Source organism: Erinaceus europaeus, chromosome 14 (assembly GCF_950295315.1).
Source record: "Erinaceus europaeus chromosome 14, mEriEur2.1, whole genome shotgun sequence".
Classification (NCBI taxonomy): Eukaryota; Metazoa; Chordata; class Mammalia; order Eulipotyphla; family Erinaceidae; genus Erinaceus; species Erinaceus europaeus.
The window spans coordinates 30,550,702-30,622,790 of NC_080175.1; positions in this window are offsets into that span (position 1 = coordinate 30,550,702).

A 72,089-nucleotide genomic window follows, 5' to 3' on the forward strand; every position below is an offset into this window, starting at 1 on the left:
GGCTTCTGTAATTGCTTCTCCACTGGACATGAGTGTTGACAGGTCGATCCATACCCCAGCCTTACTTAATTTTTATTGCCAACAGGATTACTGGGATTGGTGCTTCTGTGATGAATCTACTGGCTCTGGTGCCCCTCCTTTTCCTTCCTTCTTTATTTGATGGGATAGAGAAACTAAGAGGAGAGAGAGAGAGAAAGAGAGAGAGAGAGAGAGAGAGAGAGAGAAGAGGAGAGGAGAGACATTTGCTGCACTGCCTCAGGCTCATGAAACTCCCCTCACACCCCCACCACAGGTCCCTGTGACCCCTGTCCTTGTGACTGGTAATGTGTACACTCTACAAGTGTGCCACTGGCCTCTCTAATAAATTTCTTTGTTAAACAACATACCATGTATATTGGCACAGCTTTTTGCTAGAGGAATTAAATATACTAGAGAAATTAAAGGAGTTACTATAGAAGTTTGTATTTGGTTTCTTCTGAAGTTTTTTTTCATGTACCACATTCCTTCAGTAATTTTACTGTGCATTATTTACTGTAATAAATTATAGTCATAGGCATAACTATAAGCTGAATGCTATGAGTCATTAATGTAAATCTTTAAATGTGGTGTGGTTTTAAAAACTCTGAATATAAATGTTGACATTCATGGTGCCATGTATGCATTAAGAGTGTAGTTTGAAAGGAAATATTACTTATAGTGAGAATTCCTAGGAAGAATAGGGCAGGACCTCAACGGGTACACAATAAGGTTATGCTTTTCTTTGTTTTTATTGTGACTAGAAGATTATACTGGAGTGAGTGTTTTCATGTGTAGGTTGGGGGGCTGCATATTTTTAATTATAGCCTATTCCAGAGGATGGGGATGTTGCTGTCAGGTTTCTTAAATACAGGATTTGAAAGTCATCAGTAGACATCAAAAATGGGAGTAAGGAGGGCCAGGCGATGGCACACCTGCAGGGGGGCCACTTCATGAAGTGAAGCAGGTCTGCAGGCGTCTCTCTTTCTCTTTCCCTCTATATCTCCCCATGCCCTCTCATTTTCTCTCTTTTCTATCAAAGAAAGTAGAAAGAAGAAGAAGGAAGAGGAGGAGGAGGAGGAGGGCAAGGGGGAGGAGGAGAAGAAAAAGAAGAAAGAAGAAGGAGAAGAAGGAGAAGGAGAAGGAGGAGGCCACTGAAAGTGGTGGATTCATAGTGCCGTCACCTAACTCTGGTAATAACCCTGGTGGCAAAAAAAGGAGGGGGTAGAGTAAGGACCAGAAGACAACTCATGTGGTATATTGCACCCATCATCATGCACAAGGAACCTAGAATCACGCTCCCAGCACCACATGGAAGGAAGCATCCTGTGTGACAGGTGCTGCAGTACCTCTTCTTTTTCCTATCTGCCTCTCTCTCTTTTACTTTATCTGAATTTTTAAAAGAAAAAGAGTCATCCAAGAATGGTAGAGTCACACAAGGTATATGCAAGGACACAGGTTCAAGTCTCTGGTTTCCACCTGTAGTGGGGAAGCTTCACAAAAGATGAATCTGTATTGCAGGTCTATCTGCCTGTCTGTCTGTTCTTCCTGTTGTCTATCTCTCCCTTTCCTCTCAATTTCTGTCTAGCCTATCCAATAAAAAAAGAGGGGAAGAAAAAAACAGGCTGCTGAGAGTAGTAGATTGATTGTGTAGGCACTGAGCCCCAGTGATAATCCTGGTGACAATAAAAGAAATAAAAACTAAAAAAAGGAATCACATAGTCAAGGCCCCACCTCACACACATGGGACAATGAGAGAGAGAGGAGAGAATAAGACTATTATAATTCACCTTTGGGGAGGGGAGACAAGATAACGAGTAAGCCAAAGATATGCAGTGCTCGAGTTAATATATATATCAAGCTCCTAGCACCACATGGGAGTGGGGCAGTAGCGCAGCCGATCAAGCGCACATGATGCAAAGCACAAGGACCTGCCTAAGGATCCCAGTTTGAGCCCCAGGCACTCCACCTGCAGGGGAGTCGCTTCACAGGCGGTGAAGCAGGTCTGCAGGTGTCTTATCTTTCTCTCCCCCTGTCTTCCCCTCCTCTCTCCATTTCTCTCTGTCCTATCTAACAATGACGACATCAATAACAACAATAATAACTACAACAAAAACAACAAGGGCAACAAAAGGGAAAATAAATAAATAAATAAGTAAATAAGTATAACATATCTATTAAGCTCCCAGCACCACATGGAAGGAAGCATCATGTGTGAAGGTGCTGTAGTGTGTCTCCTTTTCCTATCTGCCTCTCTTTTACGCTATCTAAATTTTTATAAAGAAAGGAAAAGGAGTCATCAAGGAGGGTAGAATCACACAAGTGATACATTCAAGTAATTCAACTTTGATAATTTATTATTTGAAATACTCTATTCTTTTTTTTTTTTTTGCCTTCAGGGTTGTCGCTGGTGCTCAGTGCCTGCACCATGAATCCACTGCGCCTGGAGGCCATTTCTTCCCATTTTGTTGCCCTTGTTGTTGTCGTTATTGTTATTGTTTCCATTGATGTTGTTATTGTTGGCCAGGACAGAGAGAAATCGAGAGACGAGGGGAAGACAGAGATGGAAAGAAAGAGACACCTGCAGACTTGCTTCACCGCTTGTGAAGGGTGGGGGGGCCTCAAACCAGGATCCCTATGCTGGTCCCTGCGAGGATACTTGTGCTTCACGCTATGTGCACTCAACCCGCTGCACTACTGCCCAACCCCAGTGAAATACTCTATGCATTCTTTACTGAAATTTGCACTTGTTTAAAATACTTGGCATTTTTGAGACCTACACCTGAGGCTGGGAAGGGAATTGTAATCCTATTTAATGTCTTATTCAGGAGCCTAGTATTGCTTATTTGAAGTGGAGTGTCTTGTTCAGATAAGTATTGCTTGGGACACTAAAGGCAATAAACCTTGTCGAAGTATTATATTGTCTTTTGCAGAGATGTGTGTGTGTGTGTGTGTGTGTGTTGCCTCCATAGTTTCAGTAGAATTTGGTGTCTGTGCTATTCTACTGAGTCCAGAGGATATTTATCCTTCCCTTCCCTTCCCTTCCCTTCCCTTCCCTTCCCTTCCCTTCCCTTCCCTTCCCTTCCCTTCCCTTCCCTCCCCTCCCCTCCCCTCCCCTCCCCTCCCCTCCCCTCCCCTCCCCTTCCCTTCCCTTCCCTTCCCTTCCCTTCCCTTCCCTTTCCTTTTTCTTTTATTTCCCTTCCCTTCCCCCTTCCCCTTCCCCTTCCCTTTCCCCTTTCCTTTCCTTTCCTTTCCTTTCCTTTTTCCTTTTTTTCCCTTCCCTTTTCTTTTCTCTTTCTTTTCAGATAGGTGAGAGAATGAAAAGGAGAGAGAGAGAGAGGAAGAAAGAGAGACATCACAGCACCACTCCACCACTTGTGAACATTTTCATTTCATAGTGCTTCTGTGTGGTGGCAGGGGTTAGAACCCAGATTCTTACACATGCTAAAGTGTATGCTGTAGTGAGTGAGCTATTGCCCTCCCTTGCTATCTTAATAATTCTTGGAAAAATTTTAATGTGTTCTTATTTTCTTTTAGGTAATCTTGGTTTGCAAGACTATACATATATTAGAAATATAAAATTTCACCTCTCCAATGTATGATACAACACCATGTCTACCACCAAAGCACCAGATTATTTATTTATTTATTTGCCATGAGGGTAATTATTGGGGATTGGTAACTTCATGAGGAATTCACTGACAGATTTTATTTGCTTTTAAAAATTATGATAGAGACAGAAAGTAAAGGCAAGAGGGCTGGGCAGTAGCACAGAGGGTGAAGTGCACATGGCGAGAGCTGCAAGGAAGTGTGAGGATCCTGGTTCGAGTCCCCAGCTCCCCACCTGTAGGTGGGGGTCGCTTCACAAGTGGTGAAGCAGGTCTGCAGATGTCTCTCTTTCTCTCCCCTTCTCTGTCTTCCCTTCCTCTCTCAATTTATCTCTGTCCTATTCAACAACAACAATAACAAGGGGAGCAAAATGGAAAAAATGGCCTCCAGGAACAGTGAATTTGTGGTAGAGACACAAATCCCCATCAATAACCCTGGAGAAAAAAAAGAAAAGAAAAGAAAGCAACAGTAAGAGAGGGGAGAAAGAGGGAGACAGAAGGAGATATACCTGCCACCTTCCCCACTTCTCATGAAGCTTCCTATCTGCAGGTGGAGACTGGAGGCTCTAACCCGGGTCCTCATGCATGGTAACTTGTATGATTTCCTAATTGTGCCTCTGCTCAGCCCAGCACCGGTATTCTTTCAACAAAGTTCATTTGATTTCCTTTGCCCTTATACCCCAGTCCTCTCACTCCTTGGTAATTCATCAATTTGAATCCATAGTTTTTTTTAATATTATTTATTTATTTCCTTTTTTGTTGCCCTTGTTTTTATTGTTGTTGTAGTTATTATTGTTGTTGTTATTGATGTCATTGTTGTTGGATAGGACAGAGAGAAATGGAGAGAGGAGGGGAAGACAGAGAGGGGGAGAAAAAGATAGACACCTGCAGACCTGCTTTACCGCCTGTGAAGCAACTCCCCTGCAGGTGGGGAGTGGGGCGGGGGGCTCGAACCAGGATCCTTATGCCAGTCCTTGTGCTTTGCTCCACATGTGCTTAACCCGTTGCGCTACCGCCCGACTCCCTGAATCCATAGTTTTATCTTCATTCATATCTTGTTTTTATTACTTTTTTTAACCCCATAGAGGTGAGGTCATTCTATTTTTTCATTTTATCTAAGTCTCTTTAGTATTTTTAAACTACTATTAGGTTTTTACTTATTTATTATTATTTTAAATTTTATTTGTAAAAAGGAAACACTGACAAAAAACGTAGGATAAGAGGGGTACAACTCTACACAATGCCCACCACCAGAACTCTGTATCCCATCCCCTATCCTGATAGCTTTCCTATTCTTTTTTTTCTTTTTTCTTTTATTTTTTATTTATAAAAGGGAAGCATTGACAAAACCATAGGATAAGAGGGGTACAACTCCACACAATTCCCATCATCAGATCTCTGTATCCCATCCCCTCCCCTGATAGCTTTCCTATTCTTTAACCCTCTGGGAGTATGGACCCAAGGTCATTGTGGGATGCAGAAGGTAGAAGGTCTGGTTTCTGTAATTGCTTCCTCGCTGAACATGGGTGTGGACAGGTTTATCCATATGCCCCGCCTGCCTCTCTCTTTCCCTAATAGAGTGGGACTCTGGGGAAGCAGAGCTCCAGGGCACATTGGTGGGGTTGTCTAGCCAGGGAAGTCTGGTCAGCATTTTGCTAGCGTCTGGAACCTGGTGGCTGAAAAGAGAGTTAACATACAAAGCCAAACAAATTGTTGACCAATCATGAACCTAAAGTCTGGAATAGTGCAGATGAAGAGTTGGGAGTGGTCCTCCATTTTGTAGATAGCTAGTAGGCATATTTTAGTTATATTACTGTAAAAAATGGTGACTAATCCCTAGCACTGCAAAAACGGTATCATCTGTTTTCCATCTACACCATGCCTCGGCCTCGCGTGAGCTTAATGTGCAGCTTGGTGATACGAGAATCCAGCATGAAGCCCATCCAGTCTATCTTGGCATTACTCTCGATCGCACTCTGTCATTTCACGAACATCTCATAAAAACTGCAGCAAAGGTGGGAGCGAGGAATAACATCATTGCAAGACTGGCCAGCTCCTCATGGGGCGTGAGCGCTTCCACACTATGATCATCATCTCTGGCATTATGCTATTCCACTACAGAATACTGTGCCCCAGTATGGTTCCATAGCCCCCATGTCCACTTGGTCAATTGCAAATTATATTCCTCCATGAGGATAATTTCTGGAACCATCCATTCCACCCCGGTTCCATGGCTGCCAGTTCTTAGCAACATCGCCCCGCCAGATATTCGTCGGGATGCAGCATCATGTAAGTTCATTTCCCACGTCTATGCTCGACCGGACCTGCCAATATACGCGGATATCTTCGCCCACCCTGTCCAACGCTTGACGTCTCGTCACCCAATCTGGTCCCCTATGCCTACACTGAACTTCTCTGTTCCAGACTCTTGGAAACAGAGTTGGCAGTCAGCTGAGGTAAAGAACAAACACCTCATCACAGACCCCTGCAAGCGTCAACCCGGCTTTGACATAGCATGTTATGATTGGGCCCTCCTCAATCGCTATCGAACAGGCCATGGCCGGTGTGCCGCTATGTTCCATCGCTGGGGAGCCAGAGACGACCCGAACTGCCCTGCGGCTACAGACAGACTATGACCCACATAGTCAACGACTGCCACCTCTCCAGATTCAAAGGAGGTCTCGAAACTTTACATCAGGCTCAACCTGACGCTGTTGACTGGCTACGGAAGAAGGGCAAACGCTAGAAGAAAAGTTATATTCCAAAGGGCCTATGGCTATACTAGTTTTTTTTTTTCCCCTCAGCCTGAAATTTGATATGCAGGTGGATCCAAGTTATTGTCTGGGGAGGTAATGTTATGGCTGGAAAAGGACCAGAAAGCTGGATCAGGGAAGAGAGTAGCTCCCTAATATGGGAAAGGGGTATAAATATTGTTGACTGTAAACCCCATCGATTTGATTTGGTCTGGGGCCCATATTAAGCTTAGGAGCCTATGTGACCTCTGCATCCCTGTAGATGTGAGCTCACATTCTGTGGTCATGAGTAGGAACATTCCAAGCTGCCCCAGTATCAGGACCTATCTTCCTCAGGTGTAGCATAGAGTATGTTGTCCATCATCCCTTCGGAGGATGGGACATTCTCTACCGTTGTTGATCCAAGTGAGGGCAAGGTCCAGCTTCCCTATTCTTTATCCCTATGGGAGTATGAACTCAGGGTCATTATAGGGTGCAGAAGGTAGAAGGTCTGGCTTCTGTAATTGCTTCTCTGCAGAACATGGGTGTTGGCAGGTCAATTCATACTCCCAGCCTATCTCTTTCTTTCCCTGGTGCTGCGGAATTCTGGAGAAGCAGGGCTCCAGGACACATTGAGAGCTTGTTTGGAGGTTCTAACAGGGGAGTGCAGCTACTTGTATACCCTTGACTGAAGACCGGTCTGTCTCTATTTGGGGAAGGCCATCCTCTTTGACGGAGCGCACAGCTTCGGGAGGGACGCACATGGAGCAGTGAGAGAGGAAGGGGACTCCTGCCTAGCCAGCCAGATCAGCCGAATCAACCCTAGCGATCAGTGAGGTGACAGATGTCGCAGCCAGATCGCCCTCACATCCCCCAGGACACATTGATGGGGTCATCTGCCCAGGGAAGTCTGGTTGGCATCATGTTAGCATCTGGAACCTGGTGGTTGAAAAAAGAGTTGACATATAGAGCCAAACAAATTGTTGACTAATCATAAACCTAGAGGCTGGAATAGTTCAGATACAAAGTTGGGGTGTTTCTATTTTGTAGCTAGTTAGTAGTCCTATTTTAGTTATGTTCCAAAGAGCCCATGACTATACTAGTTTTTTTTTTTTCCTGAGCCTGACATCATATATACAGGTGGATCCAAGTTATTGTCTGGGGAGATGATGTCAGGGCTGCAAAAATGACCAAAAGCTGGATCAGGGAAGAGAATAGCTCCCAAATATGGGAAGGGTATATAAATGTTGTTGACTGTAAACCCATTTGATTTGATCTGATCTGAGGCCCTTATTCAGCTTAGGAGCATATGTGACCTCTGCATCCCTGTAGATCTGAGCTCACATTCTGTGATTATGAGTAGGAATGGTCCAAGCTGCCTTAGTTTCAGGACCCATCTTCCTCAGGTGGAGCATAGAGTATGTTGCCCAGCCTCTCTTCAGAGGATGGAACATTCTCTACCGTTGTTGATTCACGTTGAGGGCAAGGTCCTATGGGGGCCCACAAAGGGGTCTATTGTGTTGTTCCTGATAGGAATGACCAATAACAATGGAAAGAGGGATCTATTCGAGGTCTAGGCCCATCATGTCTGTTTGGGAATTTGAGGACTCCCCGAATAGGGCCTGATAGTGACTAAAGAGTCATCATTGAAGTATGCCAGTCTCTTGTACTTATTCAACTTTGGCAGTCCTTACTTTGATAAGGTTAGCTTTGGAGTGAGTGAGGGAATAATAGGAAGTAGGTGAGGAGGGTATCTATTTTATTATTATTTTATTATGAATTCTATGGTGTCTTTTTATGTCTTTCTATTTGCTGCATATACTGACTCACTGCAAGCTATTGTGTACTTTTGCTTTTAGGTATATATTTTGCCCTAATTTATGGATACATGTGAACATATGCTCTATCTCATGGGACCTGGTGTATATCTAGGCTTTGGTACTTTGTTAGGAAGTGAACCACCTGGAATGGAATTAGAGAATCCTATGAACGGAAAGATCTCACCCAAGTAAATGGGCTAAAGTGTTGACATTCCATGCCTGATATCTGTGGACACAGTCTGAAGTGAAGCATGCTGAGGTGGTACTCATTGCATTGATTAGGTTCTTTAGTATTTTGAATTAACTTAGTTATTTCTTGTCTGAAAAATTCTTTTTTGTAAGTCTTCTTAATTTTTAAAAATTTATTGGATAGAGACAAAGTGAGAGTAACAGGGAGAGAGATAGAGATAGAGATACACCTGTGGTCCTGTTTCAGCACTCATGAAGCTTTCCCCCTACAGGTGGGTTCCTTGTGCACTGTAACGTGTGCTTAACCAAGTGTGCCACTGCCTGCCCCCCTGAAAAACTCTCTATCACTTCTTCAAAGCTGATTAATTTGATAACCTAGTTGGATAAAATATTCTTGGGTGGAGATATTTTCCATTCAAAGCTTTGAATTTATCCTGTTCATCCTTTCTAGTCTTCACATAGTTTCTGTAGAGAATTCAGCTGATAATCTTTTTTTTTTTAAGTAATTTAATAATGATTGACAAGATTGTGGGATACAATTGTGTCAGTATGGAACCCTCCTGTTCCATACTCCATTGCTGATAGTATGGCCTATTTACATAATCATTGTTTTGCCTGATCTTTCCTCTTTCTACCTCAAGACCTGCCCTTCCTGCAGGGTACATTAATCCTGCCAGTTAAAACCCTAGCAACTATTACTACGGAAGCTTTCTACCTTCCCGCTCTTTCTTTTCTCCATCCCCTTTTCCAGCCATGTCATAAAACCAGCCACTTCTGGTTTTATCCTATAAAGCCACTTCTGTTTCTTGTTTCTCTCTCTTCCTCTCTTTTCTCTCTGGAGTCCCGATCTGGAGAAAGGGCTGGCGTGCAGAGCAGGAGGCAAGCATTGTGGTTTGGTGCCATGTGGCTTAACACGTTGTGCTCACACCCGACTATGGGGCTCCCACATCAATAAAGAATTGTATTACCACGCAGCCACAAGTTCCTGGTCTCCTGCCCGCAAAGCTAGCCCGGCACAATTGAGGTACAATTCCATACAATTCCCACCACCAGAGTTCCATATCTCATTCCCTCCATTGGAAGGTTCCCTATTCTTTATCCCTTTGGGAGTATGGACCAAAGGGACAACAATGAGATATCACTTCACTCCTGTGAGAATGTCACACATCAGAAAAGGTAACAGCAGCAAATGCTGGAGAGGGTGTGGGGTCAAAGGAACCCTCCTGCACTGCTGGTGGGAATGTCAATTGGTCCAACCTCTGTGGAGAACAGTCTGGAGAACTCTCAGAAGGCTGGAAATGGACCTACCCTATGACCCTGCAATTCCCCTCCTGGGGATATATCCTAAGGAACCCAACACATCCATCCAAAAAGATCTGTGTACACATATGTTCTTGGCAGCACAATTTGTAATAGCCAAAACCTGGAAACAACCCAGGTGTCCAACAACAGATGAGTGGCTGAGCAAGTTGTGGTATATATACACAATGGAATACTACTCAGCTGTAAAAAATGGTGACTTCACCGTTTTCAGCCGATCTTGGATGGACCTTGAAAAAATCATGTTGAGTGAAATAAGTCAGAAACAGAAGGATGAATATGGGATGATCTCACTCTCAGGCCGAAGTTGAAAAACAAGATTAGAAAAGAAAACACAAGTCGAACCTGAAATGGAATTGGAGTATTACACCAAAGTAAAAGACTCTGGGGTGGGTGGGTGGGGAGAATACAGGTCCATGAAAAATGATGAATAGTGGGGGTTGTATTGCTAAATGGGAATCTGGGGAATGTTATGCATGTAAAAAAAAAAAAAAAAGAAGTAGAAACGCAAAGCAGAAATTGACTGAGTTTGGAGTATGGCACCAAAGTAAGAAAGCAGAAGTATACTAGAGTTTGCAATGAGTACCTCCCTAATACTTCCTCTCCACTTTTCCAAGCTTTGGGTCCATGATTGCTCAACAATTTGTTTGGCTTTGTATGTTAACTCTCTTTTCAGTCACCAGGTTCCAGGTGTCATCAGGATGCCGGCCAGACTTCCCTTGATTGAAGACACCACCAATGTGTCCTGGAGCTCAGCTTCCCCAGAGACCCATCCTACTAGGGAAAGAGAGAGGCAGACTGGGAGTATGGACCGACCAGTCAACGCCCATGTTCAGCGAGGAAGCAATTACAGAAGCCAGACCTTCTACCTTCTGCAACCCTCAATGACCCTGGGTCCATGCTCCCAGAGAGATAGAGAATGGGAAAGCTATCAGGGGAGGGGGTGGGTTATGGAGATTGGGTGGCGGGAATTGTGTGGAGTTGTACCCCTCCTACCCTATGGTTTTGTTAATCCTTTCTTTAATAAAAAAAAAAAAAAGAATAGTATATCCTGCTAGACTGTCATTCAGACTAGATGGAGGGATAAAAATCTTCTCAGAGAAAAGACCATAGAAGAAATGTGATATATATAGATATAGATATAGATATATATGTATGTATGTAGAGAGAGAGAGAGAGAGAGAAAGAGAGAGAGATAGTAGTCTACTCATATCTGTGATCTTGGAAGAACCACTGCAGTTTCCAGTGGATTGAATGGGGACACAGAACTCTTGTTGCAAGAACAGTATGAAATTGTATCCCTGTTATTTTGTAATTTTGTTAATCACTAATATAAATTTGAAGTATAAATAAGTATTGATAAAACATATGATAATAAATATGCAAAAATAAAAAAATAACTTCTTGGACAAGCAACAGAGGAATCAACTATCACCAAGCCCCCCCTGAAAGTGGTCCTAAAAGACCTCCTATAAACATTAACAACACCACGAAAAAAATCTGCCATACATAAGAACACACAGAAGAGTACTGAAAAGTGGCATTGAAATACCTTATATTCATAATATCAATAAATGTTTATGGCCTAAATTCACCCACGAAAAGGCAGAGTGGGAAAATGAATCAGAAAACACTGCCTAACCATACACTGCAGGAGTCCTACGTAACTCAACAAGACAAACAGAGACTCAAAGTGTAAGGATGGAAAACTATCATACAATCTAATGGATCACAAAAAAAGGGGAAGGAACAGCTATTCTTATTTCTGACAGAATAAACTTTAAAATAAAGTAATAAAAGATAGGCATTGTTATTACATAGTACTCAAGGGTCATTCAATCAAGAGAAGTTAACAATTATTAACAAATACGCACCCAACCTAAATACATCAAACACTTATTGAAAGAGCTACAAAAATACAGCAATAGTAGCACAGTAATAGTAGGAAACTTCAACACCCCTCTCTCATACTTCGATCATCTAAGCAGAGAAACAATAAAGAAACAAGAGGGTTAGTTGAAGACATAGATAAATTAGATCTTCTGGACTTTATTAGAGTTATGCACCCCCAAGAAACTGGAGTACGTCTTCTTTTCAAATCCACACAAAACATTCTCAAGGATAGATCATATGTTAGGCCACAAAGATAGTATCAACAATTCAAGAATATTGAAATCATCTCAGGCATTTTCTCAGATCACAGAGGAATTAAACTAAGACTTAACAACAAACAAAAAATTAGTAAAAGTCTCCAAAATTTGGAAACTCAACAACACAGTGCTTAACAACTATTAGGTCAAAGAGGAACTCAAGGAAGACATTTAAATGTTCCTAGAATCAAATGAAAATGAAGACACTAAGTATCAAAATATTTGGGACACAGCTAAACCAGAGGGAAATTCATAACCATACAAGCACACATTAGGGAAAAAGAAATAAAATTAGGGTAGAAACAAATTACACTGAAAATAAGAGATCCATACAAAAGATCAATGAAGTTAAATGTTGATTCTTAAAAAAAGTAAAGAAAATTACTTAGCCAGACTCACTAAAAAAGGGGTGGAGGAAGATTCAAATAAATAGAATTGTAAGTGATAGGGAGTTACTTAAACAGACACCACTGAAGTCCAAAATATCATATGAAGCTTATATGCCACTAAGCTAGAGAACCTGGAAGAAATGGAAGAATTTCTAGAAACATAAATTTCCAAAACTGAACCAGGAAGAACTACAAAACACAAACAGACCAATCACAGACAAAGAAATAGAAACAGTTATTAAGAATTTTCCCAATAATAAAAGTCCAGGACTGGATGGTTTTACAAATGAATTCTACAAAACCTTCAGGAAATAGTTAATACCTGATTTCAAAGCTTTCCATAAGATTGAAGACACAGGCATACTCCCTTCCAACTTCTAGAAAGCCAACATTACCCTAATACCAAAAGTAGATAGGGACAAAAAGAAAAGAAAATTACAAACCAATATATCTGATGAAAATAGATGCTAGGGGATTCCGGAAGATGGCGGAATGGGAAGCTGCTAGTGGCTTGAGCTCTGACCACATCTACTGGAAATGGTAGGATTTTCTGCCTTTCGTAGGCCAGTCAATAAGGGGTCCTAGTGGTGACACCAAGAAGGTGACTATAACTCAATTTGGGATATAAAATAGAGTAAAAGGGAAAAAAATTTCTTTTAAATTATTATTCCCGAAGCGCACCCCCCCTCACCCCCCATAACCAGTCCCTGGGGACCAGAGATCTGCTCCTAGCAGGCTCCCCTGCTGAGCTTCTTTCTTTACCAAGATTCTTTGTCCCACCTTGCGGTGTCATTCATTCTAATTCTATTCCCTTCTGGCCTTTATTCTTTCTAAGTAGCCAACCAGCTGCCTCTGCTCAGGGGGTCTGAGGCAATTGGGAGCCATCCAAGCTGAAGACAGGACAGGTTTTTTACTCTGTTCTATTTTATTATCAATACAAGAGTACCCCTTTCCCTCTCTCCTTCAGGTTGACCAGAATTAACTCTTAAGTGTATTTTCCATTACTAGGGGACTGGGTATCTTATTCACTGCTAAAATAACTTGTTTTACTCTTCCTGCCGCCCCTACCAATTCTCTCCCTCCCCCTCCCCAACATAGCTAATTAAATAAAAATAAATAAATAAATAACTCTTTCTTTTCACTTCTCTTTTAGTACTGTTCTTTTTCTTTTCTTTTTTCTTTTTTCTCTCTTTCTTTTTTTCTTCTTTTTATCATTCTTGTCATCCTTTCTTCCTTCCTCCTTCAGCTTTCCGAATTCACTGATATACATTTGGGAATTATTTGGGGGAAGAAATCTGACTCAGAGTGGACTTTCTCTGCGTGTATCTCTGCTCTACTTCCCTTTCTCCTTTAGCTACCCCTAGAATATACCGCGGATAGTAGATTTGCATAACTGTCTGTTCCTGCTACTCTTGTCTAGTCCTGAGGTGTTTTTTTTTCTTTCTTTCTTAACAATCAGCTGCCTCTGCTCAGGAGGCTTGAGGCAAACTTGGACAGGTTTTTTTACCCTGCTCTATTTTATTATTAATATTATATAAAGGTGTATCTCTTCTCCCCCCACCTTTAGGTTGACCAGAATTAACTCTTAGGGTATCTTTCATTGCTAGGGGACTGGGCATCTTATCCATTGCAAGAGGAACTTGTTTAACTACTCCTACCTCCTCTACAGACTCTCCCCTTCTCCCTCCTCCTAGCTAATTAAAAAAATAAAATAAAATAAAATAAAGAATAAATTAATCAATTTAAAAACTTTCCTTTCACTGCTCTTTTATTACAGCTCTTTTTCTTATCTTTTTTCTTTTCTCTCTCTAGTTTCTCTTTATTTATCTTGTCTTCCATTTCTTCCTTTTTCTTTGTCTTTCTGAATTCACTGATATTCATTTGTGAATTATTTTGGGGAAGAAATCTGACTCAGAGTGGAGTCTCTATGTGTGTATCTCTGCTCTACTTCCCTTTCTCCTCTTGCTACCCCTAGAATATACAGTGGATAGTAGATTTGCATAATTGTCTATTCTTGCTATCCCTTCTTTCCTTTCTCTTTCTTCTTCACTTGGACTTGGTGGCTACTTTTTCAAGGACTGGAGACATTGTTTGGCTAACTGGTAGGGATTAAACTGCTTCAATCCTTGCTTTAGTTGCTATTGTAATGTTGGAGGTTGGTGATTGCATTTGTCATAAAGGTATTTAGTACAGTGTTGCTTGTACTCAAAACACAACAACTGAGGAACAACAGAACATAAGAATAGGAACACATAAATCAAAAAGAATGGGTAGATCAAGAACAAAAAAAATCTGCTACTACAAAAAAGAAGATAAGAAGAAACTACAAATCAACCAGAAGTAACCATAGATAAGAAAAATATGCAAGCAATACTAAACTTATTAATCACAGAAATGAAAACAACATTGGAGGAAAACTAACATTTAACAACAAACAGAACATTATTAAAAGACACAGTATTTGGAAACTAAACAACATACTCCTTAAGAACCACTGGGTCAGAGAGTCACTCAAGCAGGAAATTCAAATGTTCCTGGAAACAAATGAAAATGAAGACACAACCTATCAAAATATTTGGGACACAGCTAAAGCAGTACTGAGAGGGAAACTTATAGCCATAAAATCACATATTAAACAACAAGAAAAAGCTCAAATGAATGATCTTACGGCACACCTCAAGGACTTAGAGGAAGAGGAACAAAGGAACCCTAAAGCAACCAGAAGGACAGAAATCACTAAAGTTAGAGCAGAAATAAACAACATCGAAAATAAAAAAACATACAAAAGATCAATGAAGCCAAATGTTGATTCTCTTTAAAAAGTGTAGTCATATAAATCACTAGTTAATTAATATGAGAGAGGAAAATTAATTGTATGTCTCAAAGTTTTTAAAACACAGACTGAGTCTTTTTAATATAGAGGCTGTGTATTTGATATGCAGACTCTCTCAAAAGCCTAGACCAAGTAGATCAGAAGCAACCAATGGCACAGCTATATACAAGATACTGGGTACTATACAGCAAACCCTAACAAAAGGACTTTTCAAAGTTAACCCAATACCAAATTATGTGATGATAGCATTAACTATCCATTGTCTTTTTGAACCCTAAGACAGCAGGAACCTCACATCTCCACTATAGAGCCTATATTTCCCCCAGTCCTGGAACCTTAGGATAGGGCCCACTTTCCCACATGCCTCTCCCAATCCATATCAAATAATATTGCATCTGCCGATCGCAACCTAAGCAACGCAACGATTGCCACCTCAACATGCTTCAGCTCAGACTGTGTCCAGAGAATTCATGTGTGGAATGACTACCCTTCAGCTTCATTACTTGGGTGAGACCTTTCCTTTCATAGTATACTCTAATTCCATCCCAGGTGGTTCACTTCCTAACAAAGTCGCAAAACCTAGATATAGACCAGGTTCTGTGAGAGAGAGCATATGTTCACACGTATCCATAAACTACTGCAAAATATATACCTGAAAGCAGAAGTACACTAGAGTTTGCAGTGAGTATCCCTCTCCACTATTCCAAGCTTTGGGTCCATGATTGCTCAACAATTTGTTTGGCTTTGTATGTTAACTCTCTTTTCAGCCACCAGGTTCCAGGTGCCATCAGGATGCTGGCCAGGCTTCCCTGGACTGAAGACCCCACCAATATGTCCTGGAGCTCCGCTTCCCCAGAGACCCACCCTACTAGGGAAAGAGAGAGGCAGACTGGTGTTGTTGTGCCAGATGTTGTTGTGCATGGACCGCAGAGAAGAGAGAGGGGATCCGGAGCGAAGAGGAAACACAAATCTTTATTTGCACTGGCACCTCAGAGTTGGGTGCTAGAGAAGCAGGTTGGGCCATGTGGAGGTAGCGAAAATGGCTGCCTCACGCAGTAACCTTTCCTGCATCTGAACACTGGAGTGAAGCGCTGGCAAGAGAGAGAGGTGCGGAAGAAGAAAGGCTTTTATAGGAGTAGCTTTAGTCAGAATGGGAAGGGGGAGGAGTAACCATAGCACTCCAGGATAGGATAATAACTCTCGTGAGAATGGGAGGGGGGAGGAGTGACCAAAGCACTCCAAATATCGCGGGGATATAGACAATGCCCTGAGGGCATAACATGGAGGAACAGGCACTCCAAGAATGTCCCAACATTCCCGGGAACTAGCAGTAGCCTGAGGAGACAACATGGCAGATGTGAATGCATCTGCACAATTTCCCAGCAGACTGGGAGTATGGACTGACCAGTCAACGTCCATGTTCAGCGGGGAAGCAATTACTGGAGCCAGACCTTCCACCATCTGCACCCCACAATAACCCTGGGTCCATACTCCCAGAGGGATAGAGAATGGGAAAGCTATCAGGGGAGGGGATGGGATATGGAGATTGGGTGGTGGGAATTGTGTGGAGTTGTACCCCTCCTACCCTATGGTTTTGTTAATTTATCCTTTCTTAAATAAAAAAAAATAGATGCTAAAATACTGAACAAAATCCTAGCCTCACCAGATACAGCATTATACTAAAAAGACTGTTCATCCATGGTGTAAAGTACAAGGACTGGCATAAGGATCCCAGTTCAAGCTACCGGCTCCACACAAGCAGTGAAGCAGTTCTGCAAGTTTCTATCTTTTTCTTCCCCTCTGTCTTTCCCTCCTCTCTCCATTTCTCTCTGTCCTATCCAACGATGACATCAACAACAACAATAATAACTACAACAACAATAAAAAACAACAAGGACAACAAAAGGGAAAAATGATTAAGGAAGTGAAATTGGGAGGAGAGGGGGGTATCTAGGTCTAAGGAGAAACTTTGATTAAGTTCTTTATGGTATCTTATTTAGGTCTTTCTACTTGCTGCATTTATTGAGTCTAAGTATACTCACTGCAGACTGTTGCACACTTTTATTTTAAGATGTATATTTTTCCCAATTTATGGATACATGTGCACATGTACTCTCACCAGAGTATTGGAGCTGGAGGTTTGACATCCTTGGCCTGACACCTCTGGATACAGTCTGAAGTGAAACATGTCAAGATGACACTGGTTGCATTAATTTGGTTGAGGTCAGCAGATGCAGTATCAAGTGGTATAGATCAAGAGAAGCATGAATGAAAATGAGCAAAGTCACAGAGATTCCAGGACTGGAAGAAATACAGGTTTTAAAGACAATGAAGACAGTTTGATGTTAATTCTTCCAACACATGAACATGGAATATCTTTCCACTTCTTTGTGTCTTTTTCTATTTCCTTGAGTAGTGACTCATAATTTTCAGTATACAAGTCTTTCACTTCTTTGGTTAGGTTTATTCCTTGATATTTTATTGATTTTGCTGCTAGAGTAAATAGGAGTGATTTCTGGATTTCTTCTTACTTAGTGTTTGCATAAAAGAATTCCACTGACTTTTGTATGTTAATTTTGTAGCCTGACACCTTACTATATTGCCTGATAATTTCCAGAAGCTTCTTGCTGCATTCTTTAGGTTTTTCTATGTATACTATCATATCATCTGCTAATAGTGAGAGTTTGACTTATCTTCCAATCTGAATTCCTTTGATTCCATTCTCTTGCCTGATTGCTATGATGAGAACTTCCAATAAGATACCTGCAGACCTGCTTTACCACATGTAGAGCTACTCTCCTGCATGTGGGGAACCAGGGGGGCTTGAACTAGGATCCTTACCCCAGTCCTTGCATTTTGCACCACATGCACTTAACCCACTGTGCTACCACCCAACTCCCTTCCTCAATCATTCTAAGGCTCACCTTATTAGATTAAGGACTATAAAAATTGGACAAGGGAAAGAGATAATTATACTTTAATGATCGCCCTTTTGGTAACTATCAAGGCACCCCATCATCTCACAACTCCACCAGGAATAACATCATAAGCCCTCTTGTGGGCCTCTAAAGGACTTTGCCCTTAATGTAGAACAACAATGGTAGAGACTGCCTCACTCTCCAAAGGCAGGCTAGGTCAACATACTCTGCCACCCCAGGAAGACAGGTCATGAAATGAGTACAACCTAGAATGTTCCTAGCTGTGACCATGGACTTTGACCTCAGACTGACATGGATGCAGAGATTACACATGCTCCTGTGCTAAATATGAGTAGGCATGGGCCATATGCCAGATCAATGAGGTTTGCAGTTAATGGTATTTATACATTTTCCCCATATTTGGGAGCTACCTTCTGCCCTGATCTAGATTTCTAGTCCTATTATCCACTCTGACATCATCTTCCCAGACAATACTTTCAACCCACCTGCATGCTAGATGTCAGGCTCAGAAAAAAATTAGTGAAGTCATTGGTGCCTTGGACTATACATAAAATAGACTTCCTAGTGTCTTCCCACACCAAGATCCTTTAGTTCCATCTACTATATTTTAACCTTTAGATTCCTAATTAGTAAAAAATTTGTCCTGCTTTAAAGTCAAGTTACAGATGCTACCATGGTGACTTCCCTGGGCAGATGAACTCACCAATGTGTCCTGGAACTCCACCTCCCCAGAGCCCTACCCCATCAGGGAAACAGGCTGGGGGTATAGATCAAACTGCCTATGTCCAAGTTCTATGGAGAAGCAATTACAGAAGCCAGACCTTCCACCTCCTGCATCCTATCTGATAGTTTCTGGTCTAACATCCAAGTCCTTGATCCACTTGGAATTTACTTTTGTATTTGGTGAAATACAGTGATTCAGCTTCATTCTTCTGCATGTTTCAACCCATTGTTTCCAACACCATTTGTTGAAGAGACTCTGTTTCCCCCATATAATAGTCTGGGCCCCTTTGTCAAAGATTAGATGTCCATAGGTGTGGGGCCTCATTTCTGGGCTCTCAATTCTATTCCACTGGTCAGTGTGTCTGTTCATGTTCCAGTACCAAGCAGTTTTGATGACAGTGGCCCTATAATATAGTTTGAGATCTGGCAGTGTGATGCCTCCGGTTCTGTTCTTTTTTCTCAAGATTGTTTTGGCAATTCTAGGTCTTTTCTGGTTCCAGATAAACATTTGTAGCATTTGTTCTATTCTCCTAAAAAATGTGCTTGGGATCTTGATGGGGATAGCATTAAATTTGTAGATGGCTCTGGGTAATATATTCATTTTGATGATGTTAGTTCTTCCAACCCATGAGCATGGAATATCTTTCCACTTCTTTGTGTCTTTTTCAATTTCTTTGAGTAGTGACTCATAATTTTCAGTATACAAGTCTTTCACTTCTTTGGTTAGGTTTATTCCTAGATATTTTATTGTTTTTGTTGCTATAGAAAAAGGAACTGATTTCTGGATTTCAATTTCTTCTAACTTAGTGTTTGCATAGAGGAATGCCACTGACTTTTGAATTTAATTTTATAGCCTGACACATTACTGTATTGCCTGATGATTTCCAAAGGCTTCTTGCTAGATTCCTTAGGTTTTTCCATGTATACTATCATGTCATCTGCAAATAAGGAGAGTTTGACTTCTTCTCTTCCAATCTGTATCCCTTGAATTCCTTGCTCCTGCCTGATTGCTATGGCAAGAACTTCCAACACTATGTTGAATAGTAATGGTGATAGTGGGCAGCCCTGTCTAGTACCTGATCTGAGGGGAAATGCTTCCAGTTTTTCACCATTGAGTATGATGTTGGCTGTAGGTTTGCTATATATAGACTCCACTATCTTCAGGAATTTTCCATCTATTCCTATTTTTTGTAGTGTTTTGATCATAAAGGGATGTTGTATTTTGTCAAAGGCTTTCTCTGCATCTATTGATATGACCATGTGGTTTTTGGTCTTGCTTTTGTTGATGTGGTGGATCACATTGATTGATTTACGTATATTAAACCAACCTTGCATGCCTGGGATAAACCCCACTTGGTCATGATGAACAATTTTTTTGATATACTGCTGTATCCGGTTGGCTAGAATTTTGTTCAATATTTTCGCATCTATGTTCATCAGAGATATTGGTCTGTAGTTTTCTTTTTTGGTTGTGTCCCTGTCTGCTTTTGGTATCAGGGTGATGTTGGCTTCATAGAAGCTGGCAGGGAGTATTCCAGTGTCTTCAATCTTCTGGAAGACTTTTAAAAGTAGAGGTATTAGTTCTTCTTTGAAAGTTTTGTAGAATTCATTTGTAAAACCATCTGGTCCAGGGCTTTTATTTTTGGGAAGATTTTTGATAACTGTTTCAATTTCATTAGCTGTGATGGGCCTGTTCATGTTATCCACTTCCTTTTTACTTAGTTTTGGAAGTTGGTAGGTATCTAGGAAATCATTCATTTCTTCCAGGTTCTCTAACTTGGTGGCATATAGTTGTTCATAGAAGCCTCGCATGATATGTTGAATTTCTGCAGTGTCTGTTGTGATATCTCCTCTTTCATTTACTATCCGATTTATTTGGGTCTTCTCCCTTTTTTGTTTTGTGAGTCTGGCTAAAGGTTTGTTGATTTTGTTTACTCTTTCGAAGAACCAACATTTACTTTCATTGATCTTTTGTATGGTTTTCCTATTCTCAATGTTATTTATTTCTGCCCTAACTTTAGTAATTTCTGTCCTTCTGGTTGCTTTAGGGTTCCTTTGTTGTTCTTCTTCTAGGTCTTTAAGATGTGCAATCAGGCTGTTTATTTGTGCCTTTTCTTGTTTCCTAATGTGTGCTTGTATAGCTATGAACTTCCCTCTTAGGACTGCTTTAGCTGTGTCCCAAATATTTTGATAGCTTGTGTCTTCATTTTCATTGAACTCTCAAAACATTTTGATTTCTTCCTTGATTTCCTCTTTGACCCAGAAGTTGTTAAGAAGTGTACTGTTGAGCTTCCACATTTTGGTACTGTTACTAATCTTTTGTTGATTGTTAAGTGTTAGTTTAATTCCACTGTGGTCTGAGAAGATGCTTGGGATGATTTCAGTGCTCTTGAATAGGCTGATGCTGTCTTTGTGGCCTAACATATGGTCTATCCTTGAGAATGATCCATGTGGATTTGAGTAAAATGTGTATTCCAGTTTCTTGGGATGAATGACTCTGAAAATGTCCAATAGTTCTAGTTTATCTATCTCTTCATTTAGCTCCCTTATGTCTTTACTGATTTTCTTCCTGGATGATCTGTCAAGTTGAGAGAGTGGGGTGTTGAAGTCCCCTACTATGATTGTGTTACTGTTAATATATTGCTGTAGCTCTTTAAGTAGAAGTTTGATGTATTTAGATGGCTTCTCATTGGGTGCATAGATATTAATAATTGTTAAGTCCTCTTGATTGACTGATCCTCTGAGCATTAAGTAGTGTCCATTCCTATCTTTTTTAATCTTATCTATTTTAAAGTCTATCATGTCAGATATGAGAATAGCTGTTTCTGCCCTTTTTTGTGGGCCATTGGCTTGAATGATAGTTTTCCATCCTTTCACTTTAAGTCTGTGTTTGTCTTGTTGAGTTAGGTGAGTTTCCTGTAGACAACATATTGTTGGGTTGTGTTTTCTGATCCATTTTCCTACTCTGTGTCTTTTAATAGGTGATTTCAGGCCATTCACATTTATTGATATCAAAGATTGAAGATATTTTAACACCATTCTTGTAGAGTTTTAGAGTGTTTTGATATATGTTCTATTTGTGGTGGTCTGGTTGTTTATAGGAAACCTTTCAGAACTTCTTTCAAGGCAGGCTTGGTGATGGTTGCTTCCTTCAACTGTTGCTTGTCTGAGAAGGTTTTGATGCTTCCATCTAGTCTGAATGACAATCTAGCAGGATATAGTATTCTTGGCTGAAAGCCTTTCTCATTGAGCACTCGATAGATATCTTGCCATTCTCTTCTGGCCTGTAGTGTTTGTATGGAGAAGTCTGCTGCTAATCTTATGGGTTTTCCTTTGTAGGTGACTCTTTGTTTTTCTCTTGCAGCCTTGAGGATCCTTTCTTTATCCTTATTCCTTTCCAATCTAAGTATGACATGTCTTGGTATCTTTAGGTCTGGGTTAATTCTGTTTGGGACCCTCTGGGCTTCTTGAATCTTTATGTCTTTGGTGTTGTCTAGACTAGAGAAATTTTCAGCTATTATGGCCTGGAGAACGCTTTCTTCCTCCCCTTCTCTTTCTTCCTCTGGTAAGCCAATAATGCGTATATTGTTTCTTTTGAAGTCATCCCATAGGACTCTGTTGTTTTCAGCATCTCTTAATCTCTTTTTGAGATCTCTTACTTCTTTTTTAGTTGTCTCTAATTCATCCTCAATCTTGCTAATTCTGTCTTCAGCCTCATTTAATTCTATTCTCTCTGCCCTCTACTGCTTTCTGGAGTTCATCTATTTTGTTGCCCTGCTCTGATACTGTTTTAGCTTGTTCAGCTAGTTGCCTTCTTAGCTCAGCAATTTCAGCTTTCAGCTCTCTAATAACCATGAGATTATTAGAATTTTCTTCCATATTCTCATTTGTTGTTCCTGCAGTTCTGATTACAATTTTTTCAAATTCTTTACTCACTCCTGTTATTATTTCCTTAGCTAATGTTTGGATGTTGAACTCGTTGTTTTGTGCTTCGCCCTCTGGAGGACTTTTAGCTGGACTCTTGTCCTGGTTCGAGTCTCCATTATTTTTTCTTGTTGTTTTAACCATTTTATATAAGTTAACAGTTTTTTCAATCCCTGAGTTGGAGTTCAGTGGTGTAAAAGCCTTTTTTTTTTTCCCCCTGTAGGCTATGGTAGCCTGAGGGCTTTTAAACTATCAATAGGCTTCTTGGCTTAATCAATGACTCCTGACCAAGAGATAAAGTAGGGTGTGGCAGAGATAATCCAGTGGTTATGCAAAGAGACTTTCACAGCCCTTCAGCTATGCCACTGAGGTATAGGTCTTCTCCTGAGTTTCCCGGTTAGATCTCTGTGCCCTGGTGTCCCTCCCTGTTGCTGCTCCAGATTCTGAGGGTAGTAGCAATGGAGACTCAGAGTTGTACTTGGTGAGTCTCTGGGGAGTCCTTTCCTCCCTTCAGCTGTCCCCTTGTTGGTGGAGCAGACTGGAGGTGGTGTCTCCACTGACAAACTGTCGAACTGTTAGCAGTCACTTAATCTCTCCTTAGGCCCCTCTCTCCTCTCTGTCACCAGCCACGCGTGTTTGTACTCACGGGCGATTTACTGGGTTTCTGTGGTCATTCTAGTTCTGTCTTGTTTCGGTCCGGGTGGTCTCCTTTGGTATTCCTAGTTGATCCAGGAGAGGAGAGGAGAGGAGAGAAAGCGATCTGCTGCTCGTAGCTCCGCCTCCGGAAGTCGAATCCAGGATATACTATTCTTTGTTGAAAGCCATTTTCATTAAGTGCTCAATAGGTATCTTGCCATTCTCTTTTGGCTTTTAGAGTTTATGTGGATAAGTCTACCGACAGTCTTACGGGTTTTCTTCTGTATGTGACTTTTTGTTTTTCTTGCAGCCTTCAGGATCCTTTCTTTCTCCTTACTTCTTTTCATTGTAACTTGATGTGTCTTGGTGTCTTCATGTCTGGGTGGATTCTGACTGGGACTCTCTGGGCTTCTTGAATCTTAATGTTGTTTGTATATTTTAGATTGTGGAAGCTTTCTTCTGTTATTTCCTCTAAGATGTTTTCTTCCCTATCATTTCTTTCTTCCTTTGGTAGGCCAATAACGCATATGTTACTTCTCCGATATGTCTCTGTTGTTTTTTTCAGTCTCTCTCTCTCCCTCTCTCTCTCTCTCTCTCTCTCTCTCTCTCTCTCTCTATATATATATATATATATATATATATATAAGCTCTTTTATTTCTTTCTTAGTTTTCTCTAATTCACCCTTGCCCTCAGATTCCTTCTTCAGTTCAGCTTTTTTTTTTTTTTTTACCTTGTTCAGTTACAGTATTAGCTTGTAGCTAATTAGCTTTTAGCTCAGCTATTTCAGCTTTCAGTTCTCTAATTACCTCAAGATAGCTCATGTTTTCTTTCATTGTCTCATTGGTTATTTCCCTGTGTCTGATAGTATTTTCATTAAGAGCTTTCCTCATTCTTGTGATCAATGCATCAATTGATTTTTGGATACTTTTCACAGTTTTAGTTGCTTCTGGCTTACTCAAATTTCATTTGGGCTCCTGTACTGATTCATTGTTGTAATTGTTTTGATCATTTTTGGTGTGTATTTTGTAGTTTGTGTCCTGGCTATTGCTGTTCACTTATTATGTTGTGTGACTTCTACTCTGCTAGTTCCCAGACAACTGAAGCAAGTTGCCTTGTGTCTGATTCAGGAGTTTCTGGGCCTATTGTTCTTTTTTTTTTTTTTTTTTTTAATATTTTTTTTTTTTTATTATTATTTTTTTATTTATTTATTCCCCTTTGTTGTCCTTGTTTTTTTTTTTATTGTTGTAGTTATTATTGTTGTCGTCGTTGTTGGATAGGACAGAGAGAAATGGAGAGAGGAGGGGAAGACAGAGGGGGAGAGAAAGACAGACACCTGCAGACCTGCTTCACCGCCTGTGAAGCGACTCCCCTGCAGGTGGGGAGCCGGGGTTCGAACCGGGATCCTTATGCCGGTCCTTGTGCTTTGCGCCACCTGCGCTTAACCCGCTGTGCTACAGCCCGACTCCCCAGGGCCTATTGTTCTAATGTCTGCTACTACCACTGCCTTTGGAATATCAGATGGAATGTCACTTGTGTTCAAATTGAAGTGGAGGATATATGACTGAAGTACACATAAGATGAAACAAAAAAAGGAGAAGAAAAGCCCTATCAAACCAAATTTCTTTCAGAAATGAATTCACAAACCTCAGCAAATACAACAGCAACAAAAGAGAAGAGTGATCAAACTAGAGAGAAGAAAAAAAAGATAAAAAGGAAGAAAATAAATAAGAAAAAAACAAAAACTAAAGCCCCAGCATGACCAAACCAAACTCCTCCCACAGAAGAATACATAGTGCACCACCAGCAAATACAACAACTACCACAAAAGCTTGATTAAGCCAGAGTGAAGGAGGAAAAAAAAATAAATGAAGGAAGGCAACGCCACACCAAACTCTACTCCCTTCACAAATGAATACACAAACAAAACCTCAGCAAATACAACAGTAACAACAAAATCAAGGTGGCTCCAACCAGAGAGGAGAAAAGCAAAACAGCAAAACCAAACCAAATGCCTTCCCAAAAGAGAACTAAATCAACTACCATCTAATACAACAACCACAAGAAAAGCTAAAGGAAAGATTGATCAGGGAGTCAAGCAGTAGCACAGCAGGTTAAACGCATGTGGCATGAAGTGCAAGAACCGGTGTAAGGATCCTGGTTCAAGCCCCTGGCTCCCCATCTGCAGGGGAGTCGCTTCACAGGTGGTGAAGCAGGTCTGCAGATGTCTATCTTTCTCTCCCCCTCTCTCCATTTCTCTCTGTCCTATCCAACAACAAGGACATCAATAGCAACAACAATAATAACTACAACAACAATAAAGACAAGGGCAACAAAAAAGGAAATAAATAAATGAATATTTTTTAAAAATTGATCAAGCCAGAGAGAAAGAAAAAAGAAAAAAAGTATGCAAAACCATACCAGCACAAATGCCTTCCACAGGCAAAATCACAAAGAACCCTCAGCCAACAACCTACTAACAACAAACTAACAGCATGTAAATCAAGTCACACTAAGGGCACAAATACTCCACCCCATCCAAACTGTGGCATACTTTCTTTAGCTGAAATCCAGTGAGGCAGTTTTAGATGGCTTCCCAATAAGTTCTAACAAAAGGTCTAGCTTTGGAATCTTGCTTGATGAGTTTATCTCCATAGGTAGGCATCTTTGTCTCTTCCCTATTTCCCTAAACAGGCCACCTCTGGCCTGGAAGATAGGTGTTGGGAGGCTGGGAGACTCATGGTTTGCTGGTTTGCTTTTCCTTTGTCCTTTTTGCTCCTTTTTGCTGGTTTATAGATGAGTTATTGTCTTTCACTGTGGTTCCTCTTTGTCCCCTCCTCCATAGTTTATCTCCTACAGGCCTGGAAATTCTCCCATTAGAATCCCATTTTTCTTTGATAAATGCAGGGGTGGAAAGAGAAGGAGAAATACATCAGCTTTTCCTATACTACAGATGTTTAATATTCTGGTGTGGTTTATGTTTGTTTGTTTGTTTATTTATTTATTTATTTTAGAGAGAGACAAAGTGAAGGACATGCACTGAAACTTCCTTCAACATGGAGGGGACTTAGCTTGAACCTGGGTTTTGCATATGGGAAAGTTGCACACTATCTAAATGAGATATTTTCCTGGCCCTGGAGGTATGCTTAATAGCAATCAAAACCCTTTGTGATCTGGCCAACTTCCCAGAAAGTTCTCACCGCCCCCCCACAATATTATATCCTTTGTCAGATGATCTGTTTTTTTTCTTTACCCTTTTAAAAGACATTTCATTATCCTTTCACTGGGTCCTTTCCAAATGAGTCCTTTAACCCCTCTCCTAAGAAATCTGGTATTAGTCATTTTGGAGTTGACAGGGACTTGAAGAACTTTTGATCCAGAAAATGTAAAGAGACTTATCCAAGGTGACACAGTAGTTAATTGAAAATGCTAGTCAAGAACCCAGCTGTCTTGGACTAGCAGTCAAAGGCTCTATGCACATACTACTCTGCCTCATTTTGGGGTTGCTAGGAGCATTTTCTAAAGGATATACAGAGAGAGCCTCTGGGTTTTCATCTGACATCAACTTCAAAATATGTGCCAGTGTAAGTTTTCATATACAGAGCATGGGATTTTTCAAGAAAATAACGTCTGTTTTATTTATTCATTGTAGTCCCTGACAGCAATATGCAAATACAGAATTTATTTAGTCTGCCTCCCCTGGTGACTTGCCAGTCTCTGTGGGGGGAGGAACACATTTCATGTTTCCCATGGGTTTTATTTGTCATAGCTTGATTTTCCATAATGAAAAGAGCCTTGGGTAGCCCCATATGGGATAAAGCTGGAGATTATTAAATGCTTCTGGCTTATGTATATTGGGCATTCATATTTACTTAGGAAGTTTTTTCTTCCATGCATTGAATTTAGATCTTGCCAGAATATACCACTCAACAATTGCCTTCTTGTGCATCTTGATCAACTATATATTTAATAAAGGAAAACTGGTTTTTAAGTTCCAGCCTAAGAATTTGGAACCTGAGTTTTATTTACAATTTCAGAATTTTTCCTGTGTTCACTTAGATTTTAAAAAAAGAAGTCTTGATTCTTATTGAGAGAAAACTATGTTATTTGACTTCGGTTTCTCTCTCTTTTTTTTTTTAATTCTTATTATCTTGATTTACTTATTGGATATAGACAGCCAGAAATCATTAGGGAAAGGAGTGATAGAGAAGGAGAGAGATAGAGATACAACTGCAGCCCTCCTTCACCACTTGCAAAAGCTTTCCCCCTGCAGGTGGGGACCAGGGACTTGAACCTGGGTCGTTGTGCACTGTAGCATGTGCACTCAACCAAGTGTGCCACCACCCGGCCCCTGACATCAGTTTTCCATGACATCATGCTCTTTATCATATTGGATGTTCTTGGTCCAAAAATCCAGCATCACCCTGCCTGTCTGCATGTAATTTGCTTGTGGCATTTCTCTGAGGTAGCTCATTTATGTGCTATCACTTTTTTTTATTCCTTTTTTTTTTTTTTTTGCCTCCAGGGTTATTGCCAGGGATTGGTGACTGAACCATGAATCCACTGCTCCTGGAAACCATTCGCCCCCCCCTTTTGTTGACCTTGTTTTATCATTGTTGTGGTTATTATTATTATTGTTGTTGTTACTGTCATTGGATAGGACAGAGAAATGGAGAGAGGAGGAGAAGACAGAGGGGGGAAGAGAAAGATAAGACACCTGCAGATCTGCTTCACCGCCTGTGAAGCGACTCCCCTGCAGGTAGGAAAGCTGGGGCTCGAACTGGGATCTTTATGCTGGTCCTTGTGCTTACTGCCACGTACGCTTAACCTGCTGTGCTAACACCCAACTCCCATACTATTACTTTCTATAGTATCAGGAAAGAGTAAGGTAGTCTTTTCATAAAAAGAAGCTGTTTCTTCCTTTTTCCTAATTGGTTCTGTCATCAAAAAGAATAACAATTACAACTCTGTTGTTTTGGAATGAGTTTTTTTTTTTCTGATGATAAAATGAATGTCCAGATAATTTATATGAACTCAATGAGTAGGAGAGAAATAATAGTTTTATAAATTATAGTTTTGATGACTTCATAAGTTATCTTTGGTATTTTGAAGTCCAAAGTCTAAAGAGACATTTCTTTTTTAAAAGGGAAGAAAATGCTTAGAACGGTTTCTTTTAAACATTCCACTATTGCTCTCTTTCCCAATTGCAGAATACCTACTTGGCAATTTCAGTAAAGGAAGGAATTTCACTATTTATATGTTGCATACCTATCATGTGATAGCTGCTTTTATGTATTGTAACTCACTTAACTTTATAGGGAGTTGTTTCTTTTGTTATTTTATTTTATTTTTTGCCTCCAGGGTTATCGCTGGGGCTTGGTGCCTGCACTATGAATCCACTGCTCCTGGAGGCCATTTTTCCCATTTTTGTTGCCCTTGTTGTTATTATTATTGTTGTTGTTTTTGCTGTTGTTTTTGCTGGATAGGTCAGAGAGAAATTGAGAGAGGAGGGGAGACAGAGAGGCAGAAGAAAGATAGACACCTGCAGACCTGCTTCACTGGCCTGTGAAGCGACCCCCTGCCTTCACAGGTGGGGAGCCAGGGGCTCTAACTGGGACACTGAAGCTAGTTCTTGAACTTTGTGCTATGTGCGCTTAACCTGCTGTGCTACCACCCAACCCCCTTGTTATTTTTTAAAAATATTTCATTTATTCACTTATTTTAGTTTTTCTTTTTTATCTCAATTTTTGTGTTTTTGAAAATTTTTATTAGTGATTTAATAATTATTAACAATATTGTAAGGTAACAGGGATACAATTTCATACAGTTCCCACCATCAGAGTTCTGCTTTTACCTTTTCCTGATGTCTAATATGTAGGTGGACCCAAGTTATTGTCTGGGGAGATGGTATCATAGCTGGAAAAAGGACTCGAAAGCTTTATCAGGGAAGAGAGTAGTTCCCAAATTTGAAAAAAATTATATAAATATTGTTAAATGTAACCCCCATCAATGTGATCTGGGGCCCATAGTCAGCACAAGACTTTGTGTAACCTCTGTATCCCTGTAGGTCTGAGTTCACATTCTGTGGTTATGGCTAGGAACATTCCAGGCTGCACTAATTTGGGGACCCATCATCCTTGGGTAATGGGTATTTTATCCAACCTCCCCTCAGATAATGGAACATTCCCTACCATTATTGATCCACATTGAGGGCAAGGTCCTATGGGGGCCCACAAAGGGATCCATTATGTTGTTCCTGATGGAGATGACCAGTGACAGTGGTGAGAGGTATCTGTTAGACATGGGATCTGCCCATCATGTCTGTGCAGGAATCCCAGGACTCCCTGACTAGTGCCCCAGGTGATGGGGTGGCTTGGTAGTGACTAAAGAGTCATCATTAAAGTATGCCACTCTCTTGCCCTTATTCAGCTTTTGTAGTCCTTACTTTGTCTGATATGCTTAGCTTTGGAGTGATTGGGGGATGTGTAGTAGGAGATAGTTGAGGAGGGTATCTATGTCTAAGTAGAAACTATTTCATTAGATGCTTTATGGTGTCATTTTGAATCTTTCTACTTGCTTGCTACATTTATTGACTCACTGCAAACTGTTGTGCACTTTTGCTTTAAGTTCTATGTTTTCCCCTAACTTATGGATACATGTACATATCTCCTATCTCATGGGCCCACTGGTATATATTCTCAGTTTTGAAGTTTGTTAAGAGGTATGCCACCTGAAATGGAATTAAGGAGTCCTATGAGCTAGGAAAGGTCTCACTGCTGGGCTAGTGTGGGGGTGCCTCTTCTCGGGTGTGTACTCTCTGGGTTGGAGGGAACATGACTGGAGGCAGCTGGGGCTGCTCCTCACTCAGCGATGAGAGAGAGATGATCCAGGAACAGAGTTGGTGGTGGTGAGGTGGTTCAAATCTTTATTCATCCCAGCATCCAAGCTCTTAAAGGCCGGAAAACAGAAGTGGCAAGTCAGAAAGGGAAGTGGCTTGACAGTACCATACATGGTTAGGAAAGGGGCGGAGAAAGGTGAAAGAGCGCTGGGAAAGGTAGAAACTTCCTTAGCAACTGTTGCGAGGGGCTTAACTGGTAGGATTAATAATACCCTGAAGGCAGGGAGGGTCTTGAGGGTAGAAAAAGAATACATAAAATGAGCAGAATGGGTGGAGAAATAGGGAGGAGACCTTAAGTCATTTGTTAGACAAAGCAGAACATTGATATGTAGATAATCAGAGAGCAGGCCATTGTATCAAGGAATGCAAGGTGAAGCAGGGGAACTGGCTTAATGTTTTAAGGAATGCTGAGCCCCTGAAGGCAGAAAAATGCAGGGTCTCTGGAGACAGGGAGTAAGCTAACAGGGAGGCAGAAAACTGAGGTCCGTTCTTCTCCCGAGCTCAAGCTCAACCTCAAAAAGAGAGAGTCTGACAGGGAGATTCGTTTCCTCAGTTCCCCATTTTTCAATGGGAATAACCTCACCACGCTCAACCTGGTTCTCACAGTATTCCCAGCAGTCTCACCAGAGTAATGATGCTAAAGGGTTGACATTCCACGTCTGACTTCTCTGCACACAGTCCAAAGTGAAACATGCTGAGGTGGTACTGGTTGCATTGATTGTGTTGGGGTGAGCAGATGTAGTATCAGTTGGTATGAATTGAGAGAAGCATGCAGGAAAGTGAGCCCCACCTTATAGAGGTTCCAGAACTAGGAGAAATATGGGCTTTATAGAGGAAGGGGAAGGTCCCTGCTGTCATAGGGTTTAAGAAGGCAATAGATAGTTATTGCTATAACCAAATTATTTAGCAATTGGGTTAATTTTAAAAATCTCATTGCTAGGATTTATTGTATCATACAAGACCTCACAATAATTTATGTTCTTTTATGCTATGTACAGATAGCTGTATCTTATAAAGTAACAACACCATTTGCTTCTGTTCTCCCTGGTCTAGTCTTTTAGGAGATTTAATATTTCAAAGTACAAGTCATTATTAGAAATGTATGAACAATTTGAACCCACTGTTAAAATTCAATCTGATTACCATTTTGAAGTCTTAACTGCTTAAAGGAATATATACTCAGATAATATGGTCTATATATCAAAAAACTTGAGACATTTGATCAATTTTCCCCTCTCATATTAATTAAATAATGATTGTGAGACTATAAGTTAATAGGAGTGTGTATTATCACCATTTCCACCACCAAAGGTCTGTGTCCCTCCCCCTCCCACCCCAGTGAAGCTGTACTTCTACCCTCACCCTCCACCCAGAGATTTTTACGTTGGTGCCCTACTGCAAACTCAGATTCTGCTTTTGAGTTTCCCTTTCTGTTCTTTCTCAACTTCTGTTTATGAGTGGGATCATCCCATACTCATCTTTGTTTTCCTGATTTATCTCATTTAACATAATTCCTTCTAGATCCATCCAAGATGGGTCAGAGAATGTGGGTTCATTGTTCTTAATAGCTGCATAGTATTCAGTTATGTAGATATACTACAGCTTTCTCAGCCATTCACCTGTTGTTGGGCACCTGGGTTGCTTCAAGGTTTTAGCTATTACGAATTGTCCTGTTATGAACATAGTTGTACACATATCTTTTTGGTTGGGTGTTATAGAGTCCTTAGGATATATCCCTAGGAGAGAAATTACTGGGTCATATGGGAGGTTTATTTCTAGCACTGTGAAGGTTCTCAAGACTGCTCTCCATAGAGGTTGGGCCAATTTACATTCCCACCATCAGTGTAGAAGGGTTCCTTTATCCCCACAACCTCTCCAGTATTTGTTGCTGCTGTTATTTTTGATGTATGACATTTTCACAGGGATTAGGTAGATTATGTTATCGTCTTTATTTGGATTTCTCTGACAATCAGTGACCTGGAGGAATTTTTCATGTGTTTGTTAAGTCTATTGAATCTGTTCTGTAGTGAATATTCTGTTCATATCCTCTGCCCATTTTTGGATGGGATGAGGTTATTTGCTTTTTTGTTGCTAAATTTGGTGAGCTCTTTATGTATTTTGGTTATTAGCCTCTTAGTATGGCATGTGAAGATCCCATTCTGTGTGGGGTCTCTTTGGGTAATGGTTTATTTTGCTGTGCAGAAGCTTTTCAATTTGTTGTAGTCCCATTGATTTGTTTTTGTTTTAGTCTTCCTTGTAGTTGGGTTTGTATCATCCAAGATGTCCTTGAGGTTTAGGTGGGAAAGTGTTCCGCCAGTGTTTTCCTCTAAGTATTTGATAGTTTCTGGCCCTTTTAATTTTTATTTTTTTTATTGCCATCAGTGTTATTGCTGGAGCCTGGTGCTTGCATCACCAATCCAGTGCTCTTGGTCGCCAAATTTTTCTTTTTTTAACCTAGACAGAAATTGAGAGGGAAGGGGGAGATAAATAAAGGAGAGAGGGAGGGAGAGGGACACTTGTAGCACTGCTTTACTACTCATGAAACTTCCCCCTGTACATGAGGGCCAGGAGCTTAAAATTGGGTCCTTGTTTGGTCAGATGTACTACCACTCAACATCTATCATTCATGCATATATTTACTAATGAGACAGAGAGGAGGAGAGGGAGAAAGAACCAGACATCACTTTGGTACATGTGCTGCAGGAGAGTGAACTTGGGATCTCATGCTGAAGACTTTAGTGCTTTATCCTCTGTACTACCTCCTGGACCACTATCTTGTACTTTTTATCAGGATGGACAAAGTGAAATTCTTTTTTTTTGCCTCCAGGGTTATCAGTGGGGCTCGATCCCCGCACTACGAATCCACTGCTCCTGGAGGCTGTTTTTTTCCTTTTTTTTGCCCTTGTTGTTTATCGTTTTGCTGTTGTTGATATTATTGTTGTCATTGCTGTTGTTGTTGGATAGGACAGAGAGAAATCCAGAGAGGAGGGGGAAGACATAGAGGGGGAGAGAAAGAGAGAAACCTGCAGACCTACTTCACCACTTGTGAAGCGACACACCTGCAGGTGGGGAGCAGGGGGCTCGAACCGGGATCCTTAAGCCGGTCCTTGCGCTTTGTGCCACCTACGCTTAACCCGCTGCTCTACCACCCAACCTCCTCAAATTTGCTTTCTTTTCTTATTCTAGCAAGCAGTCTTTCTCTCTGTTGAAATATGCTATTTTCACGGAGTCAAGGACTCACTCATGCAATTTCATCATTCCTGCCTAAATTTTTTTTAATATTTATTTTATTTATTTATTCCCCTTTTGTTGCCCTTGTTTTATTGTTATAATTATTATTGTTGTTGTCATTGTTGGATAGGACAGAGAGAAATGGAGAGAGGAGGGGAAGCCAGAGAGGAGGAGAGAAAGATAGACACCTGCAGACCTGCTTCACCGCCTGTGAAGCGACTCCCCTGCAGGTGGGGAGCCGGGGTTCGAACCGGGATCCTTATGCCGGTCCTTGTGCTTTGAGCCACCTGCGCTTAACCCGCTGCGCTACAGCCCGACTCCCCCTGCCTAAATTTTTAACAATTCAGATAGAGAGAGATAGAGATAGGAAGAAATATCACAGCACTAGAAGTTCCCCCTGGTACTCCCATGTGGTATTGGAGCTCAAGTCTAGCCTCGTTCATGGTAAGGCATGTGCTCTTCCAGATGAGCCCTGGCCCTCAACATATTCTTTTCTATTACTAAGGGTCCTCCTCCTGCTCCTGCCCCTGCTCTTCCTCCTTCTCCTTTTCCTTCTGTCTCCTCCTCCTGTTTCTACTCCTCCTCCAACTCCTTCTCCTCCAATTTCTCTAAGCTTGGTGTGTATGTGTGTACTTTATAATGCAAAAGGGGGGGGAGTGTGCTTTATGCTATCACTCACTACAGAAAGGAGGCTAAATAAACTCTCAGCAATCTTCCAACATGTCTGCTTTAAATATTTTCCCTGTAATTAAATAAAAACCTACTTGATGACAGTTGATAGCCAAGCCATCTTTTCCACTTTTTCTCATTCTTCTTGAAATCACCTGGAAACTCAAAGACTATGACTCTGGGTAATAAAACATCCTGATTTAATGTTTTTATTTCCAGTGCATAATCTTAAAATAATTAGGATAAATGGTAGTAGTTATCGCTTTTTATTTATTTTAAATTTGCAAATATTTCCTACTATTATAGTAGGGCAATGCTTTTATATTACAATCTTCCTTCTAGTACCTAAGTCACTTTCCAGCATCTAATTTGATGTGCTAGAATACTTCTGTTAAAGTGAATGGAACCCCCGTGGCTTGAAAAGAATGAAGTTGCCACTCTGTGTACATGTGTCACAGTCACTGATTTAATAATCCCTGCAGAGAATAGGATTCAATATTGTTTCTTGTCTGCTGGTACTAACAGCAGTTATCCTATTTGCCAGTTTTTCAAACCTCTCGGTGTTATAAAAAAACCAATAGAGTTAAGAGAATCTCTAGAATGCACAAGTGAGCATTATAAGTACAGTGTGTCTAATAGGACTATGAATGCTCATGTGAAGGTACAGAAGAGGTGACTGTCAGATTATTTGGGGCTTATTTAAACTGAAGGTATTGGTGTGTAGTGAAATTTTAAGTTGGAATCAAAATTACTTTAAAAGATGATGACTAGATAACCGTACTACACAGTACCAAATCATTACTTTTTAACACTTTTCTGCAGGATTTTATATGGTCATGAAATAGACATTTAGTGATACCTAGATGCTTGTAGGTGAGTTTGAATTAGTAAACAAAATTTTTGTGAGGCACTGAACACAGTGTGCGATTCATTGTAGGTGTAAGTGGAGTTAATGTGATTATTGTTCTACCTAGTAATATTTATTTGATAGGACAGAGAGAAATTGAGAGAAAGGGGGAAGATAGAGAGGGAGAGAGGCAGAGAGACACCCGCAGACCTGCTTCACCTCTTGTGAAGCAACCCTTCTGCAAGTGGGGAGTCAGGGGCTTAAACCAGGATTCTTGCATGGGTCCATGCACTGGCTACTATCTTTTTTTTCTTTTTTCTTTTTTGATTCCAGGTTTATTGCTGGGGCTCAGTGCCTGCACCATGAATCCACTGCTCCTGGAGACTATTTTTTCCCTTTTATTGCCCTTGTTGTTCTATTGTTGTTGTGGCTATTATTATTGTTATTGATGTCATTATTATTGAATAAGACAGAAAGAAATGAAGAGAGGAAGACACAGAGGGGGAGAGAAAGATAGACATCTGTAGACCTGCTTCACTGCTTGTGAAGCGACCCATCAGTGCAGGTAGAGAGCCAGGGGATCGAACCGAGATCCTTATGCTGGTCCTTGCGCTTCAAGCCATGTACTCTTAACTTGCTGTGCTACCATCTGACCCCCGGTACTATCTATTTTTAATCATTAACTAACATTTGTCAAAATTTCATTTCGAGCGCATACATTTCCGCACCCTTCTATAATAATTTCTCTCTTCATTTCCCATAGAGGTTTCTCTTACAGAAATGAAGAGAACATAAGGTTTCTCTTACTATAAAGTCTTAGATATTCTGTCCCAAGAACCTGTTATGAGGTAGTACATAAGGTGATGTTGGCTGTCCTAGGGACAAGAGCAAAAAGTCATCTTGGATAAGGGCAGATGGAGAAGCTCTCAGAAGGCTAGTATAGATGGCAAAACAGAGGATTCAAAGTGAATGACCTTACATGTCCCTGGGCTGGACCCAAGGAATGAGAGTGGGAAGGATAAAGGAAGAGTTAAAGATCTACTAAGATGGCCAGGATTAAATAGAAAAATAAGGGGGGCTGGGTGACGGTGCACTAGGTAGAACACACATGTTACAATGCCCAAGGACCTGCTTCATGAGTGTTGAAGCATTGTTGCAGGTATCTCTGTGTCTCTCCCTCTCTGTCTCCCCCTTCCCTCCCAATTTCTCTCTGCCTCTATCCAAAATAAATAAAGAAATATTTTTTTTTGGCCTCTAGGGTTATCTCTGGGGCTTGGTGCCTGCACTGTGAATCCACCGCTCCTGGTGATCACTTTTTCCCATTTTATTGGATAGAACAGCAATTGAGAGGGTATGGGAGTTGAGAGAGGGAGAGAAAGACACCTGTAGACTTGCTTCACCGCTTGTGAAGTGACCCCCCCTACAGATGGGGAGCCAGTGGCTTGAACTGGAATCCTTGTATGGGTCCTTGCACTTCATACTATGTCCACTTAATCTAGTGAGCCACGAACTGACCTCCCTCAGATTCTTCTTTAAATAAATAATTTAAAAAACCCAAGTAAACCTCATTTCAAAAAGATATAACAAGTAACTAAGGGATGAAAAACTCTCTGGGATCCTTTCTGATGCAAAACATTTAATAAATATTTCAGTAGTGTAACCATTATCCATACTACCTTGCCCACAAGAGTCCAGTTTATTATGCCTTAGTCCTCTGTATTTACTAATAGTGTCTCATTAGTTCTCAAAAATAACCAAATTTGGATAATAAATTGTGTGATCATTCTACTCTTCTATTTATAAGGTGCAAATGTCAAGAAAGTTCTCCTAGCTTATGCCATCCATATAACTACTTACAGAAAAAAATGAGGCTAAAGAGAGAGGTGATGCCAATAGAAACAATTAAGTAATGCAGAAATACAGACTTGAAGGCTTTCACCTCAATCTGTCTTCATTTAAGTAAGAAAAGTTCAAAACTGAATGCAACAGAATTCTAAGGCTTATAACAGGAATCAACTTTATTTATTTATTTTATTAGTGATTTAATAATGATTGACAAGACTGTGGGATAAGAGTAGTACAATTCCATACAATTCCCACAACCAGAGTTCTGTATCCTGTCCCCTCCATTGAAAGCTTCCCTGTTCTTTATACCTCTGGAAGTATAGACCAAAGACTTTTCTGGAGTGCAGAAGGTGGGAGGTTTGGCTTCTGTAATTTCTTCTCTGCTGGACTTGGGTGTTGGCAGTTCGATCCATATCCCCAGCCTATTTCTGTCTTTCCCTAGTGGGGTATGGTTCTGGGGCAGTGGAGTTCCAGGACATTTTGGTGAAGTTGTCTGCCCAGGGAAGTCAGGTTGTCCTCATGATAGCATCTACTACTTGGTGGCTGAAAAAGCATTAAGATATAAAGCTGAACAGATTGTTTAATAATCAGGAACCTAAAGGTAAGACTAGAGCTGATGAGATTTGAGGTCTTTACATTGGAAGAAGCTAGGAAGTCTATTTTAGTTATATACCGATAGGTCCATGACTTTGCTAATTTTTGCATGAGCTAGACAGCTGATGTGCAGGATTATATCAGAGTTGGGAATAGGACTAGAAAACTGAATCAGGGAAGAGAGTAGCTCCCAAATATGAGAAAAGTATATAAATATCACTAACTGTAGAACCCATCCATTTGGTCTGGGGCCCATGTCTATTTGTATTCAGCACACGAGCCTGTGTAACCTCTGCATCCCTGTCAGTCTGAACTCACATTCCATGGTTGCAGATAGGAACATTGTAGGCTGCACTCATTCAGGACCAGTCTACCTCGAGTGGCAGAGTATGTTGACCCAGCCTCCCTCTGGAGAGTGGGGCAATACTACAACTGTTATTCTGCATTGAATGTAAGAGGCCTACAAGAAGGAACCAGATTTTAAATCTAACTTATCCACTAACTTGCTGTATAACTTTCCTTTTTGATCTCTATAATCCTATAAGTCTTTTTCTGCATCAGCAAAATAAAGGCATGAGTTATGATCCTTGCAGTTATTAAGTGGTTGCTTTTTCATAAGAATTACTCTGGAAAGGAGCATACTTGCATTTTTTATTTTTTCGTTTTGTTTTAGCTAAAAAGTTATACCTAGGTAGGAGAAGTGCTAAGCCTGCTGATGGTGAAGCATATTTTCCTGCTGAGCATTGTATGGCTTGACTTTGTACCATGTGAAGATTTACTCTAGCTTGCTCTATGGAAATTGAGAAAAGCTTATTTTTCAGAGTGGTAAAGTGCCATTTTTAAAAAATATTTATTTTATTTATTTATTCCCTTTTGTTGCCCTTGTTGTTTTATTGTTGTAGTTATTATTGTTGTTGTCATTGTTGGATAGGACAGAGAGAAATGGAGAGAGGAGGGGAAGACAGAGAGGAGGAGAGAAAGATAGACACCTGCAGACCTGCTTCACCGCCTGTGAAGCGACTCCCCTGCAGGTGGGAAGCTGGGGTTCGAACCAGGATCCTTATGCCGGTCCTTGTGCTTTGCGCCACCTGCGCTTAACCCGCTGTGCTACAGCCCGACTCCCAAAGTGCCATTTTTATTAAAGAATCTCATTACCTGATATCACTTCTTACAAAGTGAATTTAGACATAACAGGATGCTTAAAACGTCTAGCTGCCCTCAGAGGTGTATCTCTCACAAAAGCAGCTCTGATACAGAAACTGAAAGCTCCCCTTTCTATTTCTATGTCTGTTGATTGGAAGTTCCAAATGTAGTCCTTAGTTTCTGTTGCTGTCTCCTTGGACTTTTCTCACTTTGTTAACAGGGAGTTAGCCATTCTTTATTCATACAGATGGTACTGTAGAAGTTATTTGGACCATGTTTTGGTTAATAATTCATTTGTCTTAATGTCCTCATTGATCAGAGCATCATGACTTTTTTTAAGGCTACTTCCTCTGTAGTATTCATATTTTTAAAGGGTATGTCAGTTATAGGCTCATTCATCTCTCCATTCATCTATTCATTTTATGTCTAAAGACCTTTATCTAAAGACCAGGAAAGAACATGTGCATCTTCTGTTTTTCCTGGACACTAGACCCATACTTGTAGAAAGACTTTATCTTAGACCTGATTCTGCCAGATTTTAGTGCCTTGATTTAAAGTCATATTTTTTAGATTCTATTTCCATTGTCTGTACTTTCTTTAGCATTTCTTGAACCTGATTTGGAGCTACTGCATTTAGATTAAAAGCAGAGGGAGAACTTGGATTCTGTGGTCATCAGTAGGAACATTTCGAGTTGCACCAATTTCAGGACCCATCTTCTTCAGGTGGTAGTTAGAGTATGTTATCCAACCCCCCTTCAGAGGATGGAACATTCTCTACCATTGTTGATATTGTTGATCCACATTGAGCACAAGGTCCTATGGGGGCCCCCAAAGGGATCCATTATGTTGCTTCTGATGGAGATGACCAGAGATAATGTAGAGAGGGATCTAGTCGAGGTCTGGGCTCACCATGTTTATGTGGGAATCCCAGGACTCCCTGACTAGGGCCTCAACTGATGGGGTGGCCTGATAGTGACTAAAGAGTCATCATTAAAGTGTGCCAATCTCTTGCCCTTATTCAGCTTTTGCAGTCCTTACTTTGATAAGGTTAGCTTTGGAGTGATTGAGGGAAGTGTAATATGAAGTAGGTGAGGAGGGTATCTAGGTCTAAGTAGAAACTATTTCATTAGGTAATTTAAGGTGTCTTTTTAGGTCTTTCTACTTGCTTCTTTCATTTATTGACTCAGTGCAAACTACTGTGCACTTTTGCTTCCAGGTATATATTTTACCTTAATTTATGGATCCCTGCGGAGGTTACATAGACTCCTATGCTGAATATGGGCCCCAGATCAAATCAATGGGGTTTACAGTCAACAATATTTATACACTTTTCTCATATTTGGGGGCTACTCTCTTCCCTGATCCAACTTTCTAGCCCTTTTTTCAGCCATGACATCATCTCCCCAGACAATAACCCGGGTCCACCTGCATATCAGATGTTAGGCTCAGAAAAAAAAATAATAATAAAGTCATAGGCCCTCTGGAATATACCTAAATACACCTACTAGCTATTTCCAAAATGGAGACCCCAAATCTTCATCTACAATATTCTTGCCCTTAGGTTCATGATTAGTCAACACTTTGTTCGGCATTATATCTTAACTCTTTTTCAGCCACCAGGTTCCAGATGCTACCATGATGCCAACTGGACTTCCCTGGACAGATGACCCCATTAATGTGTCCTGGAGCCCCACCTCCCCAGATCCCTGCCCCATTAGAGAAAGAGAGAGACAGGCTGGGAGTATGGATTGACCTGTCAACGTCCATTTTCAGCAGGGAAGCAATTACAGAAGCCAGACCTTCCACCTTCTGCATCCCATAATGACCCTGGGTCCATATTCCCAGGGGGTTAAATAATAGGAAAACTATCAGGGGAAGGGATGGGATATGGAGTTCTGGTGGTGGGAATTATTCCGCTCTTATCCTATGGTCTTTTCAGTGTTTCCATTTTATAAATAAATACATTTATTTATTTATTTATTTATTTATTTATTTATTTATTTCCCTCCAGAGTTATTGCTGGGCTCAGTGCCTACACCGTGAATCCACTGCTCCTGGAGGCCATTTTTCCCCTTTTGTTGCCCTAGTTGTGTAGCCTCGTTGCGGTTATTATTGCCATTGTTGAAGTTGCTTTGTTGTTGGATAGGACAGAGAGAAATGGAGAGAGGAGGGGAAGACAGAGAGAGAGGGGGAGAGAAAGACACCTGCAGACCTGCTTCACCACCCATGAAGCGACTCCCCTGCTGGTTGGGAGCTGGGGGCTCGAACCGGGATCCTTACGCCGGTCCCTGAGCTTTGCGCCACGTGCGCTTAACCCACTGCGCCACCGCCCGACCCCCAAATAAATACATTTTTAAAAAGCAGAGGAAGAAGGAAAATTCTTGAATTCCACACACACATATACACATACACACAAGCATATGTGTGCTTGCGCATGGATGTTTATGCTTTAAAAGATCCTTTTATTATCAAGGCAGGAGGTAGTTCATCCAGTAGAGCATGTGCCTTACTATGTGTAAGGCCCTTGGTTTGAGTTCTGGTACCACATGGCACTACATGGAAGCATCATAGACAGCGTGGAGGGAGGGGAAACTTCTTGGATAGTGGAGCAGTACTGTGATGTTTCTCTTTCTGTGTGCCTTTCTCTCTCCTTAAGAAATGAAAAATGAAAAAAAAAATCAGCATGATGGGGGAAGGAAACTTCTCACTGGTGATATCTTGAATGTAGAACACCCTGGGTTTATTACTCATAGCCACATAAAAAATAAAGAGGCCCTTACTTTATGGAACATTTAAAAAATAAACCCAAAGTGGCCAAGTGGTGGCAAGCCCAGTAGAAAGCCAAGATAAATCCCAAATTTTGAATCATGTTGTGATTGCTTGCTATATTTTTAAGAATCTCTCAAAGTGCCTTCATTTACCTGCATTGTGTGTGTGTGTGTGTGTGTGTGTGTGTGTAAGAAACTAGATAATTTGACTTATAGAATTTTTGTAACTCTGGATTTTCCTGTTTGCATGTTTTTTATGTTTAATATATTGTTCTTCCAGTTGGTAGCTGAGTTTACAGGACTTAATGCATGGTGCTGTTTTCTTCTACTAAAAGACACATAATATCTGATTATATTATTGTGCTATTTTCCTCAAGAGCTAGGATTACTCTTGGTAAGAAAATCAATATATTAATGAGTCTATCCATTGCTACTGGGTTGGTCATGGTTTCAAGTTTATTTCAGTAAATTAAAGTAGAAAATAAGAATTTTTTATTTTTTATTTATAAAATGGAAATATTGACAAAACTACAGCATAAGAGTGGTACATTTCCACACAATGCCCACACCCAGAGCTCCATATCCAATCCCCTCTCTTGAAAGCTTTACTATTCTTTTATCCCTCTGGGAGTATGAACCCAGTATCATTGTGGGGTGCAGAAGGTGGAAGGTCTGGCTTTTGTAATTGCTTCCCCCAAACATGGGCATTGACAGGTCGATTCACACACCCAGCCTGTCTCTCACTTTATATAGTGGGGCAGGGGTCTGGGGAGGCGGGCCTCCAAGACACATAGTGTGGTCCTCTGCCCAGGGAAGTCTGGTTGGCATCATGGTAGCATCTGGAACCTGGTGGCTGAAAAAGAGTTAAGATATAATGCAGAACAAAGTGTTGACTTATCATGAACCTAAGGGTAAGAATATTGCAGACAAAGATTTGGGGTCTCCCTTTTGGAAATAGCTAGTAGGTGTATTTTAGGTATATTCCAGAAGGTCCTGGACTTTACTAGTGTTTGTCTGAGCCTGACATCTAATATGTAGATGGAAACAGGTTATTGTCTGGGGAGATGATGGCATGGATGGAAAAAGGACTAGAAAGCTGGATCAGGGAAGATAGTAGTTCCCAAATTTGGGGAAAAGTATATAAATATTGTTAAATGTAAACCCCATTGATTTGATCTGAGGCCCATAGTCAGCATAGGAGTCTGTGTAACCTCTGCCTCCCTGTAGGTCTGAGCTCACATTCTGTGCTTATGGCTAGGAACATTCCAAGCTGCACTAATTTGGGGACCCATCATCCTTGGGTGATAGGTAGAGTATTTTATCCAACCTCCCTTCAGATAATGTAACATTCACTACTATTATTGATCCACATTGAGGGCAAGGTCCTATGGGGGCCAACAAAGGGGTCCATTGTGCTGTTCCTGATGGAGACGACCAGTGACAGTGGTGAAAGGAATCTGTTAGAGGTCTAGGCCCATCATGTCTGTGTTGGAACCCAGGGCTCCCTGACTAGGGCCCCAGGTGATGGGGTGGCTTGATAGTGACTAAAGAGGCATTGTTTAAGTGTGCCAGTCTCTTGCCCTTACTCAGCTTTTGTAGTCCTTACTTTGTCTGACATAGTAGCTTTGGAGTGATTGGGGCATGTGTAATAGGAGGTAGGCGAGAAGGTAGCTAGGTCTAAGTAGAAACTGTTTTGTTAGGTATTTTAGGGTGTCTTTTTTGTTCTTTATACTTTCTTGATTCATTTATTGACTTACTGCAAATTATTGTGTACTTTTGCTTTAAGGCATATATTTTCCCCTAACTTATGGATACATGTACATATGCCCTATCTTATGGGCCCTGGTCTATATCTAGGTTTTGACGCTTTGTTAAGAAGTGTGCCACTTGAGTGGTCCGGGAGGTGTCGCGGTGATAAAGCTTTGGACTCTCAAGCATGAAGTCCAGAGTTTGATCTCTGGCAGCACATGTGCCAGAGTGATGTCTGGTTCTTTCTCTTTCCTCCTATCTTTCTCATAAATAAATAAAATCTTTTTTTTTTTAGTGCACCACTTGAAATGGAGCTAAGGAGTTCTATGAGCCAGGAAAGGTCTCACCAGAGTAATAAAGCTGAAGAGTTGACATTCCTTATGTGTCTGGACACAGTCCGAAGTGAAGCATGCCGAGGTGGTACTGGATTCATTGACTAGGTTGGGATCAGCAGAGGCAGTATCAGTTGGTATGACTTGAGAGAAGCATGCAGGAAAGTGAGCCCCACCCTAGAGGTTCCAGGACTGGGAGATGGATGGGCTTTATAGAGAAAGGGGAAGTTTCCTGCTGTCATAGGGTTTAAGAAGGCAATAGATAGTTATTGCTATAACCAGATTATTTGGCAGTTGGGTTAACTTTGAAAATCCCATTGTTAGGATTTGCTATATCATACAAGACCTCACCATAATTTATGGCCTTTTATGCTATTTATATATAGCTGTATCTTACCTGGTTTAAGATTTTGGAGAAAATATTTCAAAGAACAAGCCATTATTAGAAATATAAAATTCACCTGAATTATTAGTAATACTTCCAGTTCAAACTCACTATTGTAGGATTTTCATTTAACCTTATTGTTTACCTCTTCTCTCTTCTCTCTCTCTCTCTCTCTGCCTCCAGGGTTATTTCTGAGGCTTGGTGCCAGTACTACAAAGACACTGTTCCTGGTGGCCATCCCCCCCTTCTTCTTTTTATTGGACAGGAGGGAAAGAACTTGAAAGAGGAGGTGAAGATAGAGAGGGAGAGAGAAAGATAGACACCTGCAGACTTGCTTCATGACTTGTGAAGCTTCCTAATGCAGATGTGGAGCCAGAGGATGGAACCTGGTCTTTGTGCAGGTCCTTGCACTTAGTACTATGTGTGGTTAACCATTCGCGCCACTGCCTGTCCCCTAGTTTTCTTATCTCTTATACTGAGAATTCTGGTTCTTAATAATGTTGAATAAGATGACCTGAAATAGTAGAATATTATATAGATATTACATTGACTTGCCTTTTCATATATATTTTTATTTATTCTTAGTAATAATAAAAAGAATGCCAACACTGCATTAACAATCACTATGAAATACATATAAAATTACTGTGCTTTAGGAGCTATGGAGATAACATAATGGCAATACAAAAGATTTTCATGCCTGAGTCTATGAGGTCTTAGTTTCAATTCCCAGAACCACAACAACCTAGAGCTGAGCAGTGCTCCAGTCGTCTGGATTGTCTGTCTTTTATGAAAAAAAATATATATATACTGTGCTTTAAAGTCCCTTGATTCTGTGAGTTCTTTTTTTCTTAATTTCTTTATTCGGGAATTAATGTTTTACATTCAACCGTAAATACAATAGTTTTTACATGCTTATTATTTCCCATATAACAATACAACCCCCACTAGGTCTTCTGTTTTTTGGACCTGTATTCTACCCCCCCCCCCCCCACCCACCCCAGAGTCCTTTACTTTGGTGCAATACGCCAAATCCAGTTTAGGTTCTACTTGTGTTTTTTTCTTCTGATCTTGTTTTTCAACTTCTGCCTGAGGGTGAGATCATCCCATATTCATCCTTCTGTTTCTGACTTATTTCACTTAATGTGAATTTTTCAAGGTCCATCCAAGATTGGCTAAAAACAGTGAAGTCACCATTGCTAGCTGAGTAATATTCCATTGTGCATATATACCACAACTTGCTCAGCCACTCATCTGTTGTTGGACACCTGGGTTGCTTCCAGGTTTTGGCTATTACAAATTGTGCTGCTAAGAACATATGTGTACGCAGATCTTTTTGGATGGGTGTGTTGAGTTCCTTAGGATATATCCCCAGGAGAGGAACTGCAGGATCATAGGGTAGGTCCATTTCTAGCCTTCTGAGAGTTCTCCAGACTGCTCTCCACAGGGGTTGGACCAGTTTACATTCCCACCAGTACTTCAGGAGGGTTCCTTTTACCCCACAATCTCTCCAGCACTTGTTGCTGTTACCTTTTCTGATGTATGACATTCTCACAGGAGTGAAATGGTATCTCACTGTTGTCTTTATTTGCATTTCTCTGACAATCAATGACTTGGAGCATTTTTTCATAAGTTTGTCAGCCTTTTGGATCTCTTCTATGGTGCATATTCTATTCATGTCCTCTCTCCATTATTTGGATGGGGTCATTTGTTTTCTTGTTGTTGAGTTTGGCAAGCTCTTTATATATTTTGGTTATTAAACTCTTGTCTGATGTATGGCATGTAAAGATCTTTTCCCATTCTGTGAGAGGTCTCTTGGTTTGGGTAGTGGTTTCTTTTGCTGTGCAGAAGCTTTTTAATTTGATGTAGTCCCAGAGGTTTACACTTGCCTTAGTCTTCTTTGTAATTGGATTCATTTCACTGAAGATGTCTTTAAAATTTATGCGGAAAAGAGTTCTGCCAATATTTTCCTCTAAGTATCTGATAGTTTCTGCTCTAACATCCAAGTCCTTGATCCACCTGGAATTTATTTTTGTGTTTGGTGAAATATAGTGGTTCAGTTTCATTCTTCTGCATTTTTCAACCCATTTTTTTCCAACACCATTTGTTGAAGAGACTCTGTTTTTCCCATTTAATATTCTGGCATCTTTGTCAAAGATTAGATGTCCTTAGGTGTGGGGGCTTACTTCTGGGCTCTCAATTCCATTCCACTGGCCACTGTTTCTATTCATGTTCTAGTACCATGGCAATGGCCCTATAATACAATTAGAGATCTGGGAATGTGATGCCTCAAGTTCTGTTCTTTCTTCTCAAGATTGTTTTGGCAATTGTAGTTTTTTTCTGGTTCCAGATAAACATTTGTAGCATTTGTTCTATTCTCCTAAACAATGTGGTTGGGATCTTGATGGGGATAGCATTAAATCTGTATATGGCTCTGAGTAGTATATTCATTTTGATGATGTTAATTCTTCCAACCTATGAACATGGAATATCTTTCCACTTCTTTGTGTCTTTTTCAATTTCCTTGAGTAGTGACTCATAATTTTCAGTATACAAGTCTTTCACTTCTTTGGTTAGGTTTACTCCTAGATATTTTATTGTTTTTGTTGCCATTGTAAAAGGAATTGATTTCTGGATTTCAATTTCTTCTAGCTTAGTGTTTGCATAGAGGAATGCCACTGACTTTTGAATGTTAATTTTGTAGCCTGACACCTTACTGTAATGCTTGATGATTTCAAAAACTTCTTTTCTGTTTGTTGTTGAATGTTAGATTTACTCCACTGTGGTCTGAGAAGATTCTTGGGATGATTTCAATGCTCTTGAATTTGCTGATGCTGTCTTTGTGGCCTAACATATGGTCTGTCCTTGAGAATGCCCATGTGGACTTGAGTAGAATGTGTATTCCAGTTTCTTGGGGTGAATGACTTTGAAAATGTCCAATAGTTCTAGTTTATCTATCTCCTCATTTAGCTCCCTCATGTATTTATTGATTTTTCTGCCTGGGTGATGTGTCAAGTTTAGAGAGTGGGTGTTGAAGTCCCCTACTATTACTGTGTTGCTGTTAATAAATTTCTGTAGCTCTCTCATAGATGTATGATGAATTTAGATTGCTTTTCATTGGGTGTATAGATGTTAATAATTTTAAGTCCTCTTGATTGACTGATCCTCTGAGCATTAATTTCCATTCATATCTTTTAAAATTTTATTGATTTTAAAGTCTGTTGTGTCTGTTCCTGCCCTTTTTTGTGGGCCATTGGCTTGTATGATAGTTTTCCATCCTTTCACTCTGAGTCTGTGTTTGTCTTGTTGAGTTAGGTGGGTTTCCTGTAGACAGACAGCATATTGTTGGGCTGTGTTTTCTGATCCATCTTCCTACTCTTTGTCTTTTATTTATTTATTTATTTTTTCACCACCGCCGCTGCCGCCAGCTCCACCTCCTCTTTGTCTTTTAATAGGTGAATTCAGGCCATTGACATTTACTGATATTAAAGATTGAAGTTTTTTAACACCATTCTTATAGATTTTTAGAGTGTTCTGATATATGTCATATTTATGGTGGTCTGACTATTTATAGGAGACCTTCCAGAACTTCTTTCAGGGCAGGCTGGTTGATTCTTTCAGTTATTGCTTGTCTGGGAAGGTTTTTATGCCTCCCTCTAGTCTGAAAGCTATTATGGCCTGAAGAATGCTTTCTTCCCCTCCCTCTCTTTCTCCCTCTGGTAAGCCAATAATGCATATATTGTTTCTGTTGAAGTCATCCTATAGGTCTCTGTTGTTGTTTTCAGTATCTCTTAATCTCTCTTTGAAATCTCTTCTTTTTTAGTTGTCTCTAATTTGTCCTCAATCTTGCTAATTCTGTCTTCAGCTTCATTTATTCTGCTCTCTCTCCCTCTACTGTTTTCTGGAGTTCATCTATTTTATTACTCTGTTCTGATACTGTTTTAGCTTGTTCAGATAGTTGTGTTCTGAAATAGCTCAGCTATTTCAGCTTTTAGCTCTCTAATAACCTTGAGATAATTAGTGTTTTCTTCCAGGGTCTCATTTATTGTTTCTGCATTTCTAATGACAGTTCTTTCAAACTCTTTACTCACTCCTTTGACTATTTCCTTAACTAGTGTTTGGATGTTGACCTCATTATTTTGTGCTTCAGCCTTTGGGGGGCTTTTAGCTGGACTCTTGTCCTGGTTCGTTTCTCCAATATTTCTTCTTGTTGGTTTAACCATTATCTATGTATGTTAAGAGGTTCCTCTCTCAATACTTTTCAAATTACTGATCACTCTTGCCTGGATTGACACAAGTGTCTAAGTAAGGTACTTAAGGGTTCACAGTTGTGGAAATTAAGAGTTGTTTCAATATTATTTTAATCCCTGAGATGAAGTACAATGGCTTTTAATGCCTCTTTTGTTCTTTTTCTTCCCTGTAGGCTATGGGAGCCTGAGGGCTTTTAAACTATAAGTAGGCTTCTTAGCTTAATCCCTCACTCCTGACTAAGAGATAAAGCAGGGTGTGGGAGAGATAATACAGTGGTTATGCAAAGAGACTCTCATGCCTCAAGGATCCAAAGTTCCAGGCTCAATTCAGCTTCTCTGCCAAGCCGGGCAGCACTGCTAGACCTTGTGAGTTTCTAAACAAGTCCCGTTTAGTTTATAGTCTGTAGGTTCTGAGGCAACTATTCACTATGTTCTCATCAGGAGAACAGCATTAAAAGGTTCCCACCACACAGCGCCACCGCTAGGCCACTAAGGTGTAGCTTTTCTCCTGAGTTTCCTGGTTAGTTCTCTGTCCCCTAATGTCAGCACAGGGCCTCCCCCCTGCTGCTCCAGCCTTTGAGAGCAGTAGAAATGGAGACTCACATTGCATTTGGTGAGTCTTAGGGGAGTCCTCTCCTCCCTTAAGCTGTCTTTTTGTTGGTAAAACAGACTAGAGGTGGTGCCTCAACTGTTAAACTGTCAGACTCTTACCAGCCACTTACTCTCACCCTAGGCTCCTCTCTGTCCACAAGGCACATGTATTTGCACTCACTGGTGATTTGGTGGGTTCCTGGAGTTGTTCTAGTCCTGCCTTGTTGAGGTTCTAGATGATCTTCTTTGTTATTCATTGTTGACTCTGGAGAGGAGAGGAGAGGAGAGGAGAGGAGAGGAGAGAGGAAGGGAGGGGAGGGGAGGGGAAAGGAGGGGAGAGGAGAGGAAAGGAACACAGCTGCTGCTGTTCCGTAGCCCTGACTCCAAAAATCTTCACCTCTTTTTGTGCCTGCACTATGAATCCACTGCTCCTAGAGGCCTTTTTTCCCCCTCATTTTTGTTTCCCTTGTTGTTATTGCTGCTGCTGTTGTTGGATAGGATAAATAGAAATCAAGAGAGGAGGAGAAGACAGAAAGGTCGAGAGAAAGACAAATACCTGCAGACCTGCTTCACTGCCTGTTAAGTGACCCCCCTGCAGGTGAGGAGCCAGGGACTAAGTTTTAAGAAAAAAAGCCATGTCACTGAAGTTTCCTTCAGTGCTAGGGGAGTCAGGATTGAATTTAGGTTCCACACATGGCAAAGCAGCATACTATACATGTGAGATGTTTTTTGCGTCTAAAGGAGCACCTCATCCTCCCCCTCCTCCGCTCCTTCTTCCCCTCTCTCCTCACCCCCTTTCCCTCCTCCCCCTCCTCCTGTCCTCTCCTCTTCCTCCCCTCCTTCCACTCCTCCTTTCCCTCAACCTCTTCCTCTCTCTCTTCCTCTCCCTCCCCTCCCCCTTCCCCTCTTCCCCCTCCTCTTCTTCCTCTTCTCCAGTTCTTCCTCCTCCACCTCCTCCTCTCACTCCTCTCCCCCTCCTCTTTATCCTCATCCTCCTTTATGTTTCTTTCTTTTCTGATAGAGAGCTGTGCTCATAAATGAATAAGTGAATCTTTGATCATAAGGCCTCTCTCTTCAGAGGACTTGAACCTGGGTTCTCATGCATGATAATATGTGTATTTATTAGGTGCACCACTGCCTGTCCTCTGCAATATCTTTTTATGTGTACTTACTAAGTTCTTTTGGTTTTCATTCCTGAAACTACGTATACTTTTATTTTTAATTGTTTCCTAAGTTCGGTCACTGCACATTAGATTGTCAAGGTGTGATTTGTATTTTACCTTCTTACCTTTTATCATTTTCTTTACTGTGTTTTGAAACATTAGGTTATGATTTTCATGTACAAGTATCTTTGGCATAATTTTATTGTATCTAAAGAAATCAACTTAGAGTCTGTAATTTTTTGCTGTGTTTTTAAATGAGGTTGATTATGTTTCTTTCTTGATGCTCATTTTATTCAAAATTAGCCTTTCTGAAAGAGAAGTGGGATAGGAGAACTTTTCTAGTTTCCCAACTCTGGAGTTCTTTGGTGTGTGTACTATGCAGTGTGAATTCTTTCCCCAAATGTTTCTCCTTACTATTGAGTTTTGTTTGCGGAAGGAAGTTTTGGCTGGCTTTTTGGTGTGTGAATTCAAATAATTCAAAGTGTCTCAGGTCCTTCAGACTTTCCTTGAATTCTTAAACTCACTCACCATACAAAAATATCTCTATTTTTGTTGCTGTTTTCAAAATATGCATGTTGCTATGTCCAGCGAATATGTGCTGGAGATTGAGAATAGAGAGAAAATGAAAATCAATGAGAATGTGCAATATGAGCTAAGGGATTTCTGAAAAGTTGTGAGGAATCAATTTCTTTATGTTTTACTACCTAGCTGGAGTATTCTCAGCAAAAGTGAACATATTCACATGGATTTAGAATTAGCATTTTGTAATGTTGTGTATTGAATGTAACATTTGTAGAGGAGATGAAATAATCAATATTGTTGCAAAAAGAAACAATTTTTTGGAGGGGCATAGTATATACTCTGAGGAGAAAAGGCTGGTAGAAATGTTTAAAAGGGGGGGTGGGTGGTAGTGCAGTGGGTTAAGCACACATGGCTCCAAGCGCAAGGACCCGCATAAGGATCCCGGTTCGAGCCCCTGGCTCCCCACCTGCAGGGAGTCACTTCACAAGGGGTGAAGCAGGGCTGCAGGTGTCTATCTTTCTCTCTTCCTCTCTGTCTTCCCCTCCATTCTTGTTTTCTCTCTATTAATGTCACTTGATTCTTGTTCTTAAATGGATATATGCTTAGCTTCCTTTGTTTTGATATTTTATTTTATTTTTTTAATTGCCTCCAGGGTTATTGCTGGGACTCTATCCAACAACAATGACAACAATAACAACAATAAACAACAAGGGCAACAAAAGGGAAAAAATAGCCTCCAGTAGCCGTGGATTCGTAGTGCAGGCACAGAGCCTGAGATATCCCTGGAGGCAAAAAAAAAAAAAAAGAAAGAAATGTTAAAAAATATATAGTATCCTGATTTAAGTGTTTGTTAACTGGATATGTATGTGTAGATAAAACTAAAAATATAACAGGTTATATAGACTGGTTCAGAATATCTCAGTATTTATGAGCTCCACCTCTGGAATGATAGACCTAGATTGGAGTTAGCAAACATCTTGACTAGGTCTGATTAGCTGCTGATTTCCAGAGGCTACTTAATCTCATCAGATGTTGATTTTTTTCCTTCTTTCAGATGAGACTATGTGAATCTATTAGGGTTCTTTTAAAATACAAAGAAGTAGTGCATTTAAATGGCTTTGCACAATGACTGGTATTTTATAAGTGTGAAAGGAAATTGGTTCCAGTGTCACTCATTTCAAATATCGCTAGAAAAATTAATTATAAACATTGTGGGGTGTGGCTGAAGGTGCAGATGGCACACAGGAAGCAGTGTTTACATAACAGATGTTATGGATACATATCACATATTACAAAAAGAAACCAGAACAGAATGTGAAGAAAAGATGACCATAGCCGTCAGCCATGCCGGGGGAAGGTTTCTAGTAATCTTAGCTTCTATCCATAATCATGAAAACCTGTACACTTCCTGCTTCCACTCATACCTTTCAGATGTATTTATAAATGATAATGTATTTATATTTATAAAAATTAAATATAAATTGAATGACTGGCAATGCCTTACCTGAAAGAGTGTCTGTGTTTGAGCCTCACCATCACATGAGATTATCATGGATGGCTGTGCAACTCAGGCATCCAAGTTCGACATCCTCGAGGAAATACTCACGAAAGACATGTCTCTGATATCTGATTACTGTAAAAAAATGGCGACTAATCCCTAGCACTGCAAAAACGGTATCATATGTTTTCCATCTACACCATGCCTTGGCCTCGCGTGAGCTTAATGTGCAGCTTGGCGATACGAGAATCCGGCATGAAGCCCAGCCAGTCTATTTTGGCGTTACTCTGATCGCACTCTGTCATTTCACAAACATCTCATAAAAACTGCAGCAAAGGTGGGAGCGAGGAATAACATCATTGCAAGACTGGCCAGCTCCTCATGGGGCGTGAGCGCTTCCACACTATGATCATCATCTCTGGCATTATGCTATTCTACTGCAGAATACTGTGCCCCAGTATGGTTCCGTAGCCCCCATGTCCACTTGGTCGATTCCAAATTATATTCCTCCATGAGGATAATTTCTGGAACCATCCGTTCCACCCCGGTTCCATGGCTGCCAGTTCTTAGCAACATCGCCCCGCCAGATATTCGTCGGGATGCGGCATCATCTAAGTTCATTTCCCACATCTACGCTCGACCGGACCTGCCAATATACGCGGATATCTTCACCCACCCTGTCCAACGCTTGACGTCTCGTCACCCAATCTGGTCCCCTATGCCTACACTGAACTTCTCTGTTCCAGTCTCTTGGAAACAGAGTTGGCAGTCAGCTGAGGTAAAGAACAAACACCTCATCACAGACCCCTGCAAGTGTCAACCCAGCTTTTACCTAGCATGTTATGATTGGGCCCTCCTCAATCGCTATCGAACAGGCCATGGCCGGTGTGCCGCTATGTTCCATCGCTGGGGAGCCAGAGACGACCCGAACTGCCCCTGCGGCTCCAGACAGACTATGACCCACATAGTCAACGACTGCCACCTCTCCAGATTCAAAGGAGGTCTCGAAACTTTACATCAGGCTCAACCTGATGCTGTTGACTGGCTACGGAAGAAGGGCAAACACTAGAAGAAGAAGAATCATGGATGGCTGTGGGGAAGATCTACAGATGGTGAACCTTGCTGTGATGTCTCCTCTCTCTCTTTCTATCTGTCTCTCTTTTCCATCTCTGTTGACTTCTCTATCAGAAATTTAAAAATAAAGATAAAAAAGCAGTGGAATCAAACATCTACAGTGGCAATTATTAATTGTCAATTATTGATTGTGTTCAGAAAAATTAGCAGTATTTTTAATATTACTCCTTCTACTTTTCCTCTCTTTTATCAACTACACACACGCATCACATACACACATCTCTGAAGCCTAGAAAGCCTGAGATGTGGGTGCCTGCCTGACTAGGTTCTGGTGAGACTTTGCTTATAGAGGTCACCTTTTTTTTTTATTCAAATTTTTTTTTATTTAAGAAAGGATTAATTAACAAAACCATAGGGTAGGAGGGGTACAACTCCACACAATTCCCACCACCCAATCTCCATATCCCACCCCCTCCCCTGATAGCTTTCCCATTCTCTATCCCTCTGGGAGCATGGACCCAGGGTCATTGAGGGTTGCAGAAGGTAGAAGGTCTGGCTTCTGTAATTGCTTCCCCGCTGAACATGGGCGTTGACTGGTCCGTCCATACTCCCAGTCTGCCTCTCTCTTTCCCTAGTAGGGTGTGTCTCTGGGGAAGCTGAGCTCCAGGACACATTGGTGGGATCTTCAATCCAGGGAAGCCTGGCCAGCATCCTGATGGCATCTGGAACCAAAAAGAGAGTTAACATACGAAGCCAAACAAATTGTTGTGCAATCATGGACCCAAAGGTTGGAATAGTGGAGAGGAAGTGTTAGGGAGGTACTCACTGCAAACTCTAGTGTGCTTCTGCTTTCAGGTATATATTTCGCAGTAGTTTATGGATACGTGTGAACATATGCTCTCTCTCACAGAAACTGGTGTATATCTAGGTTTTGGGACTTTGTTAGAAAGTGAACCACCTGAGATGAAATTAGAGTGTACTATGAAAGGAAAGGTCTCACCCGAGTAATGAAGCTGAAGGGTTGTCATTCCACACGTGAAGTCTCTGGACACAGTCTGAGGTGAAGTATGTTGAGGTGGCAATCGTTGAGTTGGTTAGGTTGTGATCGGCGAATGCATTATTATTTGATATGGATTGGGAGAGGCATACGGGAAAGTGAGCCCTATCCAAGGGTTCCAGGACTGGGGGAAGTATTATTTGGTAATTGGGTTAACTTTGTGTTGTAGAGGCGGTCTGGTGTCGGGCTGCACCGCGGAGAAGAGAGCGGACGTCCAGAGCAAAGGGGTACACAGATCTTTATTATAGGATGGGGGGGAGGTTTGGTTCAGACCACGTGGAGCCAGCCAGCAATGGCCGACCACGGGGGGAGAGCAGGGAGCGAGACCTCAGAGAGGGAGAGCCGAGAGCCCAGAGAGAGAGAGGGGAGGGGTGAGGGGGCTTTTTATTGGGCGACAACCAGGGGTGACGTGTAGGGCCTGGATTGGTTGAAAGGGGGCACTCTAGGATTTAGCGAGGCATAGAAAAACCTGGGGGCGGAGCCAGGATTGGTTGAAAGGGGGCACTCTAGGATTTAGCGGGACATAGAAAAACCTGGGGGCGGAGACTGCATCAGTTAAGTCCTCAGCAACATCTCCTCCTATCCCTTTATATCTAAATGGACACAGTAAAGAAAAATGGAGCAGGCTTAAATGTTTTAGAGGAATGCCATGCTCAGGTGGGAAGATGTAGGACTTTCTGTGGAGGAGGGAAGGCTTAAATGGCTGCCAACCTTGTGAGATTTAAACGTCCTCCTGTGCTCAACCCCTCTTTAGAGAGAGAGACTTACCTGGAGAGACTCATCTCATAGGTTTAAGCGCAGCTTGCTCAACCATCTCTTCACAGTATCTCTACATCTTTTCTATCTTTCTATCTAGTAATTGCATAAGATGTACAAAGTCTAAAAAAGACTATCATAGGGCAGAAACCTTTTGGGCATAAGCCTAAATGACATAACAACATAGGAAGGGACAAGTAGGGGAGAAGTAAAAGTCAGTGTGGTGTGAAGGGAAGGATTGGTGTGTAAAGGAACATTCCCTGCTTGGGTGGGGTAAGGGGCAAGGGTACATAATGAGGGGGAGGCAGGAGGCATGACCCACCAAACAGAGGGGCTATTTGGCATTGTATAGTCCTCAAGGCAACAGTCTGTAAAGTCTATGAATTACTCAGGATCAGTCTATGAAAAACCAGCAACGTGAAGGGAAGGAAGCTGCTGTAAAATTGTCTAAAGCGTCCAAAGGGTATACCAACAAGTCCGATAGAAGTCTCAGTCCAAAGTAGGCGACTAGGGGGAGAAATGGCAGGGGATGAAATGCTGCATGAGGAAGGTCAGCCTCTGGAATTCTGCTTTTCTGTAGATTGTGAGCTGGAACCGCCAAAACGTGACAGGTCAAAGCAAAAGCAGGAAAGGCAGACAGGCAGTAAAAAGGTTCTGTCCTTGGAGTCTGCGGGGATGTATCTTTCCTATTCATTTATGATTATATTTTATATTATTTGTCATGGTAGTCAGCTGTTTATCTGGAAGGTCCTGGGTGATTCATGGGGAAAAAGACCTTATCTTTTAACAAAGACTCTAAGGTGTAGGGAAGCGGGAACTATCTTATCCCTTTTTTTTTTTTTTTTTTTGTATCTTGTATCTTGCCTTTTGTTGCCCTAGTTGTTCTTGTTGTAATTATATTGTTGTTATTGCTGATATTGTGGTTGTTGGATAGAACAGAGAGAAATGAAGAGAGGAGGGAAAGACAGAGAGAGATAAAGATACCTGTAGACCTGCTTCACCGCCTGTGAAGTGATTCCCCTGCAGGTGAGGAGCCGGGGGCTCAAACTGGGATCCTCAAGCCAGTTCTTGCTAAACCCGCTGCGCCACCACCCGATTCCCAGGAACTATCTTTTAACATAAACTCTATGGCCATGCCAATAGCAACCTTGAGGGCACATGTGGCTCCCCACATGTCCCCCTGTCTTATATCATGTTTTGATGTTTGGCGGACTTTGTTTTGTGGCAGGGTGGACTGTGCCTGTCTTAGGTTGGGGATCAGCCTTCCGTCTTACCCGTCATTGGAACACCTGGTCATTTTTGCCCAGTAGTACCAGATGCCCTGTCTTAGGTTGACTGGATAGCGCTAGTTTCCTCTTACCCGTCATTGGCTAGCCAGCCCTCTACATGGTGGACGTTCTGATGGAGGGGGGCAAATTCTCCACAGCAACTCAATATTCTGCCATGTCCAGCCTATGATAGTGACTTTGTATAGGTTGCATCTTTATGGCATCAATCTGTTGCTGCAAAAGGCCATGAGCTTGTTAAGAATTATAGGACTGTGGTCCGGGAGGTGATGCAGTGACTAAAGCCTTGGACTCTTAAGCATGAGGTCCTGAGTTCGATCCCTGGCAGCACATGTACCAGAGTGAGGCTGGTTCTTTCTCTCTTTCTCATTAATAAATAAATTTAAAATGTTGAAAAAAAAAAAGAATTATAGGACCTATTGTGAGCAGAAGAAGTAAAACAAGCTAGGGTCCCACAACTAAGGGTATACAGGTAAGGAAGGGGGAATGTATCCATTGATATGAAGAGGTAGGAGCATATCTCAAGTCTAAGGGAAGCAGTCAGTGAATGTGATGTCCAGGGGAACAGCCATTTGTCTTTGGGGGTAGTAAAGGATGTCCGTGGCATGGGTGATGTTATAAAGAGAAACATCTTTAAATTGTTGGCTGACAAAGGCAGGCCTATGGTGGCAAGACAAGATACACCAGTTAAGTTTACAAGAATATGTGAATGTTGCTAATTCACATAGGTTGGATATGGAGGAACTTCTTACAGTTTAATACCTTACCGTATGAACAGATGATTCCTCATATGAAGGCTTGATAGCTGTAATCACTTACTTGTGAAAAACAATAAAACTTGTAACAAGTTAGAGGTTTACTATAATTGACTTTGGACTATAAGCAGACTCAGGTTACTTAGAGAGTTAATGCATGTTAGTAACAATGGTTTTAACATTTAGAGTACTTCTGAGCAGATGGGTCATACAAAAAATTTTTGGTCATTCAGCACACTCACTCACAAAACACAACTGGCCATTCATAACATAAGACATTCAGGGAAGGGGCAGGAGAGAGGGCTCTGTGAGCCAACTTTTGTAGGTTCTGCCATGCCATATTATGGATCCTGGGATGTATCCTGCATCTGGTCCTCTTGTGTTATTTCTTGTTCTTCAGGAATAACAGCGCCATCCTGCGGGTATTGTCGTACATGGCAGGCAGGAACCCAGACAGGTTTTAGAGAAATTTTGAGGGAAAATGCATGCGAAACCCCTTCCCATGGTCAATAATGGGTCAGGCCCTTTCCAAACTTTATCGAGTGGGTCTCTCCATTTGACCTTAATAGATGGGAGGGTAGATGGTGTTTGCCAGTGAAGAATAATAGGGGGTAAGGCTGAGTTATTGTAAATATTAAAGAGATTTAACGTAGTTAAGGCTTTTGATAGCTGGATATTTGGGGGATATGTCCCTCCTTTATCTTTATTTAGTTGAGCCTTCAGAGTTTGATGGGCCCTCTCGACAATGCCTTGTCCCTGTGGATTGTAGGGAATGCCCGTGGTATGAGTAATATTCCAGAGGGAACAAAAATCTTTAAATTGTTTACTTGTAAACATAGGTGCATTGTCTGTTTTCAAAAATAATGTGACCCCCATAATGGCAAAACAAGAGAGCATATGGCTTACAAGCTTTTTAGCACTTTCTCCTGTCTGAGCTGTAGCCCACATAAATTTAGAAAAGGTATCAATTGAGACAAACACATATTTTTGTTTGCCAAAGTTTGGTATGTGGGTGACATCAATTTGCCAAATAGCATTAGCTTTTAAACCTCGGGGATTAACCCCAAGGGTCTGGATAGCAGGTGTCTTTATGAGACTTGCACAAGAAGAGCATGTAGCGAGGATATGTTTTAACTGTGATACAGGAACATCAGGGAATCGAGCTTGAAGGCCTTTAAAACTAACATGGGTTAGAGAGTGAAAATTAGCAGGATCAGAGACAGAGACTGGGAAAGTTCCTGTGGAGGCAAGGCGGTCAACTGCGGCATTCCCTTCGGACAGGGAACCAGGAAGAGGGCTGTGGGAGCGAAGGTGTTGAATATACAGTGGTTGGGTTCGAGAACAGAGCATAGAGGTGATTTGAATCAAGAGAGGGGAAAGTGGGTTGTCATCAATTTTCACATACGAATGAGCAAGCCATGGAAGTAAGTTAACAGTATACACACTGTCAGAAAAAAGGTTGAAGGATTCTGGTACAGCTTTTAGTGCAAGAAAAACAGCATAAAGTTCTTTGTACTGAGGGGAATTATCAGGAAGCTCAGTAAAGAGAGGTTTAGGAGATTGTTTGTCTGGGTAATATATAAGGGCAGCAGCTCCCCTTTTTCCGCCATCAGTAAAGATTGTAGGAGCAGAGGGAATGGGATCCCAAGAGAAAAGTTTAGGTGCTAGTAGAGGCAGAAGAGGTAAAGAAGCTATCAATTTATTAGAAGGAAAATGGTTATCTATTTGTCCTGGAAACCCCATGAAGCTTATGGCAAAGCGGGAATGATGGCGTATAAGCCACTCTGTATCTGTGAGAGAAAAGGGCAGAATGATTAAATCCGGTTCTTTCCTTAAGACCTGCACAGACCTATTTCTCCCTTGGCGAACCATGAATGCTAACACATCTATCTCAGTGAGGAGTCTTGGAGCTCCTCCTACTGGCGTGTGAAGCCATTCGAGAACCCCATGGTCTTGCCACAGTGCCCCTACTACTGTGGGGGTGGAGTTGAAGATTAGAAGGTTTACCGGAGAGGAGGGGGAGAATCGAACAAGGTGCATGTCCTGGAGGGCCTGGTTAACCCTTTCCAGTGCCAAGGAGGCCTCAGGAGTTAACTTACGTTTTGAAGAGGGCTGTTAGTTTCCTTTCAACAGGTCAAACAGTGGTTGGAGGCAGCTTGTGGGCAAATAGAGATACTGCCTAAGCCAATTTAAATTTCCTAGAAAACTTTGTAAAGAAGCAAGAGTAAGGTTAGAAGGGAAGGTAACATTAGGTTTTAAGGGACGAATTTGCGTTAGAGAAATCTCTGAACCTAGGAAGGATATTGGAGGGATTAGCTGTATCTTCTCAGGGGCTACATTAAGGCCGCTTTTCTTTAATGCAGGAATGAGAAAATCACGTAAGGCATAGAGATCTGTATCTGATTTTCCCCATATTAAAATATCATCTGTATAATGAAAAATATTAAGGCCCTTATGAATATATGGGACAAGGGCAGATTTAACAGCCTCCTGACAAATCGTAGGACTATTGGCCATACCCTGGGGCAGCACCACCCATTCAAATCTATCAGCGGGGCTGGCATTATTAATAGACGGAACAGAGAAGGCAAAACGTTTACAATCTCGCGGATGCAAGGGGATAGAGAAAAAACAATCTTGTATATCAATAGCTATGATTGGAATTCCCGTGGGAATTGCAGAAGCAAGAGGCAAACCCCTTTGGGGGGAGCCCCAGACCTGCATGGTTTTATTTACTGCACAGAGATCTTGAAGGAGGCGCCATTTTCCCGAGCGCTTTTTAATCACAAAGACAGGAGTATTCCATGGGCTTCGAGAATGACGAATGTGTCCCAAGGACAACTGCTCTCGGACGAGCTCTTTTAAAATTTTTAGCTTATCCCTAGGTAAAGGCCACTGTTCCACCCAGACAGGCTCATTAGAAAGCCAGCTTAAGCGGGGTGTTTGGCTACGAACAGTGGCATTTAGTATTGGGAGTGCTGAATAGACCTGGTATCGCGGGAATGAGTTTTACGCTCTGCAGAGGCGTCTGTGGATATCCTAACATTAAGACATTCCAGAAGATCCCTGCCCAGTAAGTTGGTGCTAATATTAGCTACCAAAGGGCGGAAGTGTCCAGTAGAACCTTCTGGGTCTTCCCACATAAGCGAGTCTCGTGTGTAAAATGCTCTCGTCATCCCTCCTATTCCATGTAAACTGGGTCCAGGGATGAGTTCCCAATCTTGGGGAACCTCTTCTTGCCTTAAAATCATCTTTGCTGCCCCCATGTCAATCAAAAATTTAAAAGGAATGTTGCCTATCTTTACTGTCATAGAAGGGTGACCTTGTTCTAAAACAGGAGTGGTCCACAAAATCTCAGGCCCTGAATTTGTACTATTCAGGGGCGAACCATCTTTATGAAATTGGGACCAACAATCTCTCTTCCAATGAAACCCCTTACGACATTTTGGACAAACAGTACGTGGTCTCTGGCTCCCTGACTGAAAGCGGGGTTGTTCTGGCTGGAGGCGTGGTTTCCCTGACTGGAGGCGTGGTCGCAACTTATCAGGACATTGGTTACGCCAATGTCCTTGGCGACCGCACTGAAAGCAGGCCCCGTTTTGCTTACGTGGGGCAACTGCATAGACCTGCGTCGTAGCGGGTGTCCCATAATTGCCTGATGTAAGTTCCTGTGTCGCTAGAATCCAATTATCTGGGTGTAGGTGTTTAAGATTAAGGCATACCTGACGGAATTGTGGTGTCATGCCTTCCCAGACAATAGAGCGCAGGAGTAGTGTGCGGACGTCAGGATTATAAACCTTTCTCTCTAAGCTTCTCTTCACCCTTGAGATGAAGGTCGCCAATGACTCATCAGAGCCTTGGTGAAAAGAGTTAATGGGAGCTGATGGATCTACATCAGGTGTGGTCACCCTTTCCCATGCTTGTGTTGCACAGATGCGTACCTGTTCAAAATAACCAGTTGGAAACCTGGCTTCTGCCTGCTGAGCTCCAGATTCATAAGCTCCTGCTCCAAACAAAGCATCAGAATTCCATTCTATCTGTTTGTTACTATTTTCCTGCGATTGCCTAGAGCACTCATCGCGGAAACATGCCTGCCACTGAAGATAGAGTGGGTCTGGGAGTGCAGCACGAGCCAGTTCTTTCCAGTCTTGTGGTGTATTTAAATGCTGGTAAAAGCTTCTCAAAACGGACTTGGTCCATGGAGAGTGCATACCGTCCTCCCTGACTGCTTGCCTGAGCATTCCAAGTTCTTTCGAGGAATATGGCTGCCACGGCTGAGGGTTTTGTTTAGAAGGGGCCAAGTTTACCGGGAATGTGTGGATTTGGTCCGATGGTGCGGGAGAGGGAGCTACAGAAGTGGAAAGTTCTGTAGAAACTGCTGTAGTGGCTGCAGGGGAGACTAAACGCATATCTACGGGGACGGAGCTCCCGGGGTGGACTGCACATGGTTTAAAATCCTTAAGTGCTGAAAAAATATCCTTTAGCTCTCGTATCTCAGTCACTAGGTCCCTTAATGGTGACGTATCAGCAGGGGGCGGGGTCAGGGACGAGGAAGCCTCAGGCGGAGCTGAAACCGCGGAAAACGGAAGCTGCAGGCAGAGCTGAAACCGCGGCGGCAGGGGCCGGGGGTGGAGCTGAAACCGGAACAGCAGGGGGAGGGGCTAGAGAACCGGAAGCCTCAGGGGAAGAAGGGGGCGGGGCCAGAGAAGCAGAAGGAACTGAACACGTGTCTGCCACAGAAGGGACCGAACACTTGTCTGCAGAAGGAGCCGAACACGTGTCTGTGGGGACAGCTGGGGGAGGGGTCAAAGGAGCGGCAAAACACGTGTCTTCAGGGGCAGTGGGGGGAGGGGTCGTGGAAGCGGAAGCTGCCACAGGAGTAACCGAACACGTGTCCCCGGAGGCAGTGGTTTGGGGGCTGACTGCAGATTGCTTAGGGTGTTTAAGTCCTAAGCAAATATCCTTTAACTCCTGTATCTCAGCCTCAAGGTCACTTAACCTTTTGGCAGGAGGCCTTGTACATATCCTGAAAATAGTAAATATAGCCATGAGAACCCATGGTGTAGCAAAAATTAAAGCGTCTCTGAGATCGAAAGCCTGTCCCAGGAGAGAAGGATAGAATGTCTGGGACACCTCCTCATAAAACGGAAAAAATCCCATGGTGGAGGGAAACGCGGGGCCACAGAAGCGGGCGGATTCCACTTACCTGTGTCTGGGCCATTTCGGAGACCTCAGGCCGGGCATGGTGTGGGTATGGAACACGATGGGCACCAGATGTTGTTGAGGCGGTCTGGTGTCGGGCTGCACCGCGGAGAAGAGAGCGGACGTCCAGAGCAAAGGGGTACACAGATCTTTATTATAGGATGGGGGGGGGAGGTTTGGTTCAGACCACGTGGAGCCAGCCAGCAATGGCCGACCACGGGGGGAGAGCAGGGAGCGAGACCTCAGAGAGGGAGAGCCGAGAGCCCAGAGAGAGAGAGGGGAGGGGTGAGGGGGCTTTTTATTGGGCGACAACCAGGGGTGACGTGTAGGGCCAGGATTGGTTGAAAGGGGGCACTCTAGGATTTAGCGGGGCATAGAAAAACCTGGGGGCAGAGACTGCATCAGAATAAGTCCTCAGCAACAACTTTGAAAAGTCCTTTTGTTATAGTTTGCTGTACAGTACCCAGTATCTTGTATATAGCTGTGCTATTGGATGCTTCTGATCTACTTGGTCTAGGCTTTTGAGAGAGTCCGCATATCAAATACAGTCTATATATTAAAAAGACTCAGTTTGTGTTTTGAAAAACTTTGAGACATACAATTGATTTTCCCCCTCTCATATTAATTAACTAGTGATTTATATGTCTACATTTTGCTAGGAGTGTACATAAACACCATTCCCACCACCAAAAGACTGTGACCCATCCCTCCCACCCACTCCCACCCCCCACTGGCCCAGAAAGCTGCATGTCTACCCCTCACCACAGGGTTTTTACTTTGGTGCCCTACTTACAATTTGGTCAGGTCCTGCTTTTAGTTTCCCTTTCAGATCTTCTTAGTCAACTTCTGTTGATGAGTGGGATAATCCCATACTCATCTTTATCTTTCTGATTTAGCTCACTTAACATAATTTCTTCTAGCTCTGTCCAAGATGGGTCAGAGAAGGTGGGTTCATTGTTCTTGATAGCTGCATAGTATTCCATTGTGTATATATACCACAGCTTTCTCAGCCACTCATCTGTTGTTGGGCACCTGGGTTGCTTCCAGGTTTTAGCTATTATGAATTGTGCTGCTAGGAACATAGGAGTACACACCTCTTTTTGGTTGGGTGTTATGGAGTCCTTGGGGTATAACCCCAGGAGAGGAATTACTGGATCATATGGAAGGTCCATGTCTAGCCTTCTGAGAGTTTTCCAGACTGCTCTCCACAGAGGCTGTACCAATTTACATTCCCACCAGCAATGTAAAAGGGTTCCTCTGTCCCCACAGCCTCTCCAGCATTTGTTGCTGCTGTCCTTTTTGATGTATGCCATTCTTACAGGAGTGAGGTGGTATCTTAGTGTTGTCTTAATTTGCATTTCTCTGACAATCAGTGACCTAGAGCAGTTTTTCATATGTTCGTTTGCCTTTTGGATCTCCTCTGTAGTGAATGTTTTGTTCATATCCTCTGCCCATTTTTGGATGGGGTCATTTGCTTTTTTGGTGCTAAGTTTGCTGAGCTCTTTGTATATTTTGGTGATTAGTTTCTTGTCTGATGTATGGCATGTGAAGATCTTCTCCCATTCTGTGAGGGGGTCTCTCTGTTTGTTTAATAGTTTCTTTGGATGTGCAGAAGCTTTTCAATTTGATGTAGTCCCATTGGTTTCTTTCTGCTTTAGTCTTCCTTGCAATTGGGTTTGATTCATCAAAGATGTCCTTGAGGTGTAGGTGGGAAAGTGTTTTACCAATGTTTTCCTCTAAGTATTTGATAGTTTCTGGTCTGACATCCAGGTCTTTGATCCATTTGGAGTTGATTTTTGTTTCTGGTGAGATAAAGTGGTTCAATTTCATTCTTCTGCATGTTACAACCCAGTTTTCCCAGCACCATTTATTGAAGAGAGCCTCCTTTTTCCATTTAATCCTTTGGGCCCCCTTATCAAAGATTAGATGTCCATAGGTGTGGGGAGAGGTCACCTTCTTAGCATCCCTTTAAAAAAGCAAAAATAGCAAAAGCATTAATAAGGAAAAAGAGGAGAAATGATGGAGTACATAGGGGTGGTTTGAAAAAGTGGAGTACATAGAGATGGTTTGGTCTTGTGGCGATATGGCATGGAAAGGGAAGAAAATAGAGGAAAATATTGGCAGAACTCTTTTCCACATAAATTTTAAAGACATCTTCAGTGAAATGAATCCAATTACAAAGAAGACTAAGGCAAGTGTAAACCTCTGGGACTACATCAAATTAAAAAGCTTCTGCACAGCAAAAGAAACCACTACCCAAACCAAGAGACCTCTCACAGAATGGGAAAAGATCTTTACATGCCATACATCAGACAAGAGTTTAATAACCAAAATATATAAAGAGCTTGCCAAACTCAACAACAAGAAAACAAATGACCCCATCCAAATAATGGAGAGAAGACATGAATAGAATATGCACCATAGAAGAGATCCAAAAGACTGACAAACTTATGAAAAAATGCTCCAAGTCATTGATTGTCAGAGAAATGCAAATAAAGACAACAGTGAGATACCATTTCACTCCTGTGAGAATGTCATACATCAGAAAAGGTAACAGCAACAAGTGCTGGAGAGGTTGTGGGGTAAAAGGAACCCTCCTGAAGTACTGGTGGGAATGTAAACTGGTCCAACCCCTGTGGAGAGCAGTCTGGAGAACTCTCAGAAGGCTAGAAATGGACCTACCCTATGATCCTGCAGTTCCTCTCCTGGGGATATATCCTAAGGAACTCAACACACCCATCCAAAAAGATCTGTGTACACATATGTTCTTAGCAGCACAATTTGTAATAGCCAAAACCTGGAAGCAACCCAGGTGTCCAACAACAGATGAGTGGCTGAGCAAGTTGTGGTATATATGCACAATGGATATTCTCAGCTAGTAAAAATGGTGACTTCACCATTTTCAGCCCATCTTGGATGAAGCTTGAAGAAATCATGTTAAGTGAAATAAGTCAGAAATAGAAAGATGAATATGGGATAATCTCACTCATAGGCAGTTGAAAACAAGATCAGAAGAGAAAATACAAAACAGAACTTGGAATGAAGTTAGTGTATTGCAATAAAGTAAAAGACTTTGGGGTAGGTGTGGGGGAGGGTTCAGTTCCTATAACATGATGGCAGAGGACCTAGTGAGGGGTTGTATTGTTAATTTTCTTTTTTGTTGTTGTTGTATCAACGAAATTTTGTTTTCATGAAGTTCCTGTTTTCACTTTTTAGGCCTAACAACTATGGGCACTTTTCTATTTTATGCTGCTATTGCTGGTGTGAGATTGCTGTTTCATTTATCATTACTTTCACAAAAATGCATTCACATTTATGTTTGTAATTTTGATGATCTTTCTGATGTATTCCACATTTTATAATTGTTTATTCACTCTCAGTAACAGGAACTCTATAATTCTACATTATCATTCTCTATATAGTGTTTACCCAGTAAACACTATATAATCACTATATAAACACTAACACTATATAAACACTTTGGAACATCATTTTACTAAGGACATAGTAGGGGGCCAGGTGCTTTCACTACAGGCTAACACATACACTACAGTGCACAAGGACCCAGGTTCAAGCCCTTGGCACACTTGCAGGGGGAAGTTTCATGAGTGATGGAGTAAGCTGCAGGTCTCTCTCTCTCTGTCTCTGTCTCTCTTTCCACCTCCCCTCTCAATTTCTCTCTGTCTCCATCAAATAATAAATTATATATATGTGTGTATATATATATGTATGTAATAAATTATATATATATATGTATGTATAACCTCAACCATGAATGACATAGTAGTATTCCTTTTCCTTTCCCTCCTCCCCCCCCATATATATGTTAAATCGTATGTGTTAGGCATTTTAACATTTTAAAAGAACTGAAGAATTTTCACATTTAAATGCTTTAGTTGAACTTAACTAAGTATAATAGAACTGTAAACCTCTTTTAAAACAATTACTGGAACTCAGGTTTCTGTTTGCTATCTCCTAAAGTATTGCTCTTCAAAATTTAAATCTGAATTTTAATCATTTGGAAAACTTGTTAAAATATAGATTTTTGAGGGGGTGGGGCTGGATGGCACACACCTAGTTGATGTACACATTAACAGTGCAAAAGGACCTGGGTTCAAAACCCCAGCAGGAGGAAAACTTCCTGAGCTCTTCCTATCTTTCCATTCTCTCTCTCTCTTTTTACATTTTTTAAAATCTTTATTTGTTAGATAGAGACAGCCAGAAATGGAGAGGGAAGGGGGGAGAGTGAGAGACACCTGCAGCCCTGCTTCACCACTTGTGAAGCATTCCCCTTGCAGGGGGAGACTTGGGGCTAGAACCTGGGTCCTTGTGTACTGTAGCATGTGCACTTAACCAGGTACACCACCACCCGCCCCCTCTCTCCATTTTCTCTTAATTTGTCTATGTCTCTAAAATATATATAGTTTAAAAATGTGGATTTTAATTTGGTGGAGCTGGGATAGTCTGAGATTCTGCAGATCTAACAAGTCATGTTATTGCTGTTGGATCTGTAGTTACACTGAGTGAGAAGTATGAAGTGACCTGATACACAATGAATTAATAAACATATTTTTCCTTACTTATACATGTAATGGGAACTTGTTAAATGAAATTTCTTAGAACTGGGAAATTACTTATACTATATATCAGTATATAAGACAGATGAGAGGAGGATTGATTTACAATTTATCTATATGAGGATGAATTAGGAAGCATATTCAAATTGATATTGTAAGTTTGATTTGGTAATTTATCTTTTTTTCTTGGAGAGAGAGAGAGAGAGAGAGAAAGAAACAGACTACAACACTGAAGCTTCCTTCAGTGTGCTAGTGGCTACACTCAAACCTAGTTTGAGCACAGGCAAAGCAACACTCTATCCAAGATACTTCACTGACCCAGTAACTAATTTTTTTCTAACTGAGTATTTTTTATATGTATCCATATAAACTGCTATAATAATCCTATAATCTTTGTTTCTGTTGTTATTATACTACTAATGAACATGAGATTCAGGGAACTTCTTTACGGCTTTTTAGTGAAGAGTATGAGTGGATTGAACTTGAGTCTGAGCTCAAAGCTCATTTACTTGCCTCTGTAGTAAGCTGCCTTCCTACAATTATTTTTCTGGGAAACGGGCTTTATATAAATGTTTAGACAAGTCTTAAGGCATTTTCTGAAGGATTTTATGTTGTTCTATATCTGGAAAAATGTAGATAATCTAGCTTTATTTTTAGTATACAGAGTTCTCTAACAATAGTGGTGATGGAAAGGATGCTGTGTTGCAAATGTGTATGCACATCATTTACTTTAAATGAAATGAAATTTTATAGGAAAATAATTTCCTTCTCTTTAAAACCAGAGGATGAAAACATTTATTATCTCTAAGATTCCTTCAAACCCAGATTTCCTGTATGACTTTTTGTTTTTGAAAATGGATTGTGAGGTGTGGATTTAAACCACCAGCAGATGGCACTCCAACATTTCTACAACAGGCAACCCTTCTGTGCCGTATTCTAAAGTAAAAGCTGCAAAACTACGGAAAAGAAATAGAAAATCAACCCTCAAACACATTAGTCTCAAGTTTTAAAGTATAAGATTTAAAGTCATTGTTATGATGGAAAATTACATAAGTATCAATCAATGACCCACTCATATACACCATAATATTATTAAAACTGCTTTTCACTAAACTCTTTTACAGCACTTGTCAGGATTTGAATTTGCTAGCCTGTTTATTTTCCCAGCTAAACAAGGAGTTTCCAAGGATTAGGCACTTCTTCAGATACCAGAGTGGTTGTGGTATTTTAGGTGAAGGTTGAGGGATAGTCAGACCTTAGCCAATAGTCAACACAATATTTCTTCCTTTTGTTTCTCCAGAAATATGAGAAGGGATTGCCTTAAATGCAGGAGAATATTTATAAACATTGGTCTATGTAAAGTCTTTGGTTTTACTTTTTTCTTTCCCCTTTATTGTGTTTGATGTATATCCTTTGATAATTGTTGTAGTCTTATTAAATGTATAACTTTAAGTTTTATATAGTAATGTACACAAACCTCAAAAACGTAACTTGATAATTTTTTACATATATATATATATATATAATTTCCATTCTGATCAAGCTATTGAAGACTTCCAAGACTTCACATAATTTCCATATTTACCTTTTTAAAAAATTTCTTTATTTTGGGATAAATGGTTTATAGTTGACAGTATAATACAATAGTTTGTACATGCATAATATTTCCCAGTTTTCCACATAGCTCCCTTTAGGTCTTCCTCTGCCATCAAGTTCTAAGATCTGAACACTCCCCTCTCCCTACCCCCATCACAGAGTTTTTTACTTTGGTGCAATACACCAGCTCCAGTGCAAGTTCTGCTTAGTGTTTTCTTTTCTGATCTTGTTTTTCAATTTCTGTCTGAGTGGATATTTACCTTTCTAATCAATACTTTATCCCACCCTCACCTGATTTCTATAACTTTGTGTTGTTTTGAATAGTATGTAAATTGTTTCCATTGCTTCCCTTACAATGCTGTTAACTGCCTAAAATTCCTTAAGAGACTGCAAAGGTACTTCCTTTTAGAAAGAAAAATCTTTTGGAGACCAAAGAAGCAGGAAGCTAGCTTAATGGTTATGCAAATGGTTTCATGTTAGAGGCTCTGACCTTCCAGGTTCAATCCTCAGCACCCCTCAAACCAGAGTTAAGCAGTGCTTTGGTTATAGATAAATTAATTAATTAAATTAGAAAAGAAAACCTGTTGATAACGTTTTTAATTTGCACTAATGTTATGGCTTTCAGTCTGGTGTTTGTTTCTCACATACCAGTGTGTTTAAAGCTTATCCTTCTGATTGTATGTACATTAGTCTATTGTTTTTAACTGCAATACTACTCATCTGACCATTTCTTTTGTGATGGACATCTAAGGTGCTGCCGATTTCTTACTATTTACAATCAGTGCTTTACTATCTTAAGGTTTTTATGAGCCTTTTGTGAATTGCTTGGGAATTTGTTCCATTAGTGACTTAATTGGATCTTAGGGAATACATGTACTTAATTTGACTAAACTTGCTACATCACTCTCCATAATGGCCCAGCCAGTTGACTCTCATCAGAGTGGCAGTGTTCCCATCTTTTCAAATCCTCAGTTAGTGTTAGTCAGTATTTACATTTTTGTCAGTCAGATTAAGTGAAAATATTTCTTGAATAAAAGAATAATCAATGGAGAATCCAGCTAAACTAATAGGTTAAATAATACATATTATTTTCCCATATTATGGATGGTTCCTAACAATCTGAAATTTCATAGTTTAAAATTAGGAATGGCGTAGATCCTAATAAATTTGAGCTATCTCTTAGTACTTGAACTATTATTTCTCATTAACTGAAACCTGGGAATTAAAATAGATTCAACTAATGGAATGGCCTTTGTGATCTAAATTTGCTTTCTGAAACCAGAAACCAAATAGAATCATTTATCAATGGAATCAGGATATGCCCAAGCTTCATTCCAGATCAGTTGTGAGAATATATGGGGGCTGAACCTAGGCATGGTATATATATATATATAAAACTTATAATCAGGCATGATATTTATAAAAGTTCTCAGGTGATTTTAATGTATGACTATGGCTGAGATTCAATGACTTATACTCTAAAATTGTTTTAATTTTCATCTGAAAGGGAAAACTACTTTTAAGCATTTAAAATAGGAAATACTATTATTCTACTACTTGTCTTCTGAGATTATAAGGAAAATTTTAAATTTAAGTATCTGATGGAAATGAAACATACTTCCTAAAAGTCAAAGCATGTCAGTGTGAAGTGTAAAATATTGGTGAAATTTTTTAATTTTTATTTTTTAATATTGGTGAGATTAAGGGGCATGATTGACATTGAACTGAAGGAGAATTAGGTTATGCTTATGTGAGAACTAGGGATCTAGCTATTAATACAAGTTGAAGTCATAAAATACTTATATGTGACCCATGGAGATCAGACAACACTTAATAAAAATGGATTTTGGTTATTGCCCTGTGGGTTGAACCTGTAGTAGATTGTCAGTATTTATTTAACTCTCACCATTAAGAACTAAACACATGAAAGTATTTAGAAAGGTCAAAGTGTGTTGCTTTTCTAAGGAACAAAAGAAAATATCACAGTCACTTAATGGGGGGGTCAGTAAGTACAGCTGTGTTCTATGCAACTGTCTAGTTTGTTGATATTGAGGCTTAAATAGGAGATATAATAAGATAAATTTATATATTTGAATATATTTATATATATATCTTTAAATTTAAATTATCTTTGGGGTTACTAAGTATTTAGAATTGCCTGACTAGGAAAGTCATATATAAAACAACTTGTATATACCTAAGGTCTACTTAATTGACTTATTTCCCCGGTTGTATAATATTGAACTTCTGGACTGGATTAAGATTTCCTTACCTGAATTATGAGGGATAAAACTTTAATTGTCCTGTTTATGCAGTAAACATAAAATGGGACTATATGTATTATATAGTATATAGGCTACTATACTATTTTGAAACCTTATTTTTCAGGCATACAATTTCTTATCTATGCAATTACATTTATTTGCAAGCTGAAATCTAGTGAAAGCAAAAAGTAAAGACTTTACCTTATTTACTTTTTGCAACACAAGATTTATGGTTGCTTTTTAGAGAAGTTGAGACTCAGAAAGAATAAATAGCATCTTCCAAAAATGTCAATGAGCAGATAGTAAATTGTGGTCTGTTTGTTTTTTCTCAATTTTTTCTTTCAAAATTTTTTAAAAATTATTTTTATTTATTTATTGGATAGAGACAGCCAGAAACTGAGAGGGAAGGGTCGGATAGAGAGGGAGAGAGACAGACAGACACCTGTAGCCCTACTTCACCATTCGTGGGGCCAGGGACTCGAACCTGGGTCCTTGAGCATTGTAATGTGTGCTTGACCAGGTGTGCCACCACCCAACCCCTCTCAATTTTTTCATCAATAATTTCATAATGGTTTACAAGATTATATAATAACTGGGATATAGTTCCACACTGCACCCATCATCACAATTGTGTCCCACCCCACCAGTGATAATTACCAAAATTATCACAAAGTCTTAGAGACAGGTTGGTTACTTCTTTTCAGTATTTCACATATGAATAAAGCCATCTGATATTTGTCTTTCACCTTCTTTCTTTCTTCAGTAAGCCTGATCACCTCCAATTATGAACTAACTAGGTTTTAATCAGTCTATTGCACCACACAGCTTATACAATTTCTAGTATAAATTAGTTTTGGGGTGCAGAGGTGGGAGTTCAGGCTTCTGTAATTGCTTCTCTGCTGGACGTGGAAGTTGGCAGGTTGATCCAGATCCCTACCCCTTAACATTTCTTCTTTATTAAGATCCTGACCATAGTTTGAAGTTTTTTAAGTTCACATAAAACTGCCTTTTAGCCCAATGCTTTCTTTCTCATCAAATGGAACAAAAGGTTAAATATGTGATACGTTCATTTTTTTTTTTTTTTACTATATCTGTTATCATATTAGAGTTGACCTTTTGTTTCAAGGTTATTACTGAGTTATTTACATGTAACTTTATCCTCCAGATCATCAACTAAGGGGATGTAGCTGTGAGAGTGTGTGGGGGAGATGTGGAATAAGAATGAATCATATGGAAGCATGGAGCAAACTCTTTATTTTTTAAGTAGGGGGTGAAAAACAGAGGGGAAGAGAGAATGATAGAGAAGGAGGGAGAAATAAAGAGACAATCAGCACTGTTTGACCACTTGTGAAGGTGCTTCTTTGTGGGGGTACATCCTGGGTCCTCCACATGATAAAGTGAATATTCTGAGCTCTCTGTCCCAGTATGCCGTTTTTTTTTAAACTTTATAAAGCACATTCTCTGTAAGTAATCTTAGTTAATTCTCCCTCTTGTCTCTAAGATATTAATTTTATAGCTGAAGGAATAGTTAAAAACATTTACTCAAGATCACAAAGCTAGAATTTGACAGTCAGAATTTAAACCCCAGGCCTGTAGACTCCTAATCCAAACCCTGGACTGTAAACTCCACATTCATTTGTAATTTTTCTTTTCACTACACATTGACAAGTTGTTAGAGGGTAGGACAGGTGATATTTCTGGCTACTTACTATATTCTGCAGTGGTAAGATCATACCCATGGGCTTTGGAGTCATATAGCCT